Below are 60,948 nucleotides of genomic sequence, written 5' to 3'. Positions count from 1 at the left end.
GAGGAGGTTCTTGACACCCCGCTGCTCCAGCCAGGAGTGAGGAGGAGGTTCTTGACACCCCGCACCCCGCTGCTCCAGCCAGGAGTGAGGAGGAGGTTCTTGACACCGCCGCACCCCGCTGCTCCAGCCAGGAGTGAGGAGGAGGTTCTTGACACCGCCGCACCCCACTGCTCCAGCCAGGAGTGAGGAAGAGGTTCTTGACACCGCCGCACCCCACTGCTCCAGCCAGGAGTGAGGAGGAGGTTCTTGACACCGCCGCACCCCACTGCTCCAGCCAGGAGTGAGGAGGAGGTTCTTGACACCCCGCACCCCGCTGCTCCAGCCAGGAGTGAGGAGGAGGTTCTTGACACCCCCGCACCCCGCTGCTCCAGCCAGGAGTGAGGAGGAGGTTCTTGTTGCAGTAAAACATGGGTGCTACTACTAGTGTTCACCTCTGCCATCCAACATGTTTCACAGTGAAATGTGTGTCCAGTCCTGCTTCAGAGTCAGCAGGACACGTGTCATGATACTTCTGTGTGGAATGCTGCTTGTCATACAGTAGGTCTATTCCTCACCAGGGATTCTCTACATAGAAATAGAATAACTAGATTATATTTCCATGGAAGAACATAGTGTTGAGATGTCATGACATTCATGCAGGGTGACACAATAGCTCTAATTTGTGACACATTAAAGGTGCTGGGTTGGCCACCAACCGGTCGAAGACATTCCTAGTCGATCACCACTATTTCTGTAAAAAAACAACGATAAAGCCTTGCATTCCTATTTCTTTTACGCGTTTCACACTGTTGGCGGTATGTGCACTTGATTCTGCTGCCCTTGTACCGGGAAGGTAAAGTAGGCATGCCGCTGGCCAAACCGATAGCTCAGACCATGGTGTCTGCACAGTATTCTCCAGACATAGACTTTAAAAAGAAGTCTCGTTGCACAGCAAAGAGACCCAACGAATACAGTGAAGAGCTGCTGTTTTTATATGTACGTTTATGTTCAAGTTCTTATTCAACAGTGTGAACACTTCAACACCTTTATAAGCCATATAAGCTTTATAAGCCACCAGCACTGCAGCTGCAATGAATGAGTATAGCAAAGTGTTCCGATAAGCTTGCCTTGTTATTATTAGCAGCTTGTCTTTTTTTAAACCAAGCAATATTTCACTTTCTCTGGTCATAGGAGTAACAACATTCATTTGTGCATGAGGCAGAAGTAATGCAGTGTGATTGGAGTTTCACCATCAGCTGGAAGACTGTCCCTTTTCTCCACGGAGGGAAGGAGGGCGGAGGGACCGTGAGTGAGAGGCAGCCCTCCCCCTCAGATTGACCATCAGATGCAAGCCATCAATCCAGTAAAAAAAAAAAAGAAGCTAATTATTATGCTCACTAATTTGTGCCTCACAAGTAATACAACAAATGATCTATTACCAGTACGATCATATACCTACATGTTTTAAATATCATTTCAAAATGACCTGAGAAGAACAACATTGGCAGGGCAATTCAAGCATAGCCAATGCAGTGATAATGTATTGGGCCTCATTGCTTCAGAACTGTTTTTAAGTGGTTAATGTTGCATAGGCTTAAGATTTTTCAGTCATGTTTGAAAAAAGATCTGAGCGGTAGATCTCAGCTTGCATTTCGACTCAGAAAGTGATCTTGACTCAGAAAAGGTTGTTGACCACTGGGGTACAGTGCTGTGTTTGATTCTGTAACAATGTTTAAAAGACAACCCAGTGAGCCACAACAAAACTAATATTGTTTTTCTATTCTCAAATGATGATTCAGATGACCACAACAAAAATACGTGTAACAGACAATGCATCGGGAGATGAAACAGCCGTAAAAAGAAACCCCTAAAATAAGACGAAAAATGAATCTGTGAAATGGATATTGCATAATGTAACGAGGATGTAAACGGTGAGTAAATAAGCATTGCTCATTAGCATACAGTGCCTATAGAAAGTCTAAACCCCCTTTTACCTTTCTCCACATTTTGTTGTGTTACAAAGTGGGATTGAAAAATATTTAATATCATTTTTTTTGTCATTGATCTACACAAAATACTCCATAATGTCAAAGTGAAAAGAAGATTCTACACATTTTTACAAATTAATACAAAATAAATAACAAAAATATAGTTGTTGCATAGGTATTCACCACCTTTGTTTAAGCAAGCTTAAATTAGTTCAGAAGTAAATTGTGGCTTAACAAATCACATAAGTTATATGGACTCACTCTGTGTGAAATAATAGTGATTGACATGATTTTTTAATGACTACCCCTTCCTCTGTCCCCCATACATACAGTACAATATATAGAAGGTTCCTAGTCAAGTATTGCATTTTTTTCCTCTTCATTAATCTTAAAAAAATACTAATACTTTTTTAAACATTTTATCGTATTTTGTGTAGATCGTTGACCAAAATAATTGAATAAAATCCATTTTAATCCCACTTTGTGACACAATAAAATTTTAAGAAATCCAAAGGGGTTGTAGACTTTTTCTAGGCACTGTAGTTGTTGCAGACTGTTACAGGCCCAGCTGGCTCTAACAGTCATGGTAACAGTATTCCATTGCATCATCCTCGTTGTCGATGGCTGCGAGCTTCAGATGACAAATGTCTGATATGCTGGTGTCATTTGAGGACAGTACCATAGAAATGTCAGCCATATTGAGTGAACCCGTGAGTGTTCCAGTCAAATTGCCATGGTCTGAGGGGCTTAGTCCCTTCTAGTCATTCTATTTATATGTTCAGTACAACCCCGGAAGAACGCTTTGTTCTAGTCGTTGTTCTTCTCCACACTCTTTGGTCCTCTGTTCAGGATGAAAATGGTCCATTGTAGGAGATATGTATGGTCGTATTTTGATCATCTTCTGTAAACAATTACATGAAGATATACTATTGTGGACCAGAATATGGGAAATGAATGACACAAAATTGTTCTAAATCTGAGACTGAATGGTCCATTTCATGACCAGAGGTGTCCATTTCATGACCAGAGGTGTCCATTTCATGACCAGAGGTGTCCATTTCATGACCAGAGGTGTCCATTTCATGACCAGAGGTGTCCATTTCATGGCCAGAGGTGTCCATTTCATGACCAGAGGTGTCCATTTCATGGCCAGAGGTGTCCATTTCATGACCAGAGGTGTCCATTTCATGACCAGAGGTGTCCATTTCATGGCCAGAGGTGTCCATTTCATGACCAGAGATGTCCATTTCAGCTGTTATTACGAAGATGAGTCTGACTTTGATGACCCCATCGACAATGACTGGAGCTGGGAGTTTAGCACCAGTCAGTCTGTCAACCAGACCAGTCTGTCTCAGATTAAGTGGCTGGTTTACAGATTAAAGAGTAGTAAAGCAGCTGTCAGTGAACGGGAGACTCCAAGTGGAATCCACGTGCTTCTCAAAGCGCTGCACCCTCACACACATCCCACACCAGGTGAAAATGCATAGTATAGGTGGATGGTTCCTCACAGCTCCTCGTCTGCTTCTCTGAATGAAGGTCATGGAACCCATTCTCTCTCGACACTGAGGTCAACATACCCCGCAATCTTCCTCTTCCTCCAACGTATTCCTCCTATTTAACCATTTCATTTCACATATATTTATATAGCTTATTCTTTGTCAACAAGATCAAATCTGGTGATTCTCATCAAGACCTGTTCAAGATTCCAAGAGCGTGTGCCAGTGGCACACCTGCTGTCCCTCAGCCTCCTTCATCTGGCTCCAGTGTGCCTGCTGCTCCTCTCCAGTGCTGTTGAGCCCCAGGGACAGCCAGCCCACCTTCTCCCTGGCCTTCATGCTGCTCCTTCGGCTGTACACCGACACCACCAGGGAGACCTCGGACAGCTGGAAGAGGGCCACCTGGAAGACAACAGAGATGGTATGGGTTGTTTCTCTCTCTCTGTCTCTCTCTCTCTGTCTCTCTCTTTCTGTCGCTGTCTCTCTCTTTCTTTCTGTCTATCTCTCTCTCTGTCTCTCTCACTGTCTCTCTCTCTGTGTCTCTCTCACTGTCTCTCTCTCTCTCTCTCTCTCTGTCTCTCTCTTTCTGTCGCTGTCTCTCTCTTTCTTTCTTTCTTTCTGTCTATCTCTCTATCTGTCTCTCTCACTGTCTCTCTCTGTCTCTCTCTGTCTCTCTTTCTGTCTCTCTCTCTGTCTCTCTCACTGTCTCTCTCTCTGTGTCTCTCTCACTGTCTCTCTCTCTCTCTCTCTCTCTCTGTCTCTCTCACTGTCTCTCTCTCTCTGTCTCTCTCTCACTGTCTCTCTCTCTCTGTCTCTCTCACTGTCTCTCTCTCTGTCTCTCTCTCTCTGTCTCTCTCTTTCTGTCGCTGTCTCTCTCTTTCTTTCTGTCTATCTCTCTCTCTGTCTCTCTCACTGTCTCTCTCTCTGTGTCTCTCTCACTGTCTCTCTCTCTCTCTCTCTCTCTCTGTCTCTCTCTTTCTGTCGCTGTCTCTCTCTTTCTTTCTTTCTTTCTTTCTTTCTTTCTTTCTGTCTATCTCTCTATCTGTCTCTCTCACTGTCTCTCTCTCTCTGTCTCTCTCTGTCTCTCTCTCTGTCTCTCTCTCTGTCTCTTGCTCTCTGTCCCTCTCTCTCTCACCTGAAAGACAAAGGTCTCCTTGTAGCTGGGGTTGGGCTGACCGCGGCACACCGACGTCTTGCACTTGGACATCTCCTTGCCCTTGGAGTCCAGCATGGTCAGCTTCACATAGGTGTCTGGGGACGTAGGAAGGGAGTGAGAGAAGGAGAGAGCATGGTAAGAGGCTGCCATCTAGTGAAGATTAATGAACATAACAGTGAAGAAAGGCCTGTGGATAGTGGCATTTTCGATCCCAGAAATTTTTCGGTTCTCTTTCACAATATGCCAGCATTATCGGAGAGGAGCAGACACAGAGTCTCTGGTATAGATAGAACAGGTGTATGGATCGATAGCAGAGGACTCACCTCTCATGATATAAAGTTGTCCCCCTATTAGCTGTTTTATACAACAAAACAGACCGTCTGGGACACAACACACAGAGGGCCAGGAAGGAACGAGGAGAGAAGAGGAAAACAGAGGGAAGGAAAGAGAGTTAAGAGAGGATAAAAGGAAATACAGTTTAGAGAGAGGATAAAACACTGTGAAAGTAAGTAAATAAGAGGTAAGAATATAGAGGTTATTCCACCATCATGAATAAAACATGTTATTCAAATCTATGGATTGTAATGCTATAGCTACCCTACTCAATAACATGATCAACTATGTCTCATAGCAGAAGAGAGCAATGCGTTCCATCGCTGTCTCATGTACAGACCTGGGTTCAAATAGCATGTGTTTCTTTCGAATACTTAAGCTGCGCTTGATTGAGCTTGCCTGGCACAATGGAACCAATGCAGTACTATTTCAACCCAGGAATGCTATAGCTACCCTGATACTATAACTACCTTACTACTGTAGCTACCCTGATACTATAGCTACCCTGATGCTATAGCTACCCTGCTCCTATAACTACCCTACTACTATATCTACCCTGCTCCTATAACTACCCTACTACTATAGCTACCCTGATACTATAGCTACCCTGCTCCTATAGCTACCCTACTACTATAGCTACCCTGATACTATAACTACCCTACTACTATATCTACCCTACTACTATAGCTACCCTGATACTATAGCTACCCATATACTATAACTACCTTACTACTATAGCTACCCTGATACGATAGCTACCCTGATACTATAGCTACCCTGATACTATAGCTACCCATATACTATAACTACCTTACTACTATATCTACCCTGATACTATAGCTACCCTGCTACTATAGCTACCCTGATCGTATAACTACCTTACTACTATAGCTACCCTGATGCTATAGCTACCCTGATACTATAGCTACCCATATACTATAACTACCCTACTACTATATCTACCCTACTACTATAGCTACCCTGATACTATAGCTACCCATATACTATAACTACCTTACTACTATAGCTACCCTGATACTATAGCTACCCTGCTACTATAGCTACCCTGATACTATAACTACCCTACTACTATAGCTACCCTACTACTATAGCTACACTGATACTATAGCTACCCTGATACTATAACTACCTTACTACTATAGCTACCCTGATACTATAGCTACCCTGCTACTATAGCTACCCTGATTCTATAACTACCCTACTACTATAGCTACCCTGATGCTATAGCTACCCTGATTCTATAACTACCCTACTACTATAGCTACCCTGATCCTATAGCTACCCTGATTCTATAGATACCCTACTACTATATCTGCCCTGATGCTATTTCTACCCTGATACTATATCTACCCTGATACTATAACTACCCTGCTGCTATATCTACCCTGCTTCTATATCTACCCTGATACTACAGCTACCCTACTACAATAGCTACCCTGATACTATATCTACCCTGCTAATATATCTACCCTGCTACTATATATCTACCCTGATTCTATAGCTACCCTACTAATATATCTACCCTGCTACTATAGCTACCCTGCTACTATATCTACCCTGCTACTATAGCTACCCTACTTATATATAGCTACCCTGATTCTATAGCTACCCTACTACTATAGCTACCCTGCTACTATATCTACCCTACTACTATAGCTACCCTGCTACCATATCTACCCTGAGTCTATATCTACCCTGATTCTATATCTACCCTGCTACTATAGCTACCCTGCTGCCTATTTCTACCCTGCTACTATATCTACCCTGCTACTATAGCTACCCTGCTAATATAGCAACCAGATCTACTATAGCTACCCTGCTACTATAGCTACCCTGCTACTATAGCTACCCTGCTACTATAGCTACCCTGCTACTATAGCTACCATACTACTGTAGCTACCCTGCTACTATAGCTACCCTGCTACTCTAGCTACCCTGATACTATATCTACCCTGCTACTATATCTACCCTGCTACTATAGCTACCCTGCTACTACAGCTACCATACTACTATAGCTACCCTGCTACTAATATATCTACCCTGATACTATAGCTACCCTGATTCTATATATCTACCCTACTTCTATAGCTACCCTGCTACTATAGCTACCCTTCTACTATAGCTACCCTGCTACTATAGCTACCCTGCTACTATAGCTACCATACTACTATAGCTACCATACTACTATAGCTACCCTGCTACTATAGCTACCCTGCTACTATAGCTACCCTTCTACTATAACTACCCTGCTACTATAGCTACCCTGCTACTATAGCTACCATACTACTATAGCTACCCTTCTACTATAGCTACTCTGCTGTATAGCTACCCTACTACTAATATATCTACCCTGCTGCTATAGCTACCCTACTACTATATCTACCCTTCTACTATAGCTACCCTACTACTATAGCTACCCTGCTACTATATCTACCCTGCTACTATAGCTACACTTCTACTATAGCTACCCTACTACTATAGCTACCCTACTACTATAGCTACCCTGCTACTATAGCTACCCTGCTGCTATAGCTACCCTACTACTATAGCTACCCTGCTACTATAGCTACTATAGCTACCCTTCTACAATAGCTACCCTGCTACTATAGCTACCCTTCTACTATAGCTACCCTTCTACTATAGCTACCCTTCTACTATAGCTACCCTGCTACTGTAGCTACCCTGCTACTGTATCTACCCTGCTACTATAGCTACCCTACTACTATAGCTGCCCTGCTACTATAGCTACCCTGCTACTATAGCTACCCTTCTACTATAGCTACGCTGCTACTATAGCTACCCTTCTACTATAGCTACCCTGCTACTATAGCTACCCTACTACTATAGCTACCCTGCTACTATAGCTACCCTTCTACTATAGCTACCCTACTACTATAGCTACCCTTCTACTATAGCTACCCTGCTACTATAGCTACCCTGCTACTATAGCTACCCTGCTACTATAGCTACCCTTCTACTATAGCTACCCTGCTACTATAGCTACCCTGCTACTATAGCTACCATACTACTATAGCTACCCTTCTACTATAGCTACTCTGCTGTATAGCTACCCTACTACTATAGCTACCCTGCTACTATAGCTACCCTACTACTATAGCTACCCTTCTACTATAGCTACCCTACTACTATAGCTACCCTACTACTATAGCTACCCTGCTACTATAGCTACCCTTCTACTATAGCTACCCTACTACTATATCTACCCTACTACTATAGCTACCCTGCTACTATAGCTACCCTGCTACTATAGCTACCCTACTACTATAGCTACCCTGCTACTATAGCTACCCTGCTACTATAGCTACCCTTCTACTATAGCTACCCTGCTACTATAGCTACCCTTCTACTATAGCTACCCTTCTACTATAGCTACCCTTCTACTATAGCTACCCTGCTACTGTAGCTACCCTGCTACTATAGCTACCCTGCAACTATAGCTACCCTACTACTATAGCTACCCTGCTACTATAGCTACCATGCTACTATAGCTACCCTTCTACTATAGCTACCCTTCTACTATAGCTACCCTTCTACTATAGCTACCCTACTACTATAGCTACCCTTCTACTATAGCTACCCTGCTACTATAGCTACCCTACTACTATAGCTACCCTGCTACTATAGCTACCCTTCTACTATAGCTACCCTGCTACTATAGCTACCCTACTGCTATAGCTACCCTGCTACTATAGCTACCCTTCTACTATAGCTACCCTACTACTATAGCTACCCTTCTACTATAGCTACCCTGCTACTATAGCTACCCTTCTACTATAGCTACCCTGATACTATATCTACCATACTACTATAGCTACCATACTACTATAGCTACCCTGCTACTATAGCTACCCTACTACTATAGCTACCCTTCTACTATACCTACCCTGCTACTATAGCTACCCTTCTACTATAGCTACCCTTCTACTATAGCTACCCTTCTACTACAGCTACCCTGCTACTATAGCTACCCTTCTACTATAGCTACCCTGATACTATATCTACCCTTCTACTATAGCTACCCTGCTACTATAGCTACCCTTCTACTATAGCTACCCTGCTACTATAGCTACCCTTCTACTATAGCTACCCTACTACTATAGCTACCCTGCTACTATAGCTACCCTGCTACTATAGCTACCCTTCTACTATAGCTACCCTACTACTATAGCTACCCTGCTACTATAGCTACCCTACTACTATAGCTACCCTGCAATAATAGCTACCCTTCTACTATAGCTACCCTTCTACTATAGCTACCCTGCTACTATAGCTACCCTGCTACTATAGCTACCATACTAGTATAGCTACCCTGCTACTATCGCTACCCTGCTACTATAGCTACCATACTACTATAGCTACCCTACTACTATAGCTACCCTGCTACTATAGCTACCCTTCTACTATATCTACCCTTCTACTGTAGCTACCCTTCTACTATAGCTACCCTGCTACTATAGCTACCCTTCTACTATAGCTACCCTTCTACTATAGCTACCCTGATACTATATCTACCATACTACTATAGCTACCATACTACTATAGCTACCCTGCTACTATAGCTACCATACTACTATAGCTACCATACTACTATAGCTACCCTGATACTATATCTACCATACTACTATAGCTACCATACTACTATAGCTACCCTGCTACTATAGCTACCCTACTACTATAGCTACCCTTCTACTATAGCTACCCTTCTACTATAGCTACCCTACGACTATAGCTACCCTGCTACTAATATATCTACCCTGATACTATAGCTACCCTGATTCTATATCTACCCTGCTACTATAGCTACTCTGCTGTATAGCTACCCTGCTACTATAGCTACCATACTACTATATCTACCATACTACTGTAGCTACCCTACTTCTATAGCTACCCTACTACTATAGCTACCCTGATACTATAGCTACCATACTACTGTAGCTACCCTACTTCTATAGCTACCCTACTACTATATCTACCCTGCTACTATGGCTACCCTGCTGCCTATAGCTACCCTGCTACTATAGCTACCATACTACTGTAGCTACCCTACTTCTATAGCTACCCTACTACTATAGCTACCCTGATACTATAGCTACCATACTACTGTAGCTACCCTACTTCTATAGCTACCCTACTACTATAGCTACCCTGCTACTATAGCTACCCTGCTACTATAGCTACCCTTCTACTATAGCTACCCTTCTACTATAGCTACCCTTCTACTATAGCTACCCTACTACTATAGCTACCCTTCTACTATAGCTACCCTGCTACTATAGCTACCCTACTACTATAGCTACCCTTCTACTATAGCTACCCTGCTACTATAGCTACCCTGCTACTATAGCTACCCTGCTACTATAGCTACCCTTCTACTATAGCTACCCTACTACTATAGCTACCCTTCTACTATAGCTACCCTGCTACTATAGCTACCCTTCTACTATAGCTACCCTGATACTATATCTACCATACTACTATAGCTACCATACTACTATAGCTACCCTGCTACTATAGCTACCCTACTACTATAGCTACCCTTCTACTATAGCTACCCTGCTACTATAGCTACCCTTCTACTATAGCTACCCTTCTACTATAGCTACCCTTCTACTATAGCTACCCTGCTACTATAGCTACCCTTCTACTATAGCTACCCTGATACTATATCTACCCTTCTACTATAGCTACCCTGCTACTATAGCTACCCTTCTACTATAGCTACCCTACTACTATAGCTACCCTGCTACTATAGGTACCCTACTACTATAGCTACCCTGCTACTATAGCTACCCTTCTACTATAGCTACCCTTCTACTATAGCTACCCTGCTACTATAGCTACACTGCTACTATAGCTACCATACTACTATAGCTACCCTGCTACTATCGCTACCCTGCTACTATAGCTACCCTACTACTATAGCTACCCTACTACTATAGCTACCCTGCTACTATAGCTACCCTTCTACTATAGCTACCCTGCTACTGTAGCTACCCTTCTACTATAGCTACCCTACTACTATAGCTACCCTTCTACTATAGCTACCCTGCTACTGTAGCTACCCTTCTACTATAGCTACCCTGCTACTATAGCTACCCTTCTATTATAGCTACCCTTCTACTATAGCTACCCTTCTACTATAGCTACCCTTCTACTATAGCTACCCTTCTACTATAGCTACCCTACTACTATAGCTACCCTGCTACTAATATATCTACCCTGATACTATAGCTACCCTGATTCTATAGCTACCCTGCTACTATAGCTACTCTGCTGTATATCTACCCTGCTACTATAGCTACCATACTACTATAGCTACCATACTACTGTAGCTACCCTACTTCTATAGCTACCCTACTACTATAGCTACCCTGATACTATAGCTACCATACTACTGTAGCTACCCTACTTCTATAGCTACCCTACTACTATAGCTACCCTGCTACTATAGCTACCCTGCTGCCTATAGCTACCCTGCTACTATAGCTACCATACTACTGTATCTACCCTACTTCTATAGCTACCCTACTACTATAGCTACCATGATACTATAGCTACCATACTACTGTAGCTACCCTACTTCTATAGCTACCCTACTACTATAGCTACCCTGCTACTATAGCTACCATACTACTATAGCTACCATACTACTGTAGCTACCCTACTTCTATAGCTACCCTACTACTATATCTACCCTGCTACTATAGCTACCATACTACTGTAGCTACCCTACTTCTATAGCTACCCTACTACTATAGCTACCCTGATACTATAGCTACCATACTACTGTAGCTACCCTACTTCTATAGCTACCCTGCTACTATAGCTACCCTGCTACTATAGCTACCATACTACTATAGCTACCATACTACTGTAGCTACCCTACTTCTATAGCTACCCTACTACTATAGCTACCCTGATACTATAGCTACCATACTACTGTAGCTACCCTACTTCTATAGCTACCCTACTACTATACCTACCCTGCTACTATAGCTACCCTGCTACTATAGCTACCCTGCTACTATAGCTACCATACTACTGTAGCTACCCTACTTCTATAGCTACCCTACTACTATAGCTACCCTGATACTATAGCTACCATACTACTGTAGCTACCCTACTTCTATAGCTACCCTACTACTATAGCTACCCTGCTACTATAGCTACCCTGCTACTATAGCTACCATACTACTGTAGCTACCCTACTTCTATAGCTACCCTACTACTTCTACATACCATTATTAGAGATACAACAGAAGAGAGCCCATCCATATGGATGTCATCCATATGTGATGTCCACTCACTGGGAGGTTTGTCTGAGGCTGTGTTGTTGAACTGTCTGCCCTGGATGACCTCTGCAGAGAGCCTGCCAGTGGTGGAGTTATAGATGAGGCCCAGCAGGATCTCTGGTGTGGAGTCCCATGTAGAGCGGTAGGACAAAGCTGCCACGCTGCGAGACACACTCACCAACGAACCACAGCCCTGTAGGGAGACAGGAGTGGACAGCTAACGCCACATACAGAGTTACAGAGAGGCTTGGATTGTGTGAGACTATGCTTTGTCTGAAGGGTCAGTCTACGAGATACTGTACCATTATAGTGCATGCCTTTTAAACGATAGCTTCTACTGGTCATTTATCTTCGTTCATATCATACAAATCGGACTTCTTTGGCCAGAAATTGCACAAACAGACTCCTCCCACACACACACGCCCCTCTCCACCCCCCAGCCCTATCTCCACAGCCACTCACCGTTAGTGCTGTGCCAGGCTCCAGTGTAACGGGCAGCGCCATCTTGCCCTGCAGGTTGAGTTTGGTCAAGTAGAACACCTTCTCTCCCAGCACCTTCTCCTTCTTCATCCTCCTAACGCTGTAGAGACGGAACCTGACGGCGTGGTCTGCCAGCGCACCCTGCTCCACCCGGGTGAAGCGGAAGGTCTCTGTGAACATGGGGCACGGCCCCCTCTGCACCCCTGTCTTGGCACGTTGCTTCTTAGTGGGCAGCAGCACCAGGTGCACCTACATTTATATTTACAGATAACATTTTACTTAAAACATACATGTATCCTGTGTGGGGTTGCAAAATTCCAGGAACGTTCAATAAATTCCCTGGTTTTCCAGAATCATGGTTGGAGGATTCCGGATTTCCTGCTTATTCCCTGCTGATTCCAGGAATCCTCCAACCGGGATTTTGGGAAACCAGGGAATTTATTGAAAGTTCCCGTACTTTTGCGACCCTAATCCTGTGGCTCAGTCGGTAGATCATAGCACTGGTAACTTCAGGATCGTTGGTTTGATTCCCGCTGGGGCCACCCATATGAAAGTGTATGCACGCATGAGTTTAAGTCGATATGGATAAAAGCGTCTGCTAAATGACATGTAGTATTTTTTATTATAGTTATAATGCTTTATAACTTGCTATATGCATGAACGAGCCTTCACAATGTATTATAATGAGGGTTATAATATATTAGGCCTCTTTTTTGTATCATTTCAAAATCATTTTAACTGAAGCTGAAGCTCTTATCCAGGGTGACTCAGTACATTCAACTAAGGTAGGTACTAAGGTAGGTACTACCACATAAAACAATCACTGCAAGTCAAACCTTCTTCAAAATAACCACCATCTGCACAAAATCAGTGCTAGTAAGGAAATACATTGAAGGGTGAGTGCAAGACGTACAAGTACAACAGTAAAGTGTTAGTTTGTTTATCCCCCACCTGCCACGCAATGTTCCCTGTCTGTTTGAGTGCGGGGATGTCGGTTGCTGCGGTGACAGTGACGGCAAGGCGTTGCTCGCCCGAGTCGTACTCGAAGGCCACGTCCAGCGTGCCATACTTGGCCAGCGGCTCGGGCTCATAGCCCACGTGAAGATGGGAGGTTGAACCATCCTTGGGGGGGTGAAATAAAGAGAAAGAGAGGAAGACGATAGAGGGGAGGAAAAGATGCATTGAAATTCATGAATCTGTTGGATTCAGTCCTCATCTGTGACATCACAGAGTGAGGTTAGATATAGGCCCTTAGAGCAGGACACAACACTGGGTGAAGGGGAGACGGGAGGGTGAACTATCCTGTGGGGGAGAGGGGGTAAAAGAGAGAGAGAGAGAGAGAGGATGATAAGATGGATTTGAATGAATCTGTCAGAGTCAGTCTTCATCTGTGACATCACACAGCAAGGGGGATCATAAAGCAGGACATGGCACTGGGTGAGTGAGGGGTAAGAGACTGATGGTAGGCCTATCATAGCCAAACAGAGTGCTAGCCAATAGGATTATGTTGTTTGCATTTGCTAGATATCCGGTATGCAACTGAGCGTGTCCGGTTAGCGTGACACAATTCCCTATGGGACATGCTAACAGTTCCCCATCTGGCATACGAGCGTCTATGTCTTAGCTCACCTCTGGTCCCAGGACGGCAGTGCTGTCACTAGGTACATCCTCATCGTAGCCCTTGTTGAGGTAACTCTCAGTGTCCGGGTCAGCGCTGGCCTCACTGGAGCGCTGTGTACCATTACCGTCTGGAGACGACTCCCCCAGACCCCCCGCCCCAGAACGGGAGCGAGACACCCGGACCGGACTATTCTCGTCCTGATACGGGGGTGGCTGGAGCTCGTTGAGGGGAGAGCCTCGTCTCATCCGCTGGATGCTGTTGGCTGTGTAAGACAGTTTTGGATGTTTGATAGGTCTCTTGGGAAATGTGTCAAAGATTTATGTGTGTTCTGCCAATCAGACATGCCTGTCTGCCTGCGTGTGTGTGTCTTTCTGTGTATGTTGTCACATCTGTGAGTTTCTCACCTTGTCCGGCGGATGCCTCACTGCTGTGGTCGCTGGTGTGTTTGTGTCGGTTGTCCCAGACTGAGGCTCTGTGCTGGGCTGAGGGTTCAGAGTGTCCCCCTGCTCTGTCCTCTTCACTGTCCTCCTCAGAGCCACGCTCTGGGCAGCTCTGCTCTGGATAGGTGCAAACCGATACACACACACACACACACACACACACACACACACACACACACACACACACACACACACACACACACACATACACATACACACAAGATCATAGTACCTCATCACAATCAGCCCAACATAAGACACAACTCCACTCTCAGAGCCCGTATTCACAAGAGTAGGAGTGCTGATCTAGGATCAGTTTGCCTTTGATATCACAATGAATCAGATTATATGGACAGGGTGGGGATCATAGACCAGCACTGCCATTCTGAGACGCTATGTGGATATGGGCCCTGATCATAGAGGATGTGTCACACAGTCTTCTTTGTTTTAACGTTTCAAGCCCCTATTCCATCTCCCTGTTCTACCTATTTAATGATCTCCAGAGGACGTATTAGATATCTAACTGATCAAATCGTACACTACAGTTGATCTTAGCCGAACATCATAGAAGAGAATTATCATATTTCTAACTGGTAAACTCTCTCCCTGCATCCATGATGTCACATCTACAACAATCATTGAGAGAAATAGGTAAAACCGTGACAACTAAAACAAGTGAACATGACAGCCACAGACAGATGTATTTTGATCCATCCATGACTGTTAAAAACTTCATTTGTTTAGAACCCTGAACACTGAGTAACAGTTAGATTTCAGTTAGGTCACAGGTCACAGGCCACAGCCATGAAGAGTAGAGGTGAAGAAGAGGGGGAATGTGGTAGAAGAGAGCAGGTTGGAAGCAGCACACCCTCTCACCTTTATCCTCTGTATTCGTCTTCTTGCTCTCTTTCTTCCCTTTCTCTTTCTTCTTGTCACTCTTTCCCTTATTTTTCTCAGAAGCAGGAGACATAGCGGGTTCAGTCTCTCCATCTCCCTCAGGACTCATCTCATTCTCTTCCTCTTCAGCTTTCCCCTTGTTTTTCTTTTGGGATGCTCTCGACCCTTCCTCAAGGCAAAGAGATTGTGGTGGATCACTATGGTCGTCACTCTGGTGGACCCCATTGGATTTGTCCTCTTTCTGTCCCTCTTTGTTCTGACTAGCAGTGTGGTTCTCTTTCGGCAATGAGCTGGTTTCTTTATCTTCAGGCTCTTCCTCAATGGTCTCTTGATGGCTATTTTTCTTCTCTTCCTCCTGTTTCAGCCTCTCCTCCTTCTTCTTGTCTTTCTCTGCCTTTCTCTTCTCCTTCTCCTCTTTCTTCATCTTCTCCTCCTCCTTCCTTTTCTCCTCCTTTTCCTTGTCCTCTGCAGAACTCTCCCCTGGTTTTACCACTCGCCAGCCTCCATCTTTCCACACCCATTCCAATTGGGCTGGAACATAGTCCTCTGCTGTCACGTCACTCGATTGGTTATTCTTCGAATCATTGGATTGGCTGAGGTTGGAGCTGTAGTCTGCCAAGCTTGAGCAGGCCTCAGAAGCCTGCCTCTTGATTTTGCTCCTGAATGAGTCTGCTATCCCTTCCTGGGCTTTTCCTTCCTTGCTGTCCTGGCCCCCCTCTGCCGCTTCTGCAGCCGCCTCCTCCTCCTCCGTCTGCACCTTCTTGATGACCTGGTCGCTGAGCTCGGTCAGCTGGTCACTGACGCTATAGGTGGCATCACTGACGGCGCTGGCTAGGTCGTCCACTCTGCTGCTGACTGAATCCAAGATGGAGGAGATGTTTACAGATGGTAGGTTCTGCCCAAAGCTCTTGAAGAAAGCCATGTTGGGTGGACTTGCTGGCGGCTGTGGTAGCTGTCCTTCTCCACACTGTCTGGTGGGTTCTAGATTATCTTATCACCTCATCACAGGCTCTGGCTGGGACATTTGGTTCATTAAAGTGTGTGGGCCAGGTATTACTCTCTGAAATCCATGACTTACACTTTATACATGTATGAGGAGGGCAATTTGTGGATAATGTCTATGCATGACCTCATCCACAAGCATGTATCGTAACAGTGATTGTTTGTCAGACAATCAGATATGGATTTATTTGTATCATTTTGGGACAATCCCCAGAAACTACATTAAGCCTAAACCTGAATCAATAAATTAGCTTTTCATTCCAGAACTAGGCTTTATCTGTGTCCAGGAAACTAGCCAAGGACCATAGAACAATAAACAAACTGCTTACAGACTTTGAGTGTTGTACAACTTGATGTGTTTACCTTGCTGGTTGGGCCTATAGTCGTCGAGGCGTGGCAGCTCGCTGGCGCTCTCCACTGACAGCTTGTTGCTGACGTAAAGAAAAAAGAGAGCCATCACGGCCACGAAGGCCGCAATGGAGGATAGGACTCCTAGCAGCTCTGGAGACACTGAGGAGAGAGAGAGAGAGAGAATAAAAGACAAACATATATAGAGACAAAGAAGAAGACAAAAACAGAGACCAAGGAAGGAGACCGTGTGAGTATGCCGAGTAGAGAAACCTGATGGCTTCACCAGTATAGTACAGTAGGAACCTGATGGCTTCACCAGTATAGTACAGTAGGAACCTGATGGCTTCACCAGTATAGTACAGTAGGAACCTGATGGCTTCACCAGTATAGTACAGTAGGAACCTGATGGCTTCACCAGTATAGTACAGTAGGAACCTGATGGCTTCACCAGTATAGTACAGTAGGAACCTGATGGCTTCACCAGTATAGTACAGTAGGAACCTGATGGCTTCACCAGTATAGTACAGTAGGAACCTGATGGCTTCACCAGTATAGTACAGTAGGAACCTGATGGCTTCACCAGTATAGTACAGTAGGAACCTGATGGCTTCACCAGTATAGTACAGTAGGAACCTGATGGCTTCACCAGTATAGTACAGTAGGAACCTGATGGCTTCACCAGTATAGTACAGTAGGAACCTGATGGCTTCACCAGTATAGTACAGTAGGAACCTGATGGCTTCACCAGTATAGTACAGTAGGAACCTGATGGCTTCACCAGTATAGTACAGTAGGAACCTGATGGCTTCACCAGTATAGTACAATAGGTACCTGATAGCTTCACCAGTATAGTACAGTAGGAACCTGATAGCTTCACCAGTATAGTACAATAGGTACCTGATAGCTTCACCAGTATAGTACAGTAGGAACCTGATAGCTTCACCAGTATAGTACAGTAGGAACCTGATAGCTTCACCAGTATAGTACAGTAGGAACCTGATAGCTTCACCAGTATAGTACAGTAGGAACCTGATAGCTTCACCAGTATAGTACAGTAGGACCCTGATAGCTTCACCAGTATAGTACAGTAGGTACCTGATAGCTTCACCAGTATAGTACAGTAGGAACCTGATAGCTTCACCAGTATAGTACAGTAGGAACCTGATAGCTTCACCAGTATAGTACAGTAGGAACCTGATAGCTTCACTAGTATAGTACAGTAGGAACCTGATAGCTTCACCAGTATAGTACAATAGGTACCTGATAGCTTCACCAGTATAGTACAGTAGAAACCTGATAGCTTCACCAGTATAGTACAATAGGTACCTGATAGCTTCACCAGTATAGTACAGTAGGTACCTGATAGCTTCACCAGTATAGTACAGTAGAAACCCGATAGCTTCACCAGTATAGTACAGTAGGTACCCAATAGTTTCACCAGTATAGTACAGTAGGTACCTGATAGCTTCACCAGTATAGTCCAGTAGGTACCTGATAGCTTCACCAGTATAGTACAGTAGAAACCGATAGCTTCACCAGTATAGTACAGTAGGAACCTGATAGCTTCACCAGTATAGTACAGTAGAAACCCGATAGCTTCATAATTACAGTATAGACCAGTTAACTTCACCATTCCAGTCCCTGGATGGGAGACTAGGTGCTGCTGGAAGTGCTGCTGGAGGGCCAGTAGGGGCACTCTTCCCTCTGGTCTAAGGATATCCCAATGCACCAGGACAATGAAGGGGGCATTTCCCAGTACATAGGGTGCCGTCTTTAGAATGCGATGTTCAACGGGTGTCCTGACTCTCTGTGGTCATTAAAAATCCCATGGCACTTATCGTAAGAGTAGGGATGTTAACCCTGCTGTCATGGTTAAAACATTATAGTACATTACAGTTAGCTTCACCATTACAGTAAAGTACAGTACAGTTAGCTTTATCATTACAGTACATTACAGTTAGGTTCATCATTACAGTACAGTACAGTTAGCTTTACCAGTACAGTAGATTTAGCTTCACCAGTACAGTACAGTTAGTATCACCATCACAGTAAAGTACAGTACAGTTAGCTTTATCATTACAGTACAGTACAGTACAGTTAGCTTCACCAGTACAGTACAGTTAGTTTCACCAGTACAGTAAAGTACAGTACAGTTAGCTTCACAATTACAGTACAGTACAGTTAGCTTCATCATTACAGTACAGTACAGTTAGCTTTACCAGTACAGTACCGTTAGTTTCACCAGGACAGTAAAGTACAGTACACTTACATTCCCCATTACAGTTATAGCTTCACCATTACAGTACAATTGGCTTCATCAGTACAGCACAGTTAGTATCACCATCACAGTAAAGTACAGTACAGTTAGCTTTATCATTACAGTACAGTACAGTTAGCTTTATCATTATAGTACAGTACAGTTAGCTTTATCATTGCAGTACAGTACAGTTAGCTTCATTATTACAGTACAGTACAGTTAGCTTTATCATTATAGTACAGTACAGTTAGCTTTATCATTATAGTACAGTACAGTTGGCTTCACCATTACAGTACAGTACAGTTAGCTTTATCATTGCAGTACAGTTAGCTTTATCATTATAGTACAGTATAGTTAGCTTTATCATTGCAGTACAGTACAGTTAGCTTCATTATTACAGTACGTACAGTTAGCTTTATCATTATAGTACAGTACAGTTAGCTTTATCATTACAGTACAGTACAGTTAGCTTCACCATTACAGTACAGCACAGTTAGCTTTATCATTACAGTACAGTTAGCTTTATCATTATAGTACAGTACAGTTAGCTTTATCATTGCAGTACAGTACAGTTAGCTTCATCATTACAGTACAGTACAGTTAGATTTATCAGTACAGTACAGTACAGTACAGTTAGCTTTATCAGTACAGTACAGTACAGTTAGCTTTACCAGTACAGTACAGTTAGCTTTACCATTACAGTACAGTACAGTTAGCTTTACCAGTACAGTACAGTTTGCTTCACCAGTGCAGTACAGTTAGCTTCACCATTACAGTTCAGTTAGCTTTATCATTACAGTACAGTACAGTTAGCTTTATCATTACAGTACAGTAAGCTTTACCAGTACAGTACAGTTAGCATCACCATTACAGTAGATTTAGCTTCATCATTACAGTACAGTTAGCTTCATCATTACAGAACAGTACAGTTAGCTTCACCAGTATAGTACAGTACAGTTAGCTTCACCATTACAGTTCAGTTAGCTTTATCTTTACAGTACAGTACAGTTAGCTTCACCAGTATAGTACAGTACAGTTAGCTTCACCATTACAGTTCAGTTAGCTTTATCATTACAGTACAGTACAGTTAGGTTCATCATTACAGTACAGTTAGCTTTACCAGTACAGTAGATTTAGCTTCACCAGTACAGTACAGTTAGTATCACCATCACAGTAAAGTACAGTACAGTTAGCTTTATCATTACAGTACAGTACAGTTAGCTTCACCACTACAGTACAGTACAGTTAGCTTTATCATTACAGTACAGTTAGCTTCACCAGTACAGTACAGTTAGTTTCACCAGTACAGTAAAGTACAGTACAGTTAGCTTCACAATTACAGTACAGTACAGTTAGCTTCATCATTACAGTACAGTACAGTTAGCTTTACCAGTACAGTACCGTTAGTTTCACCAGTACAGTAAAGTACAGTACACTTAGGTTCCCCATTACAGTTATAGCTTCACCATTACAGTACAATTGGCTTCATCAGTACAGCACAGTTAGTATCACCATCACAGTAAAGTACAGTACAGTTAGCTTTATCATTACAGTACAGTACAGTTAGCTTTATCATTACAGTACAGTACAGTTAGCTTTATCATTATAGTACAGTACAGTTAGCTTTATCATTACAGTACAGTACAGTTAGCTTTATCATTACAGTACAGTACAGTTAGCTTTATCATTATAGTACAGTACAGTTAGCTTTATCATTGCAGTACAGTACAGTTAGCTTCATTATTACAGTACAGTACAGTTAGCTTTATCATTATAGTACAGTACAGTTAGCTTTATCATTATAGTACAGTACAGTTGGCTTCACCATTACAGTACAGTACAGTTAGCTTTATCATTACAGTACAGTTAGCTTTATCATTATAGTACAGTATAGTTAGCTTTATCATTGCAGTACAGTACAGTTAGCTTCATTATTACAGTACAGTACAGTTAGCTTTATCATTATAGTACAGTACAGTTAGCTTTATCATTACAGTACAGTACAGTTAGCTTCACCATTACAGTACAGCACAGTTAGCTTTATCATTACAGTACAGTTAGCTTTATCATTATAGTACAGTACAGTTAGCTTTATCATTGCAGTACAGTACAGTTAGATTTATCAGTACAGTACAGTACAGTACAGTTAGCTTTATCAGTACAGTACAGTACAGTTAGCTTTACCAGTACAGTACAGTTAGCTTTACCATTACAGTACAGTACAGTTAGCTTTACCAGTACAGTACAGTTTGCTTCACCAGTGCAGTACAGTTAGCTTCACCATTACAGTTCAGTTAGCTTTATCATTACAGTACAGTACAGTTAGCTTTATCATTACAGTACAGTAAGCTTTACCTGTACAGTACAGTTAGCATCACCATTACAGTAGATTTAGCTTCATCATTACAGTACAGTTAGCATCACCATTACAGTAGATTTAGCTTCATCATTACAGTACAGTTAGCTTCATCATTACAGAACAGTACAGTTAGCTTCACCAGTATAGTACAGTACAGTTAGCTTCACCATTACAGTTCAGTTAGCTTTATCATTACAGTACAGTACAGTTAGCTTCACCAGTATAGTACAGTACAGTTAGCTTCACCATTACAGTTCAGTTAGCTTTATCATTACAGTACAGTACAGTTAGCTTTATCATTACAGTACAGTAAGCTTTACCAGTACAGTACAGTTAGCATCACCATTAGAGTAGATTTAGCTTCCTCATTACAGTACAGTTAGCTTCATCATTACAGAACAGTATAGTTAGCTTCACCAGTATAGTACAGTACAGTTAGCTTCACCAGTACAGTACAGTACAGTACAGTTAGCTTCACCATTACAGTACAGTACAGTTAGCTTCACCATTACAGTACAGTACAGTTAGCTTCATCATTACAGTACAGTACAGTTAGCTTTACCAGTACAGTACAGTTAGCTTCACCATTACAGTACACTACAGCTAGCTTTACCAGTACAGGACAGTTAGCTTTACCAGTACAGTACAGTTAGCTTCACCATTACAGTTAGCTTCATCATTACAGTACAGTACAGTTAGCTTCACCAGTATAGTACAGTACAGTTAGCTTCACCATTACAGTACAGTACAGTTAGCTTTACCAGTACAGTTAGCTTCACCATTACAGTACGGTACAGTTAGCTTCATCATTACAGTACAGTACAGTTAGCTTTACCAGTACAGTACAGTTAGGTTCATCATTACAGTACTGTTAGCTTCACCAGTATAGTACAGTACAGTTAGCTTCACCAATACAGTACAGTACAGGTAGCTTCACCAGTACAGTACAGTTAGCTTCATCATTACAGTACAGTACAGTTAGCTTCACCAGTACAGTACAGTTAGCTTCATCATTACAGTACAGTTAGCTTTACCAGTACAGTAGAGTACAGTTAGCTTTATCATTACAGTACAGTACAGTTAGCTTCATCATTACAGAACAGTACAGTAAGCTTCACCAGTATAGTTCAGTACAGTTAGCTTCACCAGTACAGTACAGTTAGCTTCATCATTACAGTACAGTACAGTTAGCTTCACCAGTACAGTACAGTTAGCTTCATCATTACAGTACAGTTAGCTTTACCAGTTCAAAAAATTAAGAACACTTTCCTAATATTGAGTTGCAGCCCCTTTTGCCCTTAGAACAGTCTCAATTTGTCAATTTGTCTCTGCAAGGTCTCGAAAGCTTTCCACAGGGATGCTGGCCCATGTTGACTCCATTGCTTCCCACAGTTGTGTAAAGTTGGCTGGATGTCCTTTGGGTAGTGGACCATTCTTGATACACATGGAAAACTGTTGAGCCTGAAAAATCCAGTAGCGTTGCAGTTCTTGACACACTCAAACCGGTGCACCTGACACCTACTACCATACCCCGTTCAAAGGAACTTAAATATTTTGTTGTGCCCATTCACCCTTCTGAATTGCACACATACACAATTGTCTCAAGGCTTAAAAGTCCTTTAACCTGTCTCCTCACCTTCATCTACACTGATGGAAGTGGATTTAACCGGTGACATCAATAAGTCTATGTCATGGAAAGAGCAGATGTTCCTTTTGTTTTGTACACTCAGTGTACAGGCCATTGAATAGACACTGGTGCATGAGTGGCTGTTGAATTACAAAAATAGAACAGAACTACCAGAGGAAAGAAAAGTTCAGAACACACTTTAAAAGTCTACATGAGAGGCTGAATTTTAATCTGATGTGCACATACACTGCCACTGAGAACAATTCAGAAACACTGAGAACAATTCAGAAACACTGAGAACAAGAACAATTCAGAAACACTGAGAACAAGAACAATTCAGAAACACTGAGAACAATTCAGAAACAGTGAGAACAATTCAGAAACACTGAGAACAATTCAGAAACACTGAGAACAATTCAGAAACACTGAGAACAATTCAGAAACACTGAGAACAAGAAGAATTCAGAAACACTGAGAACAAGAACAATTCAGAAACACTGAGAATAATTCAGGAACACTGAGAATAATTCAGGAACACTGAGAATAATTCAGGAACACTGAGAATAATTCAGGAACACTGAGAACAATTCAGAAACACTGAGAATAATTCAGAAACACTGAGAATAATTCAGGAACACTGAGAACAATTCAGGAACACTGAGAATAATTCAGAAACACTGAGAACAATTCAGGAACACTGAGAATAATTCAGGAACACTGAGAACAATTCAGGAACACTGAGAATAATTCAGAAACACTGAGAACAATTCAGGAACACTGAGAACAATTCAGGAACACTGAGAACAATTCAGGAACACTGAGAACAATTCAGAAACACTGAGAATAATTCAGAAACACTGAGAATAATTCAGGAACACTGAGAATAATTCAGGAACACTGAGAATAATTCAGGAACACTGAGAACAATTCAGGAACACTGAGAATAATTCAGAAACACTGAGAACAATTCAGGAACACTGAGAACAATTCAGGAACACTGAGAACAATTCAGGAACACTGAGAACAATTCAGAAACACTGAGAACTATTCAGAAACACTGAGAATGATTCAGGAACTATGAAGCGTCATTGGTAGAATATTGTGGACGGACGATCATCAATATGAAAACTTCTATTGCTTGAGGAGTCAAGTCATTACAGCTCTCGTTCACACTACATCTCCAGAGAAAAGGCCCACCATTCATCCAACCTCTTGCCCTGACTGAATTTAGAAGGAACTACTTCTCGTGGACTATCTCTTCTTCTCACCATGGCAACAGGCAGACACCACTGAAGCCTGACAACTGACAAGAAATAGTGCCTTCTCCTGTGTCCTCCTCTCCCAAACGAATAGACTGATAGTCAAAGCTCAGCGAAAAGAGTGAAAGAGAGGGAGAGATAAGAGAACAATAACCCACGGGCACAGCTCACCTCCATTCTAGCAGCTTTTCTTTTGTTTACATTGAGTATGTGTCTGAAGCCCCTACCGTCTAGCCTACAGCGAAGTTTTCCATTCTGTCAAAACAGCAGCGTTGTTCCTCTTAGTGGTAATCTGGTTATCCAAGACAATTATTGAGTCCTACACAAAGAAAAAGCTAAAAAGTCCAAAAACATAAAAAATTGGTTATGATCCTAATATTGAGTCCAACGTAACCAAAAGCTGTTACAACACTTGGAGACCATGTGGTGATCTTTTGAGTTTGGTACAAAAATTCCTTGATTCTCAACAACACCTAACACAGTTACAGTACCTATCCTCTCTCACTGGCGACAATTCTGGTAATTGAGTCAAGTTAGGTCCTGAAGTGTCTCTGAAGTCCAAAAGCTAGGCATAACTGTACTGTACAGTATGTCCCTCTCCCTGTCCCTAACCGGAGTGTGGTGGTGTACTGCTGTGCACATGTCAACTGCCCCTAAATAATTCAAACACCTGCAGTAACAGGATGCCTCTCTCATTGACAGATGCTAGCTGAGCGTTAGCCACCCCATGCTAACCTGACCTGAGCCCGTGTTCACAAAGTCCAAGTGCTGATAGAGGAGCAATTTTGCCTTTTTAGATCTTAATGAAGGTGATTATATGGGCAGGGGGGACGTGATCCTTTGAATATGTGCCCTGAGCCCTACGTTGTCCCACTCTGCACTCACTAAGGAGTACTGTAATAAAACAATGGAGTCTATGGTCATGGAGGCTGCTGGTCATGGAGGCTGGGGGTCAAGGAGGCTGGGGGTCATGGAGGCTGGGGGTCATGGAGTCTGCTGGTCATGGAGGCTGGGGGTCAAGGAGGCTGGGGGTCAAGGAGGCTGCTGGTCATGGAGGCTGGGGGTCATGGAGGCTGGGGGTCATGGAGGCTGCTGGTCATGGAGGCTGCTGGTCATGGAGGCTGCTGGTCATGGAGGCTGGGGGTCATGGAGGCTGCTGGTCATGGAGGCTGGGGGTCATGGAGGCTGGGGGTCATGGAGGCTGCTGGTCATGGAGGCTGGGGGTCATGGAGGCTGCTGGTCATGGAGGCTGCTGGTCATGGAGGCTGCTGGTCATGGAGGCTGGGGGTCATGGAGGCTGGGGGTCATGGAGGCTGCTGGTCATGGAGGCTGCTGGTCATGGAGGCTGGGGGTCAAGGAGGCTGGGGGTCAAGGAGGCTGCTGGTCATGGAGGATGGTGGTCATGGAGGCTGCTGGTCATGGAGGCTGGGGGTCATGGAGGCTGGGGGTCATGGAGGCTCCTGGTCATGGAGGCTGCTGGTCATGGAGGCTGGGGGTCAAGGAGGCTGGAGGTCAAGGAGGCTGCTGGTCATGGAGGCTGCTGGTCATGGAGGCTGATGGTCATGGAGGCTGGGGGTCAAGGAGGCTGGGGGTCAAGGAGGCTGCTGGTCATGGAGGCTGGTGGTCATGGATGCTGCTGGTCATGGAGGCTGGGGGTCAAGGAGGCTGCTGGTCATGGAGGCTGGTGGTCATGGAGGCTGGGGGTCAAGGAGGCTGCTGGTCAAGGAGGCTGCTGGTCATGGAGGCTGGGGGTCATGGAGGCTGCTGGTCATGGAGGCTGGGGTCATGGAGGCTGGGGGTCATGGAGGCTGGGGTCATGGAGGCTGGGGGTCATGGAGGCTGCTGGTCATGGAGGCTGGGGTCATGGAGGCTGGGGGTCAAGGAGGCTGCTGGTCATGGAGGCTGGTGGTCATGGAGGCTGGGGGTCAAGGAGGCTGCTGGTCATGGAGGCTGGGGGTCAAGGAGGCTGCTGGTCATGGAGGCTGGTGGTGAGTGAATTCATGGATACTGTCGACTGACTCATTTTATCAGTCATAGGACAGATTGGATGGGCTTGTATGATGACTTTCCACAGCTGCAGAGTGGATTGTGTGTGTGTGTGTGTGTGTGTGTGTGTGTGTGTGTGTGTGTGTGTGTGTGTGTGTGTGTGTGTGTGTGTGTGTGTGTGTGTGTGTGTGTGCGTGCGTGCGTGCGTGCGTGCGTGCGTGCGTGTGTAAGCGGGTGGTGGAGGTGAGTGTATAGGGTTGCGTGGGGCAATCTATGAACCGAGAATCAGAGAAAGAAAACACCAAAGTGTGCTCTGCTGTACAGTATGTCAACTGAAGTCCAGAGCCTCAGGGCTGCATCTGGTATCCAGGTAACAGCCACAATATATTTTAAAACGCAGTTCGCAAAATCAGTATTTAAAGTGAAAGAACATGAACATTTGACATCCAACTAACGAAGTATATATGTTGACAGCCGAGTAACTCTGACAAATGTGTACCGGGTTTGTCCACACAACTCTAATTCAAGGAGTCGTGTGATTACCTGAGATTCTTTGATAGGACAATAAAATTACTATTTAGAAAGAAAAAAAAAATGTATTCTAATATTTCCTCTTTGCATAATTCATTGTTTGCATTCAGGCTAGCTGAGCATGGTAGCAATGGCAACAATGTATTGATACCCTTTTTCAGGACCCACTATCAGGGTGCCATTGTAAGTGTGTTTGAGGTTACTACAGGAAATGTAGAGTGCTCGTAGTGGAAACGTTGGTTACACATGGACCCCCACATACGAAAACAAAACCTCTGTGGTAAATAAATCATGAATACTGCTGCTTTCTCTAGAGAAGAGCTTTAAAACTTGATATGCCACCCATAAATAATTCACAACGAGATATACAGTAGAATCTTCAAGAAGTTTGTAACTATAACTATTGAGTATTCCTCTACATATGTAGGATCTTAATTTGAGACAGTTCGCTGCAGCAGGAAAATAATCCTGTAGCAACAGGAAATGTGAATTATTACGTGGATTATAATGAACGTACATTTTTTTGTAGGAGTTGATACATTTTTCATTACAAACAATCAAGGCCGACATTTTAAAGTGGAAATTACAAACTTTAGAAGCCTTTTTAACCTTGAATACACTACAAGTTTTCATTTCCTGCAGTGCAGAAACATTTCAGCAACAAAAGAGTGATCAAATTAAGATCCTACATGCAGTGAAATCAGAAAGTATTCAAACCCCTTGACTTTTTCCACATTCTGTTATGTTACAGCCTTATTCTAAAATGCATTAAATTCATTTTTCCCTCATCAATCTACACTCAATACCCCATAATGACAAAGCAAAAACAGGTTTTTAGAAATTGCAAATGTATTACATGTTTTAAATAGAAATACCTTATTTACATAAGTATTCAGACCCTTCGCTATGAGACTCAAAATTGAGCTCAGGTGCACCCTGTTTCCATTGATCATCCTTGAGATGTTTCTACAACTAGGTTGGAGTCCACCTGTGGTAAATTCAATTGATTGGACATCATTTGGAAAGGCACACACCTGTCTCTATAAGGTCCCACAGTTAAGAGTGAATGTCTGAGCAAAAACCAAGCCATGAGCTTGAAGGGATTGTCCGTAGAGCTCCGAGACCGGATTGTGTTGAGGCACAGACCTGGGGAAGGGTACCAAAAAAATTCTGCAGCATTGAAGGTCCCCAAGAACACAGTGGCCTCTATCATTTTTACATGGAAGAAGTTTGGAACAACCAAGACTCTTCCTAGAGCTGGCCGCCTGGCCAAACTGAGCTATCAGGGGAGAAGAACCTGAGGGAGGTGACCAAGAATACGATGGTCACTCTAACAGAGCTCCACAGTTCCTCTGTGGAGATGGGAGAACCTTCCAGAAGGACAATGATCTCTGCAGCACTCCATCAACCAGGCCTTTATTGTAGAGTGGCCAGAAGGAAGCCACTCCTCAGTAATAGGCACATGACAGCCCACTTAGAGTTTGCCAAAAGGCACCTTAAGGACTCTCACACCATGAGTAACAAGATTCTCTAGTCTGATGAAACCAAGATTGAACTTTTTGGCCTGAATGCCAAGTGTCACGTCTGGAGGAAACCTTCACCATTCCTACAGTGAAGCATGGTGGTGGCAGCATCATCCTGTGGGGATGTTTTTCAGCGGCAGGGACTGGGAGACTAGTCAGGATCAAGGAAAAGATGAACAGAGAAAAGTACAGAGAGATCCTTGATGAAAACCTGCTCTAGAGCACTCAGGTCCTCAGACTGGTCCGAAGGTTCACCTTCCAACAGGACAACGGCCCTAAGCACACAGCCAAGACAACGCAGGAGAGGCTTTGAGACAAGTCTCTGAATGTCCTTGAGTGGCCCGGCTCTGATCGAACATCTCTGGAGACCTGAAAATAGTTGTGCAGCGATGGTCCCCATCCAACCTGACAGAGCTTGAGAAGATCTGCAGAGAAGAATGACAGAAACTCCCCAAATACAGATGTGCCAAGCTTGTAACATCATACCCAAGAAGGCTCGAGGCTGTAATCGCTGCCAAAGGTGCTTCAACAAAGTACTGAGTAAATGGTCTGAATACTTATGTATATGGGATATACATTTGCAAACATATCTAAAAACCTGTTTTTACTTTGACATTATGGGGTATTGTGTGTGGATTGATGAGGGAAAAAAACTATTTTTTTCAATTTTAGAATAAGGTTGTAACATTAAAAAAAATGGAAAACGTAAAGGGGTCTGAATACTTTCCGAAGGCACTGTATGTGTACTCCAAAGATACAAATGACCATGTTAGATAGCTACGTGTTTTGATGGAGCCATCTCTCTATTTTTAAGGGGGATACAAGTACACTCAAGCAGACAGACACAGATACATAGAGTACAATGGAGTACAGAGAGAGTGATAGAGAGAAAGACATGTAGACAGACAGACAGACAGACAGACAGACAGACAGACAGACAGACAGACAGACAGACAGACAGACAGACAGACAGACAGACAGACAGACAGACAGACAGACAGACAGACAGACAGACAGACAGGACGCCCCCCTGATCTTACCTCGTCTGGCACAGATGAGCTCATGTACGCCACAGCTCCTTCCTCCACCACCTAAGGGTTAAAGGGATAGGAGCGTCAGGGGTGAGGGGTTAAGATATTGCTCTGAGTCTCAAGGGTGCCACATGTCGGTCCCTATGATGACTCCTCCACAGCCTCTCCCATAGAGGTAAACCAAGGCTATTAGAGGCAGGTGACACACTAATTACCTCCAACCAACTAATCTCATGGAGTTATCAAGTGTTTAATTACATTTAATATCTGTGAGGAATCCTAACTGAATAGGGTTTTAGAATGGAACAACTATGTCTGTCCTTAAAACTGTTTAATTTATAGTATACAGAAGTATACAGAGTATATGTATGGGATGAACGCAGACGTTCAGAACATTACCTTAGAGGTAATGGACAAAGCAGCGGACGAGGCGGAGCCGAGTCCCTTTGCGGAATTCATTTTTCCAAGGTAATGTACAGAACAGGCGTTTATCCCGCTTATACCAGTTGCCAAAGAAAACAATATGAAAGCACACATTTACCGGCACACATTTACGGACGCGACCCAGTCATTTAGCAGACGCTCTTATCCAGAGTGACTTACAGTAGTGAATGCATACATTTCATACATTCTTTTTCTGTACTGGTCCCCCGTGGGAATCGAACCCACAACCGTGGCGTTGCAAACACCATGCTCTACCAACTGAGCCAAATGTTTTTTTAATGTTGATATTTTCATTTTTATAAGCAAATTCATACTTTTTCATCTTTAGGTTGCTAGAGGCGTTTGTTCGATTAGTTCAATATTTACGGACGCGACCCAGTCGTTTGTTCTTTATGTTCTGTTGCCATGCTCAGTGGCATCGTTCTTATCCCTTGCTTGCTGCTAGCTAGCCAACTAGCTACGGCTATACAGTTACGACCTCTGCAGCCAGAATAACAGCAAAGTTTGTTTAAGTTGTTTATCCCGCTTATACCACAATTGCCAAAGAAAACCTTACTAAGCATACATTTACAGGTAGAAATACAAAATATTTGTTGATATTTCCATTTATATAAGCAAATTCATACTTTCTCATCTTTTGGACGCGACCCAGTCATTTGATTAGTTTGATATTTATGTTCTTATCCCTTGCTTGCTAACTAGTAAGCTAGCTACAGCTAACACAGTCATAACCTCTGCAGACAGAATAACAGCAAAGTAGCTGTTTTCTATTGACATTCATTTGGATACATCCATAACAATGAGCTGATAATGCCCGATTTTGCCTGGCATAAATAGAAACGTTTGCTTTCTCATAAGGACACTCGTCAACACTGACTTTTAATTATGAGGAGATCGCATTGCATATCAAACACTAGGCTAGAAGTTAGCTAAATCATTTGTTGCTAGCAAACCTGCCAATATGACAACCTAATTCAAAAATATTTGTTGATGAAAACAGCTGGTCAAACTAGAAACATGTGGGAGGATTTGACAGCTTTAGAGGCGGAGGGGTTAGGAGAAATTCATGTTCATCACTCACCATGTTAGGTCATCAGATCCTTCAAAAAATAAATTCTCTACAAAAACAAATCAATGCTAGCTAGCTCCGTTTTTCCTCATCGGACGCGCGTTTACAATATATCCCATTTCAGTTTGTGCTTGTTCATTTAGCTTTCTGTCATTTTGTAGCAAATACGGTCTGCATGTGTAGCCACATATTGCATCATGATTGCAAGTTGTCCAGATATCTTTTCCAACTGTCCTGATATTTTCTCCAACTGTCCCGTTATCTGGTTTTAATGTCCATTCTAGAATGCCCTTTTAGCCAATCAGAAATTAGTATTCAACCATGCTGTGGTATAATTATAATTATAAACTTGTTGGTTTGAATGCTGATTGGCTGACAGCCGTGGTATACCACGGGTATGACAAAACATTTATTTGTACTGCTCTAATTACATTGGTAACCAGTTTATAATAGCAATAAGGCACCTCGGGGGTTTGTGGTATAAGGCCAATATACAACAGCTAAGGGCTGTATCCAGGCATTCCGCATTGCGTTGTGCATAAGAACAGCCCTTAGCCGTGGTATATTGGCCATATACCATATTGGCCTTATTGCTTAAATAGATCGGTGTTCTTAACCCCGTATTCAAACCTTTTCAAACTCATAAGACAATAAAGACACACAGGCACAAATACACACACACACACCCACATACGGGCAGATGCACACATGCATGGCACACACACACGCACACACACACACATACAGATGCGCACACACAGACACACACACACACACTTGGCACTATGCCCTGTAGGACTTAATGTTCTGAGTGGCTACAGAGAGAATGGACTATAGCTCTTAGTCTTACTGTAGTTCAGGCTCTTGACTTTTCAACCTCATACTACACTACTGAGTGTGTACTATACTCCCTATGGAGGGTGAGTTTACAGACACAGGAAATAAAAAGACATCACTGAGGTAAATAAGGCAACAAGGGCAGTCAGAGCAACCTGTCTCCTGTCCTTTCACAAAAATCAACCTATGCACTCAGTCTTAGCCAGTTTAATTAAAGCTCTCCTTCCCCATTGACATTTTTGCAGAGGAAAAATAAACGGAGGTTGCTTTAATAGTGCAACACAGGCTACTGCTTAAAAATGTATGATGTTTTTACTTTAACGGTATATGACCAGTAGAGTCTACACTTTCTATCTCTTTTCTTCTAGGTTTTATATCAACCATGCAGCAAACAAGTAAAAAAACAGGTAAAAAACAGGTAAAAACAAAAAGCATCTTAAGCAGCTTTTATATCCTCTGCAACAGCTGTAGCCTACAGAAAATGCTTCCTATTTGGTCTCAATGAAATGTTGCGTTGTGAGCCGAAGCCTGCCCCATAAAAAATGGATATAGGCTACACAAAAGCTATAAGTAATTGATAAATATCTGTCTTTACACCGGTGACCAGTAAAGTATAGATGAGCATTGGCTGAAGACCAGCACATTCACCAGCGGACAGTTGACTCTTTCCTCTCTTTCTCTCTCCTCTCTCCCAGCATCGCATTTGCCTGGTGTGACGGCAACACGTCCAGCTGAGACCGGATAGCAACCAACCAACGTGCGAGAACACGTGACCAAGTAGCCAACAAATGTGGATGATACAATATTGCGCAGAAGCAGCCATGCAGCCTTGAATGTAGGCATTTATCTGGCTTCAACAGTAGTAAAGTTCACATTCCATTATCCTATCACAAACTTCCAACACTTACTAGCCTATGCTATCACGTTCATGCGTGAGACTCTGTCAAGACAACGTGATGACCGAGGGACATTTATTTTGTACCATCGCTGTCCACCTCAGGACCACTTAGCGTGGTACTGTGTCACGCGGCGCATCCCACAACATCCCCACATCTTTGTGGCTACTCTTCAGCATCCCTGCCGGCTATGTAGGCTCCAGCACAAGCTGACGAGACACCGCAATGTGCATGTATATCATTACTAGACATCTATCTTGCTGAATAAATGGTAATGTCACTAAACATTCTAGCTCTGTCCCATGCAAGTTCTATGAGTACAGCAGGTCACCTGTGCCGGTGTAGGCTACTTACCATCAACCGCCATTATGTTCTGTTCCAGATTGAACCAAAGCGAGGGGGTGAAAACTGGGGACAGGTTATTCTTGTGTTTGAAGGAGGGGGGCATTGTTTGATAGCCTGATCCAAGACCGTCCTGACCGCTGCGCTCTCGTTGCGTTTAGAGAACCCGAAAGTAAACTCGCGAGATCAGGCTGATTTGTATGAGCACCGCACACTGACTTTAGCCTACCTGTGCAATGAAACATTGTAGGTTATTTGCAATAGCTACTTATCTTAATAATTGCATGTTTAGAAAGTATGATGGATTATGTATAAAAATATGATATGATAGTGCAACATAAATTAATTATATTTGTGTATCACATAGCCTATGTTATGTATTGCTGCATACTGTTATATAACGTTATACTATTGTAATATTCAAATTTTCATAAATTAAATGAAAATGGTGTAGTTATCAGCAGGCCTATTGGTCAGTTGTTCCAATCAACTTTTCCCCCCCAATGATTTATTACTGTGTAATTATTGGTAAAAACACACAGATAAAATTCCATGTAACGATATGGCGGGTTGGCCGATATGCAAAAAGTAGCCAGGTAATGTGATTAAAACGAATTGTTATGTACATTTTTGTGTTTTTCCTTTCTTTCGAATGAGCATCATGGGTAAAAAGACACGCCCGTCGAAACCTCTCAAACGTTTCCGCAAACTGGCCGCTTGTTCTGATCATCTCATTTCGGAATCACTGTTACGGAACTACCAGATCTATAACTTTTCCATCCCAGGCCAAATATGAGTGAAATCAAACCTACCGATCCAGCAGCCACTAACGCTGGAGAGGAAAAGGACTGGGCCGCAGCAAAAGCCTTTTTTGACAGTTTAAAAACAAGGAAACCTAGACCCGTAAGTGATACATAAGCCGTTCTTATTTGCCTTTGCAGATAAAATAAGTGTCTACACGGGTCTATAGTATACTATTAGCTAATCTCTTGTATCGTCATTTTTTCTTTGCTATTCTTGTTTTCCAAATAGCCCAAACCCCAATATGCCGTTACTATCGCCGTCTCTTCTCGCACCCTGTTCAACATGGTTGCGGAGCGGAAGATCTACGAGGAAGAGGGGGTCGAGAAGTATGTGACGTTTCAACAGGAGCACGAGAATGAGCCGCTCATGCCAGGTGTGGCGTTCCCTCTCGTGAAGGTAAATTAGAGGGATTGAAGTAACATAGCTAAGGGTATGGCCTACCTGCATGTCTGTGCGTGGGAGAGTCAGAGGGTAGGGTTGCCTTACAATTGCATACGGATTCCTTAGTGGCGGTGAAGGGAAACCTCATTCACTGTGATGCCAATGTCTTTAGGCAATTTGTGTAATGTGTCTAGAATAGTGTTTTGCTCAGAATTACAATAGGCAATATTGTATGCACCATCTATACATCAACGCATGAATGACACTCCCGAGTGGCGCAGTGGTCTAAGGCACTGCATCCCAGTGCTAAAGGTGTCACTACAGACCCTGGTTCAATCCCAGGCTGTATCACAACCGGCCGTGATCGGGAGTCCCATAGGGCGGCGCACAATTGGCCCAGTGTCGTCTGGGTTTGGCCAGGGTAGGCCGCCATTGTAAAATAAGAATTTGTTCTTTATTGACTTGCCTAGTTAAATAAAGGTTAAATAAAAACACTGTGGCGGGTTATTCTGGTTCTTCTTCTCATGTGGCAGGTTATTCTGGTTCTTCTTCCCATGCTCTATAATGGTATGCAAGCACAGGATTAGGCCATGTTGTAATCTATAGCAGAACGACAAATGTCCCCTTCAGATAAAAGAGCCCTTCAGATAATCTGTGTTGGTGTGTTCGTGCATTTGTGCGTGCGTATGTGCCAGTGGCGATTTTAGCATGTAGATCATGTGGGATGTATGCCAACAAAGCCACTACACAACACAACACTAAACAATACATTCATTGCACTATAACGGTGACAAACGGTGCCCACAAACTGTTAGGGTCTACATAAAGCTGTCCCAACAGCAGTCCCAACATCTTACCACTGTTACACCTGGCTTTCAGCGGAGCCTTGTCTGGCAGTGAAACAGTTCATTCAGCCTCATTTACTGACTTTTAAAAAACATAGCTGATATGGCTGACTTGCTTAAACAAATGTGGTTTCTACTGACAATTGAGATGTACAAACTATGGCATAAGGGGACGACGAGCAGATAAGAGGCAATCTGTAATTTCGATTAAGACATTAATGAGCAAGCAACGACGGACGTAGTCAATATAACTATTTGTTCAGCACTTTTGAAATGTACTGCAACAGAATTCAGAACATGGGCCGTTCTTACAGTGTACTCCCTGTACAACAAGTCAGAACCATAGGATAGATAAAGGGGGCATATAAACAGACAATGAAAGCTCTTATAATATTCAATGACTACATTTCTCTTAAACAGGTTATAGGCTACATGTGCACCACCAAGTTAGAACAGTAGGCGATATTAAGAGGTGAAAATAGACAAAACTGTTAGGGTGAGGCACATTGAACGCTGTTTGGGTCTTTGTGTGTCAAAAAAGATACACGTCATATAACACTATTTTACGGGTTAAATAAACGTTTAATTTGACACGTCAAATAACACAATTCTATTATAGAATGTTGTGTGTGCTGAATTTTCACGTGCAAGCCAAGCGCCACCACTACTATCAGTAGCATTGTCAAAGCTGTACAAAACAAGTTTGCAAACAAGCACACACCGGCCACGAACGATGTGTTTACAATACCGCGTTGGTGAAAATAGACCAAATTATTAGGGTGAGGCACATGAGCTACTAACAGCTTACTACACAATTTTCACTTAGTATTACTTTCTTAGCTACAGTATACATATCGCTCTGGCATCCTACATAATTTATGAAGCAGCATAAGACATTTTTGGACTCATGTTGTTGTGATGTGCTTGAACAGGAAAGTGGCGTGGCGGTCCTTCATGGGCAAATTTTGTCATCAAAGAGAATTAAATGACCGTTCAAAACGTATTTTCCAAGTTTGCGCTGTTTATTCCCGACTTCCCAGTTGCAATGCTTGCAGTTAGTCACTGTCACCAATTCCTTCCAAACCACTCATTGTTGAATTTGCGATCTCCAAATTGTTGTGTAATGTTTATGTCCAATGGCCGATGAGCACTGATACATTGTATCTATATTTTCTCTTCATTATTTCTCTTCATATGACAAGGATTAAAAAGGATTTTCCAGTAGATTGTCGACCTGACTCATGATGATGACTGCTAGCTAAGATTGTGAAAGTAAGATGTTGACATGATCAGTCCAATCAAAGCTACTGTATATATAACTTGATTTGATGTAATTTCTGTGACCAATAACCTTGAGCCTTCTTGGAAGGGCACTTGTAATATAACTCTATGGCAGGACCCAAAGGGCTAAAATGTTGGATGTCTACCCTTTCTAAGGACTGAAGCTTGGCGATTGCGTAAGGTTCCCATGAGTGACAGAACACTGAGCCAATCATGGTGCAATGCTCCTATTTTCTGCTGGCCCACCCCACCACCACAGAAAGCACTGAGCTAGGATGAAACACCTGCATTTTGGAGCTGCCTTACTCAAGAAAACAAAAAATAGACCATGTTTGTATGGGGCTTTATTAACTCATATATATATATATATATATATATATATATATATATATATATATATTTTCACATTGTTTGCAAACTGATATGTGACACGTATTAATGCCAAAATAACATGCAAAACAGGAAAGCCCCCCCCCCAAAATATGTATTTTTATATATATATCTGCCCCACCTGTCCTGAATGGCTGGTCGCCACTAGGGTGTGTGCACATGTTACAACTTGGGACTGAATATTCTGAAGCAACACCCTAGAAGTAGTTGCTCTGTACAAACCAGCCAACTTTTGTCATTGTTTCTTAATCCCTGTGCCAATTCTGTCCTGAAAACACACATACTGCAGGCTCTGATGACGGTGAACTCCAGACTGAGGCAGCTCTACCCCGACAGTGAGGAGCTGTTTGATATCGTCCTGATGACTAATAACCACGCCCAGGTCGGGGTGCGCCTCATCAACAGCATCAACCACTATGGTGCGTAAAACACGCATACAACACGCCTACATGCTCTGTCACGCATACTGCAATGTTACAGCCATGGCTACAATGTTATAAGACACACCTGTTTTGCAAAGTATGTTCATGTTTCATTGAATGATTGGACATCCAACTTTATGTTGTTCTTTTGACCAAATATGTTGTTTTTAATGTTTATATGCTGTTGTTCATGATATGTAGTGGCAATCTTTGGCTACCAGCCTGATGACAATACCATCACATTTCTATGAGTTTCTGATAAAAAAAAACAATGGTTCCCTCTACCTGACAGATTTAACCATTGAGAGATTCTGTATGACGGGAGGTCAAAGCCCCATTGGCTATCTGAAGGCCTACATGACCAACCTGTACCTCTCCAAGGATGGAGAGAAAGTCACTGAGGCCATTGAGGAGGGTAGGTGGTGATGCTACTGGTTTAAGATGGACTGGTTTTGGTTAGCATGGATGCTAAGTCAAAAACTATAGATGTACATTGTGGTAACACTTTATAGAATAGCCTACAGCTGTAATGCATGGTTGATGCTGTTGTAATAGGTTGTGACTAGATGGTATACAGCCAAGGACGAGTTTACAATTGAACTACCATGAGAGTTTGGACTTCATTTTGGAGAGGATGAGTTGGATTCAGATTACACTGTTAGTTTTACACACAACATAATTGTGCAGTTTCAGTTAATAAAACTGACGATTGTTTATTTTTGATGAAAATACTGATGATGAGGGTAATGTTGCTTGTATGCGTGTGCTTGCTGTAACTGTCACCTCCTAATGTCATCCCCCTGTCATACTAGGTAGCTAGTTCCACAGTAGTTGCAGAATGAAGGACATTGTGTCCCGGTGTTGTTGCCGTTCATGTTCACCCCATTGGGTAGACTGTATCACGGTGACGTCTAGATGCTTACCAATATGAGTTATTTCTTACAAGACTTAAATCCTAGACAAAAATAAACACAAATTGGTCACGTTATACTAGCTACCGGCGACTCAGTGAAAGTACAGCTGTCCAGTGGGAAGCACAACGCCGGTGCACTGGTCATTCACACTGGCTTGCCCTGTCGTCGTTATTACAGAGGGCAATAACATTAGCTAATTGTCATCACCTAGTGACTCACAGCTAGCTAACTAACCTAACTCTCTAGCTAGCTGTTGCCTTAGTAACAGAAACAGCCAAATCGCACAGCGAGAGAATGGCAATTTTTGCGTCACTTCCGTAGCTTTATACCATCTAGCCATAACTGTTGTAAAGCATTGAAAGACTTGTTATGAGCATGTATAAGCCCCTTATGTCTTATAAACAGGCATTGCTGCAGCGACCATGTTTGCATCTGGAGATGTGGAGAACCAGCTTTCTGACACCCAGCTGAAAGTAGCTTTTGACGGGGACGCAGTTCTCTTCTCTGACGAGTCGGAGATCATCGTGAAACAACACGGCCTGGACACGTTCTTTGAGCACGAGAAGGAATTTGAGAACAAACCTCTTGCACAGGTGATCATGAGAGGACTCTGAAGCAGAATACATGTCTCCATTTTATGTTAGCTTTTGACATGGTTGTTTGTGTCAGATTTCCATGATTTCCTTATCTCCCTATAGAGGGCTTATAGATGTTCAACTAAGTAGCAACAAACGTTTTAACTAACTATCCCACTATCCCTAATACTAGACCTAACCCTTTCCTTATACCTACCAAGTTGTTGCATATCTTAAGACCATCTATAATAGGGGGCTATCCTAATAAAGTGGAACCCGTGGATGTATTATATGCTTTGATTTTGGACAAAAGTAAAAAAAATTATACTTTGTCAACTCTATGTCTCATTGTTTCACTCAGGGTCCCTTGAAGTGTTTCCTGGAGGCGCTGGGGAAGCTCCAGAGAAAGTTCTACGCCAAGAACGAGCGTATGACCTGCCCCATTCGTACCTACCTGGTAACAGCCCGCAGTGCAGCCAGCTCAGGGGCCCGTGTCCTCAAGACCCTCAGGAGCTGGGGCCTGGAGATCGACGAAGCCCTGTTCCTAGCTGGGGCCCCCAAAGGGCCCCTCCTGCAGAAGATCCGGCCCCACATATTCTTTGACGACCAGATGTTCCACATCGAGGGAGCCAAGGAGCTGGGGACCATCGCTGCACACGTGCCTTATGGGATCGGACAGAAGTATCACAAGGGGAAACTTATTGAGCAGCCCGTCAACGATGTCAAAGACAAGAAGTAAAGAGCCTCCTAGTGGTGGGGAGCTATCATACGTTATGCAAATGCTTAGTTGCACACAACCCTGTCATCAGCTGTAGGACCTTTATTGTTTATCAGGATTTTGTATTATTTCTCTTTTTTACACTTTATTACAAACGCCTTGATCAGAATATATTTTATTAAGAGGAGAGAAAAACACATCATTTAGGACTGTAGATGTAATACTCACATCAGGGACCAATGTCATCTAATGTTCTCTGGAGAGAAAGGATCACTTTCCTACAATCCTCATCACCATCACATTGTAGTCTTTATCAGTATTTGGTAAAATACGTAGTTTTTTATGAAAATGTATGTTAGTGTGTTCAAATGTTGTATAGTGTGTTCAAATTTTACACATGAAAGTATATTTAGCAAAGTATATTTTATATCTTTAGATATGTGCACAAAAAATATGCGTTTTGGTTTTACTGCACACCATAGAAAACAGACATACATTAACACATTATTATTTATTTATTATTTACACTTAGATGCAGTCGTGATCTTAATCAGTTACAAATTCGTAACATATTGTGCAAAATGGAATTCGTACCATATTATACGAATTGCAAAAATAAAAAATAAAAAAATTGTAGGACATAACATATCACACAAAATGGATGATGTAGTACACAATTGTGCATATTTTTCGGGGACCCATTTTGGCTCGTGAGCACGACTTAAAAAAATATTGTCTGAAATGTACTAAACTTTAGAAGCAACACTTTAATATTCAATCATTATTTTTGCTATCCATGCATTGTTCTAATCTATTCCATTTTCTTATTCCATTTAAAAAGCTTAGTTTTTAGACATAAGAAACCTCACCTTGCTCTTAGTAAAGCTGTATTAGGCTATATGGCAATATCAACATCTCCAGCAAGGTAGTTCAACATATCTATTCCACTAGTAAAATGTTACATGTCAGGTATTTTGTTACAAATAGTTTACAGTTGAATATACAGTATGTATAAGGACAGTCTATATTGTATGTTGAACATTAACTATTTGTATTTTTTCTTTTTTGTGTGTTAACACATATTTTAGGAATTATTCAAATGTCTATTTTTAAGAATATCCAGTCTGTATTTTTTCACTTTTAACTTAACATAAAGATGTATCATGTGCATATTGCAGTAAGGTTAAATAAAGGTTTGAAATAGATGTGAATGGTTAATTCATGTTTTTATGTATTATCCACACATTGATACAAACCTGATTGAGATGTTGTGGCAGGACCTGAAACAAGCAGTTCATCCTTGAAAACCCACAAGTAAAGCTGATTTAAAGCAGTTATGCATGGAAGACTGGGGAAAGATTCCTCCACAGTGATGTGAGAGACTGAACAACAACTACAGGAAGTGTTTGGTTGTGGTCATTGCAGGAAATTTGGCACAAGCAGCTATTGAATGTAAGGGGGTAATTACTTTATCACACTGGGACATTGGGTGTTGTATAACTGTGTTTATATATATATTTTTAAATGAAATAAGTATCACATTTTTTTATTATTTGTTCAGTCAGGCTCCTTTTATCTCATTTTAGGTTTTGGTTGAAGATCTAGTAACATTCAGTGTAAAAGATTTGCAAAAATAGAGAAAATCAGAAAGGGGAAAAACTTTTTCAGGGCACTGTATATAATGTGTGGATGCCCCTAGAGTCTGAATGTTAGGAGATGATCACACATGAATAGTGTATCTGTTGGTTATAAGTCTGTGTCAGGATGGGGATCCATTGGGGATGTCAACAACACTTGACTGTATCCTGCTCCCAGGGGGCTAGCATGTGGCACGTCTTTAGACTGTGTTACATAGCAGTGACACAACATCTACACACAGTGATATGGCTGTATAATGCCAACAGGAAACTGTGATATGATAATGACATGTCTATTTATAGCTTCCTGAGGCCCAGCAATTATATTTTGTCCACTCTAATGGACATGTGTTTTTGGTCTGTATCTCTGAGGACATGCATGCCACTGTGTTAGGTCCTGTTTACCCTTTGAGAGACATTCTGGGCTTTTCAATTATATCACATGTGTAGGGGTGTGACCTGGATAACTTTATCTTCCTGGTTTTAAAAATGGCTGCCAACTTAATTAGAACAGTAAGAAGAAAGGTAAGGCCAGGATTCAATCTGATCGTGCTTTGTCAGCAATGCAGGTTTTAAAGGCAATGTGCCCGCGTTTGTGGAGACCACATTCACAGTAAACACTACATATGTCATCTATTGGGGCATTGTCCAAATCTACAATCAGATTAAATCCTGGCCTAAGTGTGTGTTATTGTGTCATTATATTTTTTGTTAGTTTGATATTCTATTCTGCTTCTATTAAGTAAAATATCTCAGAAATAGTTTGGTAAGTTTTCAGAGCAGTGTAATATTTGATTCAATACAATTAGAGCTAAGTAAGAGCTTGTTTATACTGTAATGTCCTCTTTAGTAGACATCAGGATGTGTCAACTATGTTTTCTATACTAGACCCTTTTACTGCAATGTAAAATGGTTCATATGTTCTATTAACCTATTCCTTATGTTCACTACAGTGCACATACAATAAAACATAAAAAATATATGCTATTTCCTTACAAACTAGTGTAATAAATATAGATCTGTACACACTAGAGTGGATTTTACAGTGGCTTTACATTTCCATAGTACGCTGATTTTCTAGTTTACCCTACTTTGGAACAGGAAAGTCCTGCCAGCATACATTTCTGATTCAGTTAAGCAAACAAGGAATTGTATTACAGTTGGTATGTCTTTTTGTCAAATCAGATTGGGTATAATCTATTTGCTGTATCTCCCTTTTAATTTGGAATGCTTACAATGTCATCACGTATTTAATTTTCTCTTCTCTTTCCGCATTTCTTGTCATGCCCTGATCTGTTTCACCTGTCCGTGTGCTTGTCTCCACCCCCTCCAGGTGTCGCCCATCTTCCCCATTATCCCCTGTGTATTTATACCTGTATTTTCTGTCTGTCTGTTGCCAGTTCGTCCTGTTTGTTCAAGTCAACCAGCACTTGTCTTGGTTTCTTGTCCGCCTGGTTTCGCCCCTTGCCTGTCCTGACCCTGGGCCTGCCTGCCGTCCTGTGGCTTTGACCCTACTCTGGATTACCGACCTCTGCTTGACCTGACCCTGGGCCTGCCTGTCGTCCCGGACCTTGGCCCCACTACTCTGGATTATCGACCCCGACCTGCCTTTTGCCTGCCCCGGTTGATACAATAGACATTGTTACTTCAACACAGTCTGCACCTGGGTCTTACCTGAAACCTGATATTTATCTTATACCAACCACATTCTATGTGTTCTAATCTTTCTAAATCACCTGCTTGATCATCCCATCACATCCCTGGACTCTCCTCCCTCCCTTTCAGCTTCTCCATAGCACTGTTACTGTCACGTCCTGACCAGCAGAGGGAGTAGTGGTGTAGTATTTTGGTCAGGACGTGGCAGAAGAAGTCTGTATGTGTTGTCTAGTATGTCTGTTTCTGTGTTAGTCTTGTGACTCCTGATCAGGAACAGCTGGGGATCATTGTTCCTGATTGGGAGTCATATATTTAGGAGTATGTTTGGCACTTGGGTTTGTGGGTGGTTGTGCTAACACTGCTAGTCCTTGTAGTAAGCATGTTTAGCATGTTGTGAGTGTGTGTGTTTGTTTGTTTGTTTCCTGTGTATACTTTGCTTTAATTTATTATTCTTTACACTAAAAGATGAGTATCCACATTCCGCCTGCAGTTTGGTCCATTCAACACGGCTTCAACAATTATGACAGAACCACCCACCACAACAAGACCAAGCAGTGGAAAAGGGAGCAGGATGCTGAATATATGGACTATTCTGAGGAAATAGACTTAGACATGGACACTTGTGAGAAATGGACTTGGGACCAGATTCTGGCCGGAGAGGGCCCGTGGAGAAAGGCTGGTGAGGACCGGGAACGCTACCGGGGTACACGACTGGTGAGGAAGCTGGAGAGGCACCCCCCAATATTTTTTTTGGGGGGGGCACATGGGTAGTTTGGCTAGGCCTAGGAAGAGCCATAAGCCAGCTACCTGTGAGTACATGGAGGAGTGTATGGAGTGGAGGGTGCCGTGTTTTGCTGAGGTGTGCACTCTCGCCCATACGCACGCACAGCCTGGTGCGCGCCATTCCAACCCCTCGCAGATGCTGTGCTAGAGTGGGCATCCAGCCTGGTAGGAGGATGCCTGCGCATTTGGTCGCCGGTACGCCATCTAGGACCAGGCTACCCTACTCCCGCTCTATGCACGGCAACCATCAGGCCCCTGCACAGCCCAGTTCGCCCTGTACCAGCACCCCGCTCGTGCAGAGCTGCTAGTTCCATCCAGCCAGGACGGGTTGTGCAGGCGGTGCGGTAAAGGCCACCTGTGTGCCTCCATGGCCCAGTCTTTCCAGTTCCAGCCTCTCGTGCTATCGCGGAAGTGAGTACCTCCAGTATGGCACGACCAGTACCAGCAACCCGGACCAAGCTTCCCATGAGTCGGCCTAGTCCTATTCAGCCTGTTCCCGCTCCTCGCACTAGCCCTAGGCTGCGTGTCTTCAGCCTGGTACCGCCTCTACCAGCCCCACGCATCAGGCTTCCAGTGCGTCGGCCCAGCCTCAAGAGCCTGGCACCAGTGTGCAGTCCAGAGTATCCGGCACCAGTGTGCCTATGACCCGGAACCAGGTGAGTCTGTCTGCGACCCGGAACTGAATGTGACTAACTGTGTTGTAAATGAGTCTGCCTACAGCGTGGAAATAAGGGAACCTGCCCACGAGCCACAACAAATTGAGTCTGTCTACGACCCGGACCCCAATGAGTCTGCCTACAACCTGGAGGGCAGGAGGCCGGAACCAGAGCCACCTCCAGGATAGGTGGGTTGGGGAGGGAGGGTGTAGCACAGTGCCGTTGTTGACGGCAGCCACCCTCCCTTCCCTCCTTTTTTGTTTAGGGGGTATTATTTTTTGTTGTGGTATTTGGGATTTTTGTGTTTTCTTTTAAGGTGCATTCCGGGTCTGCACCTTTAGGGAGGGGTACTGTCACATCCTGACCAGCAGAGGGTGTAGTATTTTGGTCAGGACGTGGCAGAAGCAGTCTGTATGTGTTGTCTAGTATGTCTGTTTCTGTGTTGGTCTTGTGACTCCTGATCAGGAACAGCTGGGGATCGTTGTTCCTGATTGGGAGTCATATATTTAGGAGTATGTTTGTCACTTGGGTTTGTGGGTGGTTGTGCGAACACTGCTAGTCCTTTTGTTTGTAGTAAGCCTGTTTAGCCTGTCGTGAGTTTTGTGTTTGTTTTCCTGTGTATACTTTGCTTTAATTTATTATTCTTTACATTAAAAGATGAGTATCCACATTCCTCCTGCAGTTTGGTCCATTCCACACGGCTTCAACAATTATGACAGTTACAGGCACGTCACCATCTTTTAGCCAGCATGGTGTCTAACCTCTGCTTGTTGCTGAACCTTATTTATCACTGAAAAGGATGCAGGGAATTCAGAATTCATGAAACAGAGCTGAAATACCTTACTTTACAAGTTGTAGTAAACTTAATAGGCTAATTAAAACTTTTGACAAGTCCTCTCAATTTACAGATGTATACATTTTAAGTTGGATGAGCTATAATTGTCACACCCAGATCAGTTTTACCTGTCCTTGTGATTGTCTCCACCATCTCCAGGTGTTGCTTATTTTCCCTGGTGTATATATCCCTGTTTCCTGTCTTTGTGCCAGTTTATCTTGTATGTTCAAGTCAACCAGCGTGTTTTTCCCATGTGCCTTTTCTATTCTCTTTTACTAGTCCTCCCGGTTTTGACCTTTGCCTGTTTTTCTGGACTCCATTCCCGCCTGCCTGACCATTCTGCCTGCCCTGACCTCGAGCCTGCCTGCCATTCTGTACCTCTGGATCTCTGAACTGGTTTTGACCTTTTGCCTGTCCATGATCATTCTCTTGCCTACCCCTTTTGGATTGTTAATAAACATGTTGGACTCTAACCATCTGCCTCCTGTGTCTGCATCTGGGTCTCGCCTTGTGCCCTTATAATAATAGTCATTTTCTCAACTACAGAAATGATTTCGTTATTGACAGATGGCTGCTATATATTTTTTACTTTGGTTGAGAGAAGTATGATAATTATTGAACTTGAACTTTTGACTCCTTTCCTGTTTCAGTCAAAATCCAATCAATGGACTAGACATCCAGAATCAGTTTTGAGGACAAATTCCACTCCATGTACTCACGTGTCATTGCCAAACAATGGAGCAACATGATTGTTATGACAGAGGGGCAAGGATTGGAATGTTAGCACATACGGTACAACTTGATTTCTCCAGACTAGACAATGGGTTCTATCAATTTTTTTTAAAGATTTTAGTCATTTAGCAGACGCTCTTAACCAGAGCGACTTACAGTGAATGCATACATTTCATACATTGGTTTCCCGTACTGGTCCCCCGTGGGAATCGAACCCACAACCCTGGCATTGCAAACACCATGCTCTACCAACTGAGCCACATGGGACCACAAAACAAATCCATTTACTTTTTTGTTGCTATATCTGGTTTAATGCATCATATTTCAGCCTCTGAAATACAGTATATCTTTTAATTGTAAACTGGTTCCTGAGAAGTAAATTAACTCAAAGTAAAATACATGCTGAAAGCCAGATGTATTGTAAACCAACACATTCTAAATTGTAGGTCTCAGCAAACTAAACTCTCTTGTTTGAACAACTCAGCTATTTCTGTTGCAAAGGCAAACTTCAATATTTACGTTCACACACTGATTTTCAAACTCAATTCTCATTGAGCAAAAATCATTGTGTTTGAGTATTTAATGTCAGTGCAACTAGCTCCCAATTTTAGGTCCAGCCAATTTGAAAATTTAAGCTCACTAGACCTTTTCTAAGGGTGTTGATCCCTTACAGACAATTTTTGTAAACTCAGTGCAGTTTGCTTAATTGAGACCGCTCAAAAGAGCCTCAGAAATGAACCCAACTGAGACCATCTCAAGAGGTGGTCTGTGTTCGATTTGCTTGAATTCTTCAGTCCGGTACCTTTTTTTAGGGCAATGTGAACACAAAGCTCTCCAGGTTCGTCATTATTTCTGTGTGATGAGATTACTCGATCCTGTGGAATACGATGAATGCGAGCGCGTATTTCAGAGAGCGCTCCGTAAGCCACACCCCAGTGGGCAGAGCTAGGCATGTTAGACTGGGACACGTTTTAATACGATAAAAAGCCTCTCATTTTGCAATGGTTCTGTATAGCATTGTTATGGTAGTATATTTGAGACCAGTGTATTGCAATGATTTTTGTGATTTAATAAAGTAAATATCTTTGTATTTGTATTTATTATGGATCCCCATTAGTTCCTGCCAAGGCAGCATCTACTCTTCCTGGGGTCCAGCAAAATTAAGGCAGTTATACAATTTAAAAAACATTACCATACATTCACAACAGATTTCACAACACATTAAGTGTGTGCCCTCAGGCCTCTATTCTACTACCACAAATCTACAACACAAAATCCATTTGTACGTGTGTGTATAGAGCATTTGTTATCGCGTGTGTGTGTGTCTTTTCACAGTCCCCGCTGTTCCATAAGGTGTATTTGTACCTGTTTTTTAAATCTAATTCTACTGCTTGCATCAGTTACTTGATGTGGAATAGAGTTCCATGTAGTCATGACTCTATGTAGTACTGTGTGCCTCCCATAGTCTGTTCTGGACCTGGGGACTGTGAAGATCTTGTGGCATGTCTTGTGGGGTATGCATGGGTGTCCGAGCTGTGTGCCAGTAGTTCAAACAGACAGCTCAACATGTCAACCGTAGTCCACACGACTGAACCGTAGTTCATGTGTGCAACAAAACTAGGGCCTTTAGGACCTGCCTTTTTGATAGTGCTGTTAAGAGTGGCAGAGCAGTGCTTTATTATGGACAGACTTCTCCCAATCTTAGATGCTGTTGTATCAATATGTTTTGACCATGACCGTTTTTAATCTAGGGTTACTCCAAGCAGTTTAGTCACCTCAACTTGCTCAATTTCCACATTATTCACTGCAAGATTTAGTTGAGGTTTAGGGTTTAGAGAATGATTTCACCCAAATACAAGGCGTTAGTTAAATATTTTTAATTTATGACTAATTCCTTGCTACCCATTCTGAAACTAACTGCAGCTCTTTGTTAAGTGTTGCTGTAATTTCAGTCGCTGTAGTAGCTGACGTGTATAGTGTTGAGTCATCCGCATACATCCGCATACATAGACACACTGACTTTACTCAAGGCCAGTGGCATGTTATTAGTAAAGCTGCCCTGGGGAATTCTACCTGGATTATGTTGGGGAGGCTTACATTAAAGAACACCCTCTGTGTTCTGTTAGACAGGTAACTCTTTATCCACAATATAGCAGGGGGTGTAAAGCCATAACACATACGTTTTTCCAGCAGCAGATTATGATCGAAAATGTCAGAAGACGCACTGTGTAACAAGACAGCGCCCACAATCTTTTTATAGTCATTTTTCTCAGCCAATCATCAGTCATTTGTGTGTCTGCTGTGCTTGTTGAATGTCCTTCCCTATAAATGTGCTGAAAGTCTGTTGTCAATTTGTTCATTATAAAATAGCATTGTACCTGGTCAAATTTTTTTCTCCAAAAGTTTAATAAGGGTTGGTGACAGGCTGATTGGTCGGCTATTTGAGCCAGTGAAGGGGGCTTTACTATTCTTAGGTAGCGGAATGACTTTTGCTTCCCTCCAGACCTGAGCGCCCACTTTCTCGTAGGCTTAAATTGAAGATATGAAGACATTTTTGAAGACATTTTTAAATTCCTCATCAATCCACTGGGATTTAACAGTTTTTACAGTCATATTAATGGGTGCATGCTTATTAGTAACTGGAATAAGGAATTTCATACGTGTCAAGAGCAGCATCTGTTTGCGCCTCATTACACACCACAGACCAACAAATATTCTTTACATCAACAACATACAGTAGGAATCACTACAAAACCTATTGTATGACCTCTTATACACTATATTAGGCTCAGCCTTTGGAACTTTGGTTTTCCTAGAAATGACTACTGTATTGTAATCACTAAATCTGATGGATTTGGATACTGCTTTAAAGCAGCAGGTAGGGGTGGCAGGTAGCCTAGTGGTTAGAGCGTTGGACTAGTAACCGAAAGGTTGGAAGATCAAATCCCCGAGCTGACAAGCTAAAAGGTCTGTTGTTCTGCTCCTGAACAAGGCAGTTAACCCACTGTTCCTAGGCTGTCATTGAAAATAAGAATTTGTTCTTAACTGACTTGCTGAGTTAAATATATATATACTGCTCAAAAAAATAAAGGGAACACTTAAACAACACATCCTAGATCTGAATGAAAGAAATAATCTTATTAAATACTTTTTTCTTTACATAGTTGAATGTGCTGACAACAAAATCACACAAAAATAATCAATGGAAATCCAATTTATCAACCCATGGAGGTCTGGATTTGGAGTCACACTCAAAATTAAAGTGGAAAACCACACTACAGGCTGATCCAACTTTGATGTAATGTCCTTAAAACAAGTCAAAATTAGGCTCAGTAGTGTGTGTGGCCTCCACGTGCCTGTATGACCTCCCTACAACGCCTGGGCATGCTCCTGATGAGGTGGCGGATGGTCTCCTGAGGGATCTCCTCCCAGACCTGGACTAAAGCATCCGCCAACTCCTGGACAGTCTGTGGTGCAACGTGGCGTTGGTGGATGGAGCGAGACATGATGTCCCAGATGTGCTCAATTGGATTCAGGTCTGGGGAACGGGCAGGCCAGTCCATAGCATCAATGCCTTCCTCTTGCAGGAACTGCTGACACACTCCAGCCACATGAGGTCTAGCATTGTCTTGCATTAGGAGGAACCCAGGGCCAACCGCACCAGCATATGGTCTCACAAGGGGTCTGAGGATCTCATCTCGGTACCTAATGGCAGTCAGGCTACCTCTGGCGAGCACATGGAGGGCTGTGCGGCCCCCCAAAGAAATGCCACCCCACACCATGACTGACCCACCGCCAAACCGGTCATGCTGGAGGATGTTGCAGGCAGCAGAACATTCTCCACGGCGTCTCCAGACTCTGTCACGTCTGTCACGTGCTCAGTGTGAACCTGCTTTCATCTGTGAAGAGCACAGGGCGCCAGTGGCGAATTTGCCAATCTTGGTGTTCTCTGGCAAATGCCAAACGTCCTGCACGGTGTTGGGCTGTAAGCACAACCCCCACCTGTGGACGTCGGGCCCTCATACCACCCTCATGGAGTCTGTTTCTGACCGTTTGAGCAGACACATGCACATTTGTGGCCTTCTGGAGGTCATTTTGCAGGGCTCTGGCAGTGCTTCTCCTGCTCCTCCTTGCACAAAGGCGGAGGTAGCGGTCCTGCTGCTGGGTTGTTGCCCTCCTACGGCCTCCTCCACGTCTCCTGATGTACTGGCCTGTCTCCTGGTAGCGCCTCCATGCTCTGGACACTACGCTGACAGACACAGCAAACCTTCTTGCCACAGATCGCATTGATGTGCCATCCTGGATGAGCTGCACTACCTCAGCCACTTGTGTGGGTTGTAGACTCCGTCTCATGCTACCACTAGAGTGAAAGCACCGCCAGCATTCAAAAGTGTCCAAAACATCAGCCAGGAAGCATAGGAACTGAGAAGTGGTCTGTGGTCCCCACCTGCAGAACCACTCCTTTATTGGGGGTGTGTTGCTAATTACCTATAATTTCCACCTGTTGTCTATTCCATTTGCACAACAGCATGTGAAATTTATTGTCAATCAGTGTTGCTTCCTAAGTGGACAGTTTGATTTCACAGAAGTGTGATTGACTTGGAGTTACATTGTGTTGTTTAAGTGTTCCCTTTATTTTTTTGAGCAGTGTATATATATTTCTGAAGCATCATTAAAGATGTGATCAATACATGTTGATGATTTCATTCCTTTGCTGTTTTTAACTACCCTGGTAGGTTAACTGATAACCTGAACCAGGTTGCAGGCACTGGTTACAGTTTCAAGCTTTTTCTTGAGTGGGCAGCTTGATGAAAGCCAGTCAATATTTAAATCACCCAGAAAATATACCTCTCTGTTGATATCACATACATTATCAAGCATTTCACTGATGTTATCCAGATACTGACTTTTAGCACTTGGTGGTCTAAGGCAGCTTCCCACAAGAATGGGCTTTAGGTGAAGCAGATGAACCTGTAGCCATATTACTTCAGCAGTATTCAACATGAGATCCTCTCTAAGCTTTCCAGAAATGTGGTTCTAATTGGCAACACCTCCACCTTTGGCATTTCTGTCTTTTCTATGGACGCTATAACCATGTATTGCTACCACTGAATCATCAAAGGTATTATCTAAGTGAGTTTCAGAGATTGTCAGAATATGAATGTCATCTGTTACTAGAAATGTATTGATTTCATGAACCTTGTTTCTTAAGCTACATATGTTAACGTGGGATATCTGTATCACTTTTCTGGGATGCTTGCTTGTTTTCATTGCTTTACTGGGATACCTTACGGAATCTGCCCTGGACTACCAACCTCTGCCTGCCCTTGACCTGTCGTTTGCCATAAATCTGCCCCCTGTTTTATTAATAAGTATCCATTATTCGAACTGTCTGCATTCGGGGCCTATCCTGAGTCTTGATAAAAACCTATCTCCAATACAATCGCATAATTTACACAGAACGATTGCAGACCTTTGTGTGAAAATACGTTCCATGGTCTGTTTTGTCAATGAGCTCAATGTATTCCAAACACTTGTGGTATCCAGATGATCATGTACAGCACATTCGGAGGGTATTCAGACCCTTTTGACTTTTTCCACATTTTGTTACGTTACAGCCTTATTCTAAAATGTATTTAAAAAAAAAATCCCTCATCAATCGACACACAATACCCCATAATGACTATGCAAAAGAGGTGACGAAGAACCCGATGGTCACTCTGACAGAGCTCCAGAGTTCCTCTGAGGAGATGGGAGAACCTTCCAGAAGGACGACCATCTCTGCAGCACTCTAACAATCAGGCTTTTATTGTAGAGCGGCCAGATAGAAGCCACTCCTCAGCAAAAGTCACATGACAGCCCGCTTGGTTTGCCAAAAGGCACCTAAAGGACTATCAGAACATCTCTCCACTGGGATTCTCTGCCTCACACCCTATTACAGGGGCTGAGTCACTGGCTTACTGGTGCTCTTCCATGCCATCCCGAGGAGGGGCGTTACTTGAGTGGGTTGAGTCACTGACATGGTCTTCCGGTTCAGGTTGGCAACCCCTTGGGTTGTGCCGTGGGGGAGATCTTTGTGGGCTATACTCGGCCTTGTCTCAGGATGCTACGTTGGTGGTTGAAGATATCCCTCTAGTGGTGTGGGGGCTGTGCTGTGGCAAAGTGGGTGGGATTATATCCTGCCTGTTTGGCCATGTCCGGAGGTATCGTCGGACGGGGCCACAGTGTCTCCCGACCCCTCCTATACTTATGCTGCAGTTGTTTATGTGTTGGGGGGCTAGGGTCAGTCTGTTATATCTGGAGTATTTCTCCTGTCTTATCCGGTGTCCTGTGTGAATTTAAGTATGCTCTCTCTAATTCTTTCTCTCTTTTTCTCTCTTTCGTTCTCTCTCTCGGAGGACCTGAGCCCTAGGACCATGCCTCAGGACTACCTACTACAGTGTCTCTCGACACCTCCTGTCTCAGACTCCAGTATTTATGCTGCAATAGTTTATGTGTCGGGGGCTAGGGTCAGTCTGCTTTATCTGGAGTATTTCTCCTGTCTATCCGGTGTCCTGTGTGAATTTAAGTATATGCTCTCTAATTCTCTCTCTTTTTCTTTCTTTCTTTCTTTCTTTCTTTCTTTCTTTCTTTCTTTCTTTCTTTCTTTCTTTCTTTCTTTCTCTCTCTCTCTCGGAGGACCTGAGCCCTAGGACCATGCCTGAGGACTACCTGGCCTGATGACTCCATGCTGTCCCCAGTCCACCTGGTCGTGCTGCTGCTCCAGTTTCAACTGTTCTGCCTGCGGCTATGGAACACTGACCTGTTCACTGGACGTGCTACCGGTCCCAGACCTGCTGTTTTCAACTCTCTAGAGACAGCAGGAGCGTAAGAGATACACTGAATGATCGGCTATGAAAAGCCAACTGACATTTACTCCTTAGGTGCTGACCTGTTGCACCCTCTACAACCACTGTGATCATTATTATTTGACCCTGCTGGTCATCTATAAACATTTGAACAGCTTGGCCATGTTCTTTTATAATCTCCACCCGGCACAGCCAGAAGAGGACTGGCCACCCCTTATAGCCTGGTTCCTCTCTAGGTTTCTTCCTAGGTTCTGGTCTTTTTTAGGGAGTTTTTCCTAGAAACCTGCATTGCTTGCCTGCATTGCTTGCTGTTTGGGGTTTTAGGCTGGGTTTCTGTACAGCACTTTGTGACATCATCTGATGTAAGAAGGGCTTTATAAATACATTTGATTGATGAGAAACAAGATTCTCTGGTCTAATGAAACCAAGATTGAACTCTTTGGCCTGAATGTCAAGCGTCACGTCTGGAGGAAACCTGGCAACATCCCTACAGTGGATGCACCTGACCTCAATTTTGAGTCTCATAGCAAAGGGTCTGAATACTTACGGAAATAAAGTTTCTGTTTTTGTTTGTAATACATTTGCACAAAATTCAAAAAACTATTTTCGCTTTGTCATAATGGGGTATTGTGTGAAGATTGATGAGAAAAAAAATATTTCATCAATTTTAGAATAGGGCTGTAACGTAACAAAATGTTGAAAAAGTAAAGGAATACTTTCCGAATGCACTGTAGTTAGGCTAGTAAACACTGCCCACTCTTATATGTTCTATTGCGAAATGTCTGGGACTCATTGTTTACTACATAAAGATATTTTACTTATTAAATCAAAGACGAAATTTACTTCAGTACACTGGTCTGAAATACACTGCTGAAAAAAATAAAGGGAACACTTAAACAACACATCCTAGATCTGAATGAAAGAAATAATCTTATTAAATACTTTTTTCTTTACATAGTTGAATGTGCTGACAACAAAATCACACAAAAATAATCAATGGAAATCCAATTTATCAACCCATGGAGGTCTGGATTTGGAGTCACACTCAAAATTAAAGTGGAAAACCACACTACAGGCTGATCCAACTTTGATGTAATGTCCTTAAAACAAGTCAAAATTAGGCTCAGTAGTGTGTGTGGCCTCCACGTGCCTGTATGACCTCCCTACAATGCCTGGGCATGCTCCTGATGAGGTGGTGGATGGTCTCCTGAGGGATCTCCTCCCAGACCTGGACTAAAGCATCCGCCAACTCCTGGACAGTCTGTGGTGCAACGTGGCGTTGGTGGATGGAGCGAGACATGATGTCCCAGATGTGCTCAATTGGATTCAGGTCTGGGGAACGGGCAGGCCAGTCCATAGCATCAATGCCTTCCTCTTGCAGGAGCTGCTGACACACTCCAGCCACATGAGGTCTAGCATTGTCTTGCATTAGGAGGAACCCAGGACCAACCGCACCAGCATATGGTCTCACAAGGGGTCTGAGGATCTCATCTCGGTACCTAATGGCAGTCAGGCTACCTCTGGCGAGCACATGGAGGGCTGTGCGGCCCCCCAAAGAAATGCCACCCCACACCATGACTGACCCACCGCCAAACTGGTCATGCTGGAGGATGTTGCAGGCAGCAGAACGTTCTCCACGGCGTCTCCAGACTCTGTCACATCTGTCACGTGCTCAGTGTGAACCTGCTTTCATCTGTGAAGAGCACAGGGCGCCAGTGGCGAATTTGCCAATTTTGGTGTTCTCTGGCAAATGCCAAACGTCCTGCACGGTGTTGGGCTGTAAGCACAACCCCCACCTGTGGACGTCGGGCCCTCATACCACCCTCATGGAGTCTGTTTCTGGCCGTTTGAGCAGACACATGCACATTTGTGGCCTGCTGGAGGTCATTTTGCAGGGCTCTGGCAGTATTCCTCCTGCTCCTCCTTGCACAAAGGCGGAGGTAGCGGTCCTGCTGCTGGGTTGTTGCCCTCCTACGGCCTCCTCCACGTCTCCTGATGTACTGGCCTGTCCCCTGGTAGCGCCTCCATGCTCTGGACACTACACTGACAGACACAGCAAACCTTCTTGCCACAGATCGCATTGATGTGCCATCCTGGATGAGCTGCACTACCTCAGCCACTTGTGTGGGTTGTAGACTCCGTCTCATGCTACCACTAGAGTGAAAGCACTGCCAGCATTCAAAAGTGACCAAAACATCAGCTAGGAAGCATAGGAACTGAGAAGTGGTCTATGGTCACCACCTGCAGAACCACTCCTTTATTGGGGGTGTCTTGCTTATTGCCTATAATTTCCACCTGTTGTCTATTCCATTTGCACAACAGCATGTGAAATGTATTGTCAATCAGTGTTGCTTCCTAAGTGGACAGTTTGATTTCACAGAAGTGTGATTGACTTGGAGTTACATTGTGTTGTTTAAGTGTTCCCTTTATTTTTTTGAGCAGTATATATTAGCATAACTAGGCTACACAGAACTGTAAAATGAGAGCCTTTCACCATATTAAAACGTGTCCCAGTCCAACATGCCTAGCTCTGCCCACTGGGGTGTGGTTTACAGAGTGCTCGCTGAAATAACGCCTCGATCACACCCACAGTGTTTAGGAATTTTGGTATACCAGAAGTACATTCATTTCCAATGACACGCTGCATTTGCCTTTTTTTATAAAAACAATTATTACAATTTATTTAACTAAGCAAACAAATTCTTATTTACAATGATGGCCTACCCCAGCCAAACCCGGATGACACTGAGCCAATTGTGCGCCACGCTATGGGACTCCCAATCACATCCGGTTGTGAAACAGCCTGGAATCGAACCAGGATCTGTAGTGATGCATCTAGCACTGAGATGCTGTGCCTTAGACCTCTGCTGCAGGTTGAAGGGCTATCAAGCCTTGCAGCATTGCGTTGAAGAGGCACTTGCAGTGCGTTCTGTCTGGTGCATACGTTGGATTTATCGAACGTATGCATTTATCGAACGTATGCGTCAAACTGTATGAGTTGACTGCTTGACAGAAATGGAAGCAGAATGTGAATGTTGAACTTTTGTTGCACACATATCTAGATGATGCTGTGTTCTATTTACCACTTTCTCACTATCGGTGTGATCAAGGCATCAGCGCTCGTATCGTCGTATTCCACCGGATCGAGTTCTCTCATCACACCCCCACCACACACTAGAATACTGCAGCAGCGTTTCCACTGCCATAAACTCTCACATTGGTGCCACAAAAAAAGAGAAGATGATGATGTATAGGTTCGCAGAAAAAATCGTGTGCTGGTTTTGGATATTGACTAGCGATTTTCAAGGATGCAAATAAATTCCAAAATATGTGTGGAGTTTTTAGTTCAGATTATTTGTTTGCAATATGTGATCTATAAAGAGAGCTTCATAATCGCTATATTCACATGTTGGGATTGAATAGTGTGAGAAAACAACAGCATATTTGGTGAGAATCACAAAATAGGGTACAAAATTATTTCTAGCTCTTAAAGTAGCCTACATTGGGTATACAGATTTCAATTATAACATTATTAAATCTGCAGTTATTCTTCTGTTATTTATTCTGTTACTAATAATATTTACATGTTAATTGTATATTCTGATTTCAATTATTATGTCTTCATCTTTTAATTAAATAAAAATATTTTGCTTCCAAAATGTAAGCAGGTATATATAGCTGTCCGATAACACGTTCTGAGCTCTGTCAGAACGTGTTAGACAGACCACAAAATAGGTGAAGTGAACTGGCAAACGAGTTGCATTTTTTAACAGTGATAGTCAACGCGACATTTGGCCTATCCCATGAGTGTTTGCGAGTTATATGACATGTCAGATCTGATGTAAGAGAATGCAGAACAACAGAGTTAGACTCGCTCATCCAAACATTTCCATAAACTTGTCATCGCTTGGTCTGTCCATCTACATTTGGAATCAGTGTTACGGAACTACCAGATCTAGAACTTTTCCATCCCAGGCCAAATATGAGTGAAATCAAACCTACCGATCCAGCAGCCACTAACGCTGGAGAGGAAAAGGACTGGGCAGCATCAAAAGCCTGTTCTGACAGTTCAAAAACAAAGAAACCTAAACCCGTAAGTGATACATTTTTACATTTGCAGCTGTTGTTTGCCTTTTGCCTATAAATTCCTCATCTTTAAATGTACAATATTGGTAAATTTCTTTCATCAAAACCTTTGCTTTATAATCTTGCTTTCCAAATAGCTCAAACCCCAAAATGCCGTTACTATCGCCGTCTTCTCTCGCACCCTGTTCAACATGGTTACGGAGTGGAAGATCTACGAGGAAGAGGGAGTCGAGAAGTACATGGCCTACATGAATCAACAGGAGCACGAGAATGAGCCACTCATGCCAGGTGTTGCGTTTCGCCTTGTGAAGGTATAATAGAGGGATTGAATTAACTAAAGATATGGACTACCTCCATGTCTGTACATGGGAGTATCACAGGGTGGGGTTGTGCTACGACTTCATATAGATTCTGTATTGTAGGTGAAGGGAAACGTCATTCACTCTGTGTTGCCAATGTCTTTAGGCCTAAATACAATTTGTGTAATGCGTCTAGAATAGTGTTTTACTCAGAATTACAATAGCCAATATTGTTTCCCACTGTTATGAACACCATCTATACATGAATGCATGAATGACACGTTGGCAGATTATTCTTGTTCTTCCCCTATTTAAGCTGCACTACACTCTTAGAAGTAAAGGTGCCTGGAAGAACATTTTGGGTTGCCACACCTGCAGAACCTTTCCAGTTGAAAAAGGTTTCCTTGAGGAACCCCTCTGAAAAGATTCTTCAAGAAACCCTTGTGTAAAGGTTTGAAAAGAAACCTTTTTGTGATGGGAGGTGTTTTTGATAATATATTGTAGTGGCTGCCTATCAGATTGGAGGTGTGGTTTATTGGAAGCGTGGCTTTCAGTCTAATACACACCAGCCAGGTTGTAGTTGGTCTAGTCTAGTACAAACCAGTCAGGTTGTAGTTGGTCTAATCTAGTTCAAACCAGCCAGGTTGTAGTTGGTCTAGTCTAGTACAAACCAGCCAGGTTGTAGTTGGTCTAGTCTAGTACTAACCAGCCAGGTTGTAGTTGGTCTAATCTAGTTCAAACCAGCCAGGTTGTAGTTGGTCTAGTCTAGTACACACCAGCCAGGTTGTAGTTGGTCTAGTCTAGTACAAACCAGCCAGGTTGTAGTTGGTCTAGTCTAGTACAAACCAGCCAGGTTGTAGTTGGTCTAGTCCAGTACAAACCAGCCAGGTTGTAGTTGGTCTAGTCTAGTACAAACCAGCCAGGTTGTAGTTGGTCTAGTCTAGTACAAACCAGCCAGGTTGTAGTTGGTCTAGTCTAGTACAAACCAGCCAGCTTGTGTCATCATTTCTTAATCCCTGAAAACACACTCTCACACACTGCAAGCTCTGATGACGGTGAAGTCCAGACTGAGGCAGCTCTACCCTGACAGTGAAGAGCTGATTGATATCATCCTGATGACTAATAACCATGCCCAGGTCGGTGTTCGCCTCATCAACAGCATCAACCACTACGGTGCGTAAAACACGCCTACAACACGCATACATCTCAAATAATGCTCTGTAACGCGTACTGCAATGTTTCCGCCACACCTACAATGTGTTAAGACATACCTGTTTTGCAATGTATGTTCATGTTTCATTGAATGATTGGACATCCAACTTTATGTTACATTTACATTTACATTTTAGTCATTTAGCAGACGCTCTTATCCAGAGCGACTTACAAATTGGTGCATTCACCTATAATATCCAGTGGAACAACCACTTTACAATAGTGCATCTAAATCTTTTAAGGGGGGGGTTAGAAGGATTACTTTATCCTATCCCAGGTATTCCTTGAAGAGGTGGGGTTTCAGGTGTCTCCGGAAGGTGGTGATTGACTCCGCTGTCCTGGCGTCGTGAGGGAGCTTGTTCCACCATTGGGGTGCCAGAGCAGCGAACAGTTTTGACTGGGCTGAGCGGGAACTGTGCTTCCTCAGAGGTAGGGAGGCGAGCAGGCCAGAGGTGGATGAACGGAGTGCCCTTGTTTGGGTGTAGGGCCTGATCAGAGCCTGAAGGTACGGAGGTGCCGTTCCCCTCACAGCTCCGTAGGCAAGCACCATGGTCTTGTAGCGGATGCGAGCTTCGACTGGAAGCCAGTGGAGAGAGCGGAGGAGCGGGGTGACGTGAGAGAACTTGGGAAGGTTGAACACCAGACGGGCTGCGGCGTTCTGGATGAGTTGTAGGGGTTTAATGGCACAGGCAGGGAGCCCAGCCAACAGCGAGTTGCAGTAATCCAGACGGGAGATGACAAGTGCCTGGATTAGGACCTGCGCCGCTTCCTGTGTGAGGCAGGGTCGTGTTGTTCTTTTCACCAAATATGTTGTTTTTAATGTTTATATGCTGTTGTTCATGATATGTAGTAGCAATCTTCGGCTACCAGCCTGATGACCATACCATCACATTTCTATGAGTTTCTGATAAAAAAGCAATGGTTCCCTCTACCTGACAGATTTAACCATTGAGAGATTCTGTATGACGGGAGGTCAAAGCCCCATTGGCTATCTAAAGGCCTGCATGACCAACCTGTACCTCTCCATGGATGGAGAGAAAGTCACTGAGGCCATTGAGGAGGGTAGGTGGTGATGCTTCTGGTTTAGGATGGACTGGTTTAGATTAGCATGGATGCTAAGTCAAAAACTGTAGATCTACGTCATGATTACAGAGAGCAATAACGTTAGCTAATTGGCATGTCATGGTGACATCCATATGAACACTAGCTGTCATCACAGATGAATGGGGAAACCAGTTAGTTAAAAGTACATATACTCTCATCGCCTAGGGAATCAAAGCTAGCTAACTAACCTAACGATCTAGCTAGCTGTTGCCATAGCAATGAAAATCCGTCTGTAGCTATATCCTATCTAGCCATAACTGTTGTAATGGTTTGTATGACTTGTTATGAGCATGTATAACCCCTTTATGTCTTATAAACAGACATTGCTGCAGCGACCATGTTTACATCTGGAGATGTGGAGAACCAGCTTTCTGACACCCAGCTGAAAGTAGCTTTTGACGGGGACGGTGTCCTCTTCTCTGACGAGTCAAAGATCATCTACAAACAACAGGGCCTGGACGCGTTCATTGAGCACGAGAAGAAATTTAAGAACACACCTCTTACAAAGGTGATCATGAGAGGACTGTATTTTATGTCAGATTTCCTTGATTTAGTTATTGCCCTAAAGAGGGCTTATAGACGTTCAACTAACTAGCAGCAAACGTTTTATTAAGTAACTATCGCACTATCCCTAATCTTAGCTAACCCTTTCCTTATACCTACCATGTTGTTGCATATCTTAAGACCATCTATAATAGGGGGCTATCCTAATAAAGTGGATCCCGTGGATGTATTATATGCTTTGATTTTGGACAAAAGTAAAAATAATACTTTTCCAACTCTATGTCTCATTGTTTCACTCAGGGTCCCTTGAAGTGTTTCCTGGAGGCACTGGTGAAGCTCCAGAGAAAGTTCTACGCTAAGAACGAGCGTCTGACCTGCCCCATTCATACCTACCTGCTAACAGCCCGCGGAGAAGACTGCTCGGGGGCCCGTGTCCTTAATACCCTCAGGAGCTGGGGCCTGGAGATCGATGACATCCGATTCCTAAAAGGGGCCCCCAAAGGTCCCATCCTGCAGGAGATCAGGCCCCACATATTCTTCGACAACCAGATGTTTCACATCGAGGCGGCCATAAAGATGGGGACCATCGCTGCACATGTACCTTATGGGATCGGACAGAAGTATCACAGTGGGAAACTTATTGAGCAGCCCGCTAAAGATGCCAAAGACAAGAAGTAGTGACTCTCCTAGTAGTGGGAAGGTATCATATGTTATGCAAAAGTTTAGTTGCACACAACCCTGTCATCAGCTGTAGTATCTTTATTGTTTATCATCTTTTTTAGTTCAGGATTTTGTGTTATTTGTCTCTATTTCCACTTTATTACAAATACCTTTGTCATAATATAGTTTATTAACAAGAGAGAAAAACCATATTTTAGGACTGTTGATGTTGTACTCACTTCAGGGACCAATGCCACCTAATGTTCTCTGTCATAAGTAGAGAAAGGATCACTTTCCTACAATCCTCATCAATCAATCAATCACGTTTATTTATAAAGCCCTTTTTACATCAGCCGATGTCACAAAGT

General features: G+C 43.2%; 3 protein-coding genes across 7 annotated transcripts in view; 2 read left to right on the top strand and 1 right to left on the bottom strand.

Moving 5' to 3' along the window:
• Positions 1–964: 964 nt before the first annotated feature.
• LOC106608201 (synaptotagmin-14) lies at positions 965–33,910 on the bottom strand. Of its 5 annotated transcripts, none has more exons than XM_045721078.1 (12): positions 33,251–33,910; positions 29,660–29,710; positions 17,090–17,236; positions 15,704–16,784; positions 14,792–14,944; positions 14,396–14,649; positions 13,718–13,888; positions 12,749–13,015; positions 12,302–12,479; positions 4,943–4,999; positions 4,599–4,714; positions 965–3,865 (listed from the first exon to the last, which is right to left on the bottom strand). In XM_045721078.1, exons 4-12 carry the CDS (start codon positions 16,644–16,646, stop codon positions 3,665–3,667), a joined length of 2,340 nt encoding a protein of 779 aa, XP_045577034.1. In that variant the 5' UTR covers positions 16,647–16,784; positions 17,090–17,236; positions 29,660–29,710; positions 33,251–33,910; the 3' UTR covers positions 965–3,664. The 5 variants fall into 5 exon arrangements, with proteins under 5 accessions (XP_045577034.1, XP_014061480.1, XP_014061479.1 ...); XM_014206005.2 differs by having other exon boundaries at positions 15,704–16,739; XM_014206004.2 differs by lacking the exon at positions 33,251–33,910 and adding an exon at positions 31,176–31,431.
• A 33-nt stretch (positions 33,911–33,943) lies between these two features.
• 5nt1a (Cytosolic 5-nucleotidase 1A) lies at positions 33,944–40,773 on the top strand. Its single transcript, NM_001165341.1, has 6 exons — positions 33,944–34,141; positions 34,271–34,438; positions 37,229–37,358; positions 37,654–37,776; positions 38,681–38,868; positions 39,212–40,773. The coding sequence occupies exons 1-6, from the start codon at positions 34,031–34,033 to the stop codon at positions 39,587–39,589; spliced, it is 1,098 nt and encodes a 365-aa protein (NP_001158813.1). The 5' UTR covers positions 33,944–34,030; the 3' UTR covers positions 39,590–40,773.
• A 17,223-nt stretch (positions 40,774–57,996) lies between these two features.
• The window catches only part of LOC106608203 (cytosolic 5'-nucleotidase 1A-like), a 3,083-nt gene continuing 131 nt past the window's right edge, over positions 57,997–60,948 (top strand). The window contains exons 1-4 of the mRNA XM_014206012.2: positions 57,997–58,273; positions 59,252–59,374; positions 59,737–59,924; positions 60,221–60,948. The exon at positions 60,221–60,948 is cut by the window's right edge and continues 131 nt beyond it. Of these exons, the coding sequence (XP_014061487.1) occupies positions 58,150–58,273; positions 59,252–59,374; positions 59,737–59,924; positions 60,221–60,598 (813 nt within the window). The 5' untranslated portion in view covers positions 57,997–58,149 and the 3' untranslated portion in view covers positions 60,599–60,948. The remainder of the gene's footprint in view (positions 58,274–59,251; positions 59,375–59,736; positions 59,925–60,220) is intronic.

This window comes from Salmo salar, chromosome ssa06 (assembly GCF_905237065.1).
Source record: "Salmo salar chromosome ssa06, Ssal_v3.1, whole genome shotgun sequence".
NCBI classification, from domain to species: domain Eukaryota; kingdom Metazoa; phylum Chordata; class Actinopteri; order Salmoniformes; family Salmonidae; genus Salmo; species Salmo salar.
This window is presented reverse-complemented; position numbering and strand designations above follow the sequence as displayed.

What these genes read in the sequence shown, in the direction of transcription:
- LOC106608201 (XM_045721078.1), bottom strand. Translation starts at nt 16,646, where the DNA reads ATGGCTTTCTTCAAGAGCTTTGGGCAGAACCTACCATCTGTAAACATC. An exon ending in CAGGGAACATTGCGTGGCAG is followed by an intron (nt 13,016 to 13,717) that starts GTGGGGGATAAA and finishes ATATAAATGTAG; the next exon opens with GTGCACCTGGTGCTGCTGCC. An exon ending in AGCCTGGCACAGCACTAACG is followed by an intron (nt 12,480 to 12,748) that starts GTGAGTGGCTGT and finishes GTCTCCCTACAG; the next exon opens with GGCTGTGGTTCGTTGGTGAG.
- 5nt1a (NM_001165341.1), top strand. Translation starts at nt 34,031, where the DNA reads ATGAGTGAAATCAAACCTACCGATCCAGCAGCCACTAACGCTGGAGAG. An exon ending in CAACAGCATCAACCACTATG is followed by an intron (nt 37,359 to 37,653) that starts GTGCGTAAAACA and finishes TCTACCTGACAG; the next exon opens with ATTTAACCATTGAGAGATTC. An exon ending in AGAACAAACCTCTTGCACAG is followed by an intron (nt 38,869 to 39,211) that starts GTGATCATGAGA and finishes TGTTTCACTCAG; the next exon opens with GGTCCCTTGAAGTGTTTCCT.